This window comes from Castanea sativa, chromosome 1 (assembly GCF_040712315.1).
Source record: "Castanea sativa cultivar Marrone di Chiusa Pesio chromosome 1, ASM4071231v1".
NCBI classification, from domain to species: domain Eukaryota; kingdom Viridiplantae; phylum Streptophyta; class Magnoliopsida; order Fagales; family Fagaceae; genus Castanea; species Castanea sativa.
Window position 1 is genome coordinate 91,584,094 of NC_134013.1, and position 72,089 is coordinate 91,656,182.

At 35.6% G+C, this 72,089-nt stretch overlaps 5 protein-coding genes across 6 annotated transcripts; 4 read left to right on the forward strand and 1 right to left on the reverse strand.

Annotated features, from left to right (window-relative positions):
- The first annotated feature begins 1,842 nt into the window (after positions 1-1,842).
- Positions 1,843-2,278, forward strand: LOC142622880 (histone H4-like). Its single transcript, XM_075796440.1, has one exon. It carries the CDS (start codon positions 1,884-1,886, stop codon positions 2,190-2,192), a length of 309 nt encoding a protein of 102 aa, XP_075652555.1. The 5' UTR covers positions 1,843-1,883; the 3' UTR covers positions 2,193-2,278.
- A 2,727-nt stretch (positions 2,279-5,005) lies between these two features.
- Positions 5,006-7,762, forward strand: LOC142637255 (fumarate hydratase 2-like). The gene is made up of 8 exons (XM_075811539.1): positions 5,006-5,028; positions 5,152-5,218; positions 5,305-5,355; positions 5,568-5,663; positions 6,059-6,157; positions 6,269-6,298; positions 6,395-6,455; positions 7,671-7,762. The coding sequence occupies exons 1-8, from the start codon at positions 5,006-5,008 to the stop codon at positions 7,760-7,762; spliced, it is 519 nt and encodes a 172-aa protein (XP_075667654.1).
- Positions 7,763-13,505: 5,743 nt separating this feature from the next.
- On the forward strand, positions 13,506-15,364 carry LOC142608126 (uncharacterized). The gene is made up of 5 exons (XM_075779840.1): positions 13,506-13,643; positions 13,736-13,991; positions 14,475-14,633; positions 14,752-14,898; positions 15,020-15,364. The coding sequence occupies exons 1-5, from the start codon at positions 13,606-13,608 to the stop codon at positions 15,137-15,139; spliced, it is 720 nt and encodes a 239-aa protein (XP_075635955.1). The 5' UTR covers positions 13,506-13,605; the 3' UTR covers positions 15,140-15,364.
- Positions 15,365-32,606: 17,242 nt separating this feature from the next.
- On the forward strand, positions 32,607-33,953 carry LOC142637267 (putative methyltransferase At1g29790). The gene has a single exon (XM_075811547.1). It carries the CDS (start codon positions 32,607-32,609, stop codon positions 33,951-33,953), a length of 1,347 nt encoding a protein of 448 aa, XP_075667662.1.
- Positions 33,954-34,423: 470 nt separating this feature from the next.
- LOC142613590 (leucine-rich repeat receptor protein kinase HPCA1-like) lies at positions 34,424-43,333 on the reverse strand. Of its 2 annotated transcripts, none has more exons than XM_075787030.1 (19): positions 43,128-43,333; positions 42,562-42,682; positions 42,392-42,463; positions 41,952-42,026; positions 41,779-41,850; positions 41,335-41,496; positions 40,869-40,943; positions 40,342-40,413; positions 40,170-40,241; positions 39,984-40,052; positions 39,718-39,792; positions 39,450-39,521; positions 39,145-39,276; positions 38,496-38,980; positions 38,272-38,418; positions 38,044-38,180; positions 37,673-37,892; positions 36,753-36,988; positions 34,424-35,363 (listed from the first exon to the last, which is right to left on the reverse strand). In XM_075787030.1, the coding sequence occupies exons 1-19, from the start codon at positions 43,207-43,209 to the stop codon at positions 34,935-34,937; spliced, it is 2,805 nt and encodes a 934-aa protein (XP_075643145.1). In that variant the 5' UTR covers positions 43,210-43,333; the 3' UTR covers positions 34,424-34,934. The 2 variants fall into 2 exon arrangements, with proteins under 2 accessions (XP_075643145.1, XP_075642502.1); XM_075786387.1 differs by having other exon boundaries at positions 38,044-38,183.
- Between the last annotated feature and the right edge of the window lie 28,756 nt (positions 43,334-72,089).

The window sequence follows — 72,089 nt, forward strand, 5'->3', positions numbered from 1 at the left end:
GATTGCTGATGTTTTGATGGGATTAGCCTCTGGGGAAATAAATGAAGGCACAGGTTCCCGAAGCGTCACGACGTGCGGGAAGCGGCCTCGAAATTGTATTTTTCCCGCCCAAATTTTCATGGAGTAACAAGGACCGTTGGATGCTCATCTCACCGTTGAACGTGGGGGACAAGGTATAACTTACGGTAATAAATACGCGCGTTTTTGAAAATAAAACCCCCAAGTGGCATCCTCTGGAACGCGAAACAGTCTTCACACGTGTAGTTATTTACAGAACGTGTGGGTAAAGTTTTCGTTGGATCAAAACCCTATTTTTCTCCTCGGATGATGAAAAATAGAGTTTTGAGGGGCTATTGTGGGGAGTAAAGGACCCAAATGGGCATATGGGCCTTTAGACTGTAGCATGGAGGGCCGACCTGCTCCAGAATTAAACTCTACGAATTGGCCCATACGCCGAGGATCCGAGGGTACAGCCGAGGGCGAGCTTTTCCTCGGACAGATCCAAGAGAACTCAAGACTTCATTATGAAGGTCAAGACACAACTCTGGAAAGACTAATGGTTAAAAGGGGACACCCTGAACCTTCTAGATGCACCAGTGTTAAAGAAAAATATCAAGGGCAAAGGTTGCCACCTCCGCATTAAAGGCTCTGCACCTACCTCCCTAGCCGCATTGATGGGGAAGTGACCCCTGAACAGTAGGGCTGAAACTTCTAGTCACTGTCCAAAAAGTATCAAGGAAGGAAGTATTTAAGGGGGTGGAGGCCAGAGAGAGGGGGGGATCGGCAACAAAGAAAGAAACTAAGAATTGTAACTTTTAAGTAAGAAATAGAAATAATACAGAAGTAGTCCTCGGCTTACGTCCGAGGAGGCCTATTTACAATTATCTTTCGTTATTTACAGGTGTTTGTAACTCTTAGCCCATTATCAAGTTCTTAGCACTTCTAATCTAGGTTTCAAGCCCATGCTCTACAAATTTTATTGTCTAAGGCTCATTGGGCCTGAGCCCATAACCTTCTTTGGGTCCAAGTGCAATTGTGCACTTACAATGTAATTTTTAAGAAGAACAAATCAATATAAGTTTGTTATGAGGTTTGATTATCATAATAGTGTTTTTTTTAAAAGAATGAAGAATTTGAATAATTTATTTAAATAAACATTACATATATATATATATATATATATATATATATATGTATTTATTTGTATATATATTGCTTGAAGTTATAGTCAATTTTATGTAATTCATTTAAAAGTAATGACTTTAAAAAAATGAGTAACTACCCTAAAGATTAGATTTGTATATTCATAGCTTTCATGTTTAGAAAGACTTTCACTTAAATTCAGTCGGACCAAAATAGTCTGAAACGCTACGTTAATGTAGCTCAACAAAAGTGTAGCAACATTAAATACTATACTTAAGAATTTAGATATTACAAGTTTGGGGGATATATATATATATATATATATATATATATATATATGGCGTAAATAACTTTTGGTCTCTACATTTTGGGGTCATTTCTATTTTGGTCCCTACATTTTTATTTTACCACTTTTAGTTCCTAAATCAATTAACGCGTTTCATTTTGGTCCTTACCATTACTCACTTAACAGAAATTGCTGATGTGGCAAACATCGTCCACTGTTGGCACATTAAATGCTAATGTGGCTAATAAAATAATATTAAAAATACCACGTCAGCTTATAAATTAAAAATATTTATTTATTTATTTTAACTAAGTAAAAAAATTAAAAAAAGATTGTTTAAAAAAGAAATTAAATTAATTAAATTAAAAAAAAATTCTTTACATTATGTTCTTCCCTAAATCCCCAAATCTCAATACGCCAAATCCAATCTCAAAGAGCTTCAAGAGCAACAAAAATGTCAGGCCGTGGAAAGGGAGGCAAGGGATTGGGCAAAGGAGGAGCCAAGAGGCACAGGAAGGTTCTGAGAGATAACATTCAGGGAATCACAAAGCCAGCCATTCGGAGATTGGCGAGGAGAGGAGTCAAGAGGATCAGCGGCCTCATCTACGAAGAAACTAGAGGAGTCCTCAAGATCTTCTTGGAGAATGTGATTCGTGACGCCGTGACTTACACTGAGCACGCTAGGAGGAAAAATGTGACTGCCATGGATGTGGTCTACGCGCTCAAGAGGCAGGGAAGGACCTTGTATGGTTTTGGGGGTTGATAAAATTGAAATTTGTACCTGGTTTTCTTGGTATATGTTGTTAAGCGATAATTTTTAGTTTTCGAAAATGAATGAAATGGAATTTTCCTTCCCGGGTTTTGTGAATTGGATTCAACTGTGAAATGATTTCTTATGCTCATTCTGATCTGAATCAGTGTTTGCGTTTATTGTTTTGCCATTTCTAATAGGCTAAAATGATGATTTTGAAAAGGATCTTCGTTTTTGGAGTTGGTGTTAGTAGCAAAATGTGAAGAACATATCGTAAAGATTTTTTTTTAATTTTTTTATTTAGTTAAAATAAATAAAATTTTTTTTTAATTTATAAGCTGACATGACATTTTTAATATTATTTTATTGGCCACGTCAGTATTTAATGTGTCAACAGTGAATGCCGTTTGCCACATCAGCAATTTCTGTTAAGTGAGTAATGGTAAGGACCAAAATGGAACGCATTAATTGATTTAGGGACTAAAAATGATGAAATGAAAATGTAGAGACCAAAATAGAAATGACTCTAAAATGTATGGACTAAAAGTTCATTTACGCCTATATATATATATATATATATATATATATATATATATATATATATATATAGGTGTTCTCAACCCAAACACGTCTTCTCATGTATGTAAGTGCACAAAAATGGACCGGAGTGGACATAAATGGACCAAATTGGACAAAATAAAAAGAAGTGGACGGAATGGACAAAATAGGACCGAATGGGAACAAGATAGACCAAATTAGACCGAATAGAACAATGTGGACCAATATGGACTAAATAGGATCAAAGTGGACCGAATAGGAACGAGCAGACAAATTAGCAGCAAAGTGGATATAATGGGACCGAATAGGAACAAATAGGATCAAATAGGACCAAGTGAGATTGAATAGGACGAATGTGGACCGAATAGAATAAAAGTTAATAGGATAGACCAAATAGGCACAAATTGGACCGAATGACCCAAATAGGACTAAAGTGGACAGAATGGATGACCAATGTGGACTGAATAAGACTGAAGTGGACATAATTGGACTAATGTGGATCAAAAGGACCGAATAAGACCAAAGTGGACTTAATAGAACTTTTGAATATTTATCATTTTTATAGCATTTTTTGAGCTCATATTTCTAATTTTAAATGTCTATTTTTTGTTGTATTTTTTAATTCAAAACTAAAGAGTTTATAACAAATATAGTAAATTTTCATATTTTTCAATCCAAAATTTTGAGCTAAACTTAAAAAGGCAACCTATAAAAAGAATCAATTTAAAACCTAATTAGTGTTTAATTTTTAGAAAGAACAAAATATCTTAAACAAATTTTAGAAAACAAATTATATATTATATTATGGTTACAAAATAACTATTTATTCCCGCGCATCGTGGGTCTGTGTCGAGTATAGGTAACAACAAAAGCTTCACAATTTATTTTATTTTATACATAAATAATGGTTTAAACTACTTATAAGTATAACTAAGACCCTTATTAGCTTTTTCTAAAAAACAGAAAAGAAAAGAAAAAGACCTATATTAGCTTTGTTTGTCTCCGCAATTCTCATCTGTCATCACCATTTACCACTACCGCTTTTGTTTTGTGTCACAAATATTGGTATTGCTAAGCTATGAGTTAGTTAGGAAGTGTTTGAGTAGGACTAGGAGTTGATAACCCACACTGCCACTGCCACTGCCAAAACTGAAACTCTTTACTGCTACTATTTTTTTTTAATTGGTTTTTGAACGACAGAGAGAGAGAGAGAGAGAGAGAACTTCCATTTTCTTCTCTTTCAAACTATAAAATAAATATGGGTTTGTTGTTTACTATTCAGGTAGTGGGGTGGGTGGCACAAACTCAAGGATCGTTTGCCATTGTTATTCATGCCTTTTGTGTCTTTAAGAAAGGTACTAGTGCCTGTTTATTTCCTACGGTTCCTTTTACGGAGGCTTTGTTAACGAGTTATTAATTATGTTCCAGTTGATGGAAGATGGTCTTCTAATCTTGACCCATCCATAATAATGCAAGGCTGAGGTTGCCCAAGATGAGGGAAAGCTAAATACGATCTTTCTTTGTATTGCAAACTAACATCAATGCCAATGACTATGAGGTTGCTTCCTTTCTTTTGTTTACGGTTACGGCTCTTTTAATCTCTTATTGTTTATAGCTTCACTATCCTTATGTCATCATGGAGGTGACAAGATGCGGTGTTTTGTTTACTTTATCCTTGAAGCATATATTTATTGCTTTATGGTTGTGGTTGAGAATCAATTTTACTTCTTTTGGTGTTTTGTTGTCATGCCTCTGCAATTTTCTAAGCCCCCCTCCCCTTAAAAAAGAAAGCCCTTTTAGCACATTTTCCTTATTGTTTCAGAAAATTATCTTGATAAAACTGTTATGTTGTTTCTTGGATTTGAGCAATAATGAAATTGATCCTGTATTCTTTCTTTTAAATATTATTCACAAAGAATGCTTTTCTGCTTCTGTCATTTTTGTTCATGTCTAGCTTGATAGTTGTTGTCTTTTGACTGTAGTTTAGGTTTGATGTCATGTCAGGATAGCTGCGGCAGTAGTGGAGGAAACAAACTTAGCTTTTGTTACTGCAGAAAACAAGTTTGAAGCTTTGGTCAGCTTCTAATCCTGTAACTCCGCTCTTGTTTCTTCATTTCCTATTCTGTTTGTTTTGTAAGAATGGATTTTTCATTATACGAGCAATTGGTGCTTTTCATCTTGTCCTGCTTAAGACAGAATGAGCAATTGGTGCTTTTCATCTTGTCTTGCTTAACACAATTTCGCTGCTTCTCTGATGAAGATCGGAAATGACATACATTTTATTAGGAAGGTTTGTATTCCTGGTATGACTTGCATTTTTCTTTTATAGATAATATTTTATATATATATATATATATATATATATATATATATTTTTCCTCCTTAAGGTTTTCACTGTGTTTCTCTTGTACAGTGGTCCACGTTGTGGCCTTGGTGAACTCATTCTTCTGGAAAATGAGCCAGGCAGCAGTATTATGCCTGTAAAGCCCCCATCTTATTGCACAATTTTTTATTTTATACTAAAAACCTATATCCTTATCACTTGACTGAGCCTATTGTGTTACAGGGAAAGTTCAATCCTACTTTGTGTGAAGCTCTCACTATGGTCTGTGCTCAGGTAAGTTTAGTATCTTCAGATTTGGTTAATTAAGATCACATAACTAGCTGGGGACTTATTAGTAAGTAGTAAGATGTATAGAAATTAGTCTTTCTTAGTCCTCATAGATAATTCAGTCTTGCAGTGCACTTCTTTGGTGATTGGTTTTGAATTGATTTTAAGTATCATAGTAGAACCTTTCCTGATATTTATTCATTTTTAATGTCTTTCAGGTTATGGGAAACCATGTGCCCATTTCAGTGGGTGGATTGAATGGTCACTTTGAACTTAATGTGTTCAAACCAATGATTGCTAATAATCTTCTACATGTATGTTCTAATGTTGCATTATTGTAATTATACTTATTTGAGGTGCCAAGTGCATCCATTATTCTACATCAACTAGCCATGATTGGCTAGGAAGTACCTTATTCTATCTGACAGTGATTTGGGCTAGAAGTTAGTAATCCTGGCTGTTATGCTTTTGGAGTTTTTAAAATATAGGTTCAAAAGAGCTAATTTTGAATTTGGTTAGTTCTATAATAATAAAGTTTAATGTGATGGACCTGTCTAGAATGGTTTTATCAGGATGCCATTTGAAATCTCTTGATATCTTCATGGAAAATTTCGTGCCCTGTTATATTAGCAATAGACTCACACTTTATGATCTTACTTCACTACTGTTTAAGTCTTCTTATTCAACTAGTGTTTTTGATTCCTGACAGTCACTGAGATTGCTTGGAGATGCATTTGCCTCCTTTAAAAAGAATTGCATGACAGGAATTCAAGCTAATAGGGAAAGACTTTCAAAATTGCTGCATGAGGTGAGTTGATACTGGGGACAGAATATAAATCTTTATATTATTCTATGTTTTAGATTTCAGTGCTAATCTATTTTTTGTTGTTCTTATGTGGCATTTTGCATGGTGTTGCAGTCACTGATGCTTGTCACATCTTTGAAACCTGTAAGTCTCTACTGTGTTCCACCTGTTTTCATGTTTATGCTTTCCTTATAGTTTCCTGTGCTTTGTGTATAACTTTTGTTGCTGATTTTATTCCAGAAAATTGGTTATGACAATGCTGCAGCGGTTGCCAAAAAAGCTCACAAGGAGGGAAGTACGTGACAATGGTCTCTTGTGACTTGACACTCAATTAAACTTTTGTAATGACTTATCGTTAGTTCTTAAGTAGACGGCCAGGTATGCTAAAAGCAACTGCTGTAATAATATATATATATATATATATATTTTACGAGTAAGAAAAAATTCATTTAAGGGAAAAAAAAGACTTCTTCATGCAAATAGACACAAGGCAGCCAGCAAAGTACAAAGAAGCTCAAAAAATATTTTTTGATAAACAAGAAGCTCAAAAACTATGTACAAAAAAAAAGTGAATCTATAAACATAGGGAGAGAATGACTAGAAGCGAGTCTCCAAACCCGAGACCAATCAAATAAAGTGCCTACAAACAATGCAAGGAGCTATTTACCCAAGCTCTCCACATCCTCGAACTTGCGATTGTTGCTCTCTCTTCAAATACACCACATTAGACACAACGGAATCAAGTTCCAAATGTCAGACGAATATTTCCTCAAACAATTCCTCTACTAAATCAACATATCTAGCAATCTCTTGGTAAAATCCAGTTAACACCAAAAGATCTGAAAACAAGGCTCCATAGTTGGTAAGCCCCATCACAAATCAATCAATAAATGATCCAGTGTTTCCCCTCTACATTTTACGATATATTAATAACATCTCCTCCTCAAACTGTCCCCAGTGAGTATCTTCCCCCACGCTGCTGTCCAAATAAAAAAGGAAACCCACTGAGGGGCCTTAACACCCCACCCCAAATAGATTTCCAAGGGAAGATGCCAGAAGATGACCCCCTCAACATCTTATAAAAAGACCGAACATCAACTCTCCATTCTTCTTCAACTTCCACCACGCACGGTCCCCACCCTCAACAATAGGAGTACAAGAGATCAGCAGATGTAGAAAACCCGCAACCAATTCCATCTCCCAATCATTAAAATCACAATGGAATCTTACATCCAAAACTCCTCTCCCCACCTTACTGCCTCACCAATAATGACTCTACTAAAGACTCCCGTTCAGTAGCATTCTCACACAAAGAAGGCAAAGCCTCCACTGCTGTAATATTATTCTCTTGTTAGATACATGCATCTTTCAGCCTGTGTTGTTTGGTTGGAATGTTGCAAGTAACATCATGTTTGGCTTTAGGAAGACAATAATGTTTACAGTGGAGCGTTTAATGCTTTTTTCAGTAATGGTGTTTGTTGCAATTTTGGATTGCTGAAATACCTAATGTAATCAATATTTAACTTTGCATGGAAACTGGGAATGCTAACCAGTGAAGAATTTGATACTCTTGTGGTGCCCAAGAAAATGATTGGTCCATCCGATTGACGAGATTATCAAGATATCGAAGCTCCTGAGAATTAATTTCAGCATTAATTGCACGAGGTTTCATTTTTGCATTATTTCTGTCAATTGGTTGGATTAGGAAGTAGAAATATGATCTTCAGCCAACCCCTTAAAAAGGCGATAGATATAATTTTCCATAGTTACAAAAAAATATTCGTGAGGTTTTCTCCCTGGGTCTTTGCCATGGTGACAACAGTTGATTGGGAAAATAAGTGGAGAGCCTCCCCCATTTTCTAATGATTGTATCAAAGAAATTTACTCACCCTAAATAAAAGAGATGTCGATTTTGTGTAAGACATAGGTTGGGATTATTTTGTGTGCTCTGGAATTATCTTAGAGTACCGTTTATTGTTTTGCTGAGTACCATCTTAAAGTATTAGACAAACTCAATGGATAATTCAAGATGAAGTAAAGATAGCCTTCATCAATGTTCATGGTCCGTTGGCCAATTGGTAGTGGTCCTGTTAATGGAACAGGTCAGCTTTTACTTATACCATAATCTGTAAATCTGCGTCGATGCAATTCCAGGCAGTTAATTGGGGGGAGATGAGAAAAAACAGTAATTTGGTGAAAGTTCTTTTGTTCAATGTTTAGTTTGTTATAGCTAACAAAAATGTAGCGTAGCAATCAATTGTTCCCGCACATGATGTGGCATCACTTTATTATTGTCTTCTTTGAGGTCATATTGCACTTAAAATTAATTTATAGCGTAAATATTTAGACATGCACACATTGACACAACTTGATATTGTTAACCCACTAGAAAACTGAAAAATAAAGTTAAATATCCACTTTTGTCTATCACGGCCTGCTCTTAGCTATGCCTTTGAATGTAAAAATTAACTCATGCCCCAATGGATGACCTTGCACTTTGAGCTTGTCAGCTCCCGTATTGCTGGGAGGAGGAATTTCCTTCCATTAGTGCTATAAGCATCATACCTTGCCTTGCTGATTTTATCCGCCATCAAATTTCCAGGATACCCTAGATAAGCCCCCTCAGCAAATATTCCTGGACATGCCATGACAGCCTCTAGTGGAGCCAAGTGTTCACCTTGAAAATAACCATTCTTGAAAGGGTTAGTAGCAGCTCTTGCAAGAATTGTTGCAATGTTCATAACCATGCCATCAGCCCCAACACCATTAGGTGCAACAAGGGCTCAGCCTGGTGGACCAAAAGCTGGAAGTGAATATGGCCATGCACAAAATCCAGGGCACTGCACCAAAGGGTCTCATTTAGGAGAAAACTGCAACTCGTCCATCAACAATATTAACAATCTCGATTCTTTGCCCAGTTTATGCATAGATGATGCCAGAGAAAGCACAAAATCAATGGTATGATTCATACTCAGATAATAATTGGTTATATATATAATGTTGATGAATGGATATACATATGGCATTTGAATATCATGAATCAAACTCATGGTCATGAAATTGTGGATTGTATAAAAGTTTGAATTTTTTCGCTGTTTTAATTCTAATCCTATCATGTTTATCAAAGACATTCTAATCCCGTCATATATTGTATTGCATGATTTTGTAAATTATTAAACATTGGAATTTTTATTTTTAAGTATATGCAAAAATCTTGGTATTTAGTATCAATGTCTTTGTTTACAGTACTCATATAGTACTAGTAGTTATTTTATCTGATCCGATCACTTTAAAAAAATGGCAGAGCAGAAGGCAAAGAAGAGGAAGACGAAGAAGAAGAAGAACAAAGCAGTGTGCATGACTGACAGGAGCCCAATGACTTCAGATGAGCTGCTCAAGCCTTGTGTGAATTCCATCCACTTCTCCTCCATCTTCCCAAGATCTGACCCACTTATCTGAACTGGGCTGATGTCTTGGATTTTGGTGCCATGTGCAAGGTTCACTGTTGAAACCAGCTGGGTTGAATGCAAGCTGTGCTTTGTTGTTGAATTTGCTTGCTGGAGGGATCAGAGGACAGACAGGAGTATCATTGGCTAGGTGCTGTCACTGTGCATGTCAAAGACGTTGCAAAGGCACAGGTTTTGTTGTTTGAGACTACTGCTTCTGGTACGTATCTTTGCACCAATGGAATCTATCAGTTTGCTGATTTTGCTCATCAAGTCTCCATCCTCTTTCCTCAGTATAGGTTTTGTCTTCAAGACTTTAAGTTTAACCTTACACCCCAAATGCCACACCACCCCCTCTTCCCCCACAACCCCCCCCCCCAAAAAAAAAAAACCCCAAACACCAATTCTAGTACTATATCTATTGATTCTTTTTTACACAAATACATAGGAAGCACAAAATCAATAATTATACATTCTGATAGGAGCTGAAATGGAATAGGACTCTGTCAATCTGATGGCTAATTTGGGAACACATGTGATGCCTCCATGTAAACTAAAAGTAAAACCCCTTAAAGTAAACTGAACACTCTTCTTAGTTTTAGGGGCACATGTTCCATAATATCATGCATGCATCAAGATTGGTACATGAGGAATAATTTTAAGGGCTAAACAAAACAATTTTTTAATTTTGATAATTCATGAACTGACAAAGAGCCCACTAAGAATCCATAGCCGTCCCCAAAATTTTAGGACTTAGGCTTGGTTGTTGTTGTTGTTCTTCCTTTTGTTGCTCGTTTTATCTATTTTATGTTATATCTGGTTAATTATTGTTGTTGTGGTCATGTTGGAAGAGTTTGTACACTTTGCTAGCCAGTTAATAAAATCTTGTGCTACATTCTTAAAGGCTACTCCATTTAGGTCTACATTAAACATTGGTTTGTGGACTACATGGTAGGAAACTAGTGTTTTGCACTTCTGTATCTGCTTGTCTATACCCCTTTTTTAGAGCCTGCCAAGAAGAAAATCCCATATGGGCCTATGGCAGTACGGGGAATAGAAGTTGTAGATGTTGTCATTTATCCAATCTATTTATTTATTTGGGTTGGGAGGGTGTGGGGGCTTAAATTGAATGAAATGCAGAAGGATAACAATGCACTTATTGATAAAAGCATTCCATGGGAATTATATTGAAAGCACTTGATAACCCTCACTCTTATATGATTACCATACATCAGTGTACTAATCATGCTCCATGTGGTATATGCATGTTACATGAGGTAACTTTATCTTTTTAATGCTTGGAACCTATCTTTATTCTCTTGTCATGTTGCCCCAATCGCTTTCTCTACTTATGGTGGCTTTCCCCCATAAAAGTGGGGGGGGGGGGGGGGTTCTTATGGTGGCTTCTCTCTCTTCTTTTTTTTTTTTCTTCGATTAGTAGTAAGAAGACTATTAAATTTCAAAAGAAAAGTGCCTATCAATACACAAGCTGTGCACAGCAGGACACAATCAAACTACATCCAGAATAATAATAGAAATCTCTGGTGATTTTCTTTTGGGGGGATGTATTTTTTTTTCTTTCTGTGAGATAGTTTGTCTCTAGCATTGGAAGATACTCCTTTTCTTGCTCAAAGCTCCATCTTCTATACTTTTGTATTTTATTTTTATACCTCAATCTTCTAATGCTGGTTGTACGAGGTCCACTAACAATAGTTGTTAGTGGTCAGTATCTCGGTAAGGCATAAGTGTAACTTTCATGTTCTGACATCTGCAATATGCCTTGTATAAGATGCTTCATATATTGCCTTGTTGAAACTTTGAATCATATGCTCACTGTCATCCCACTAATGCTTTTCATATTTCATAGAGAGTTTTCATATATACTAGAGATAAAAAAGTGATTCACACTTTTAGTGACTTCAAAAGAAAAGAAAAATGGGTTATGCTTTTATTAGACGTGCTAGAGCTGTTATATTAGAGATATATACAAAAAGTAAATTTTTTTTTAATGAAATGGTTGAGTTGGTGACCCAAAACCATGAAAGACAGCACTTCTTGAACTTGATGTTGACAGTCTTCTCTTTTAACATTAATGGGAAATATGGAATCTATATTCAGTAGTACTAAAGCTTGAGCCACTTGTGATTATGAATTTCTGTTTAGGTTTCTAGTGGTAGGAGATAATCATAATTTTATGAATTTTGAAGATGATATACATAAATGGCAATGATTATTAGTCCCTGCTTTCCATGGGACTTTCCAAAAGGTCCCAAAAATGAAGTTATCTAATCATGACACATTATTAAACCTACATTACATGATAATTTTGATTATCATTGTATCTTCATATTTTCTCAATGAAGGAAGGCCTTGATTACTCTCAAAGAAAAAATCTTTTATGACCAGCTTTGTTATAAAAATTTCATAAGAATAAGCAAGGTCTTTTCTTTCTCTTGGTGAGTGGGAGCAGGGTTAGTTGGCAATGTATGTCACAAGGAAACAGGACAACCTGGTGTTCTGTTTTTATGTGAACCAAGGTATAAAATATCTAATAAAACAAAATGGAAGTTATCTTTGGAATTGCCAGCCTTTTGTACTTTTCGATCCTTCTCAGACCTAAAAAAAATATTATTTTTGTCCAATTAATTTTTTTATCTGATTTTATATGATAGAAGTTTATAACTTGAATTACCTACAGGTTTAATGGGGAAACTCAGCCAGGACTGACAGCCTGCAGAGGTGCAGCAAAGAGATTAATCGATCTGGGTCTGGTCTTCATACCAGTTGAAGATGCTGTCCAGGACACAGTGGAAAGCATCAAAGCTAAAGGCTTCCTGAACCAGAAAATGCCACAATCTTAGGCTGTTTATTTCTATTCTTCTTCTTATTTATTTATTCTATTTTTATGTACCATACAATGTAAATTTTTCATTGTATCATTGCTTTATCTCTTTTTTTTTTTTTTTTTTGATGGGACATTGCTTTATCTAATAGTTGGCAGTAATAGTGAATGTAATAAAGTTTTGTTTATATTTAGTGATCCAATCGAATCTTTTCATCATCCTTTTTCTCTTTCGTATGTAAAAGTAACTTTGATTGATCAGAAAATCATCTCCCTTACAGTAAGGCATTACTATTTAATCATTTAACTTTATTACAAATTTTGTAACATTTACTAGGTTACAAGAGACCAACAGCTTTATGTGTCTTTTACTGCACAATATCCTGCAAGCATATGAGGATGACAGAATGGTCCAATACCAGTGATTCAGTTGTAGGCTCGAATATTAACTTATTATTTTCATGATATCAGATTATAGCCTCAAAATAATACACATTTATATCTGAAGCATGAAATGGAAATGAGGTTAGTACTATAGCTACCATTACAAAAGGACTGAGCCAAAGCAGTTGATTGGGACCAGCATTATCCATGTTGATGCTTGGTGTGGCAATTCAGACTTTTTCTGAGGCATGTGATTGGGGGCCTCAGAATAGTGTTTTAAGTTGGGTCCAGGGTCCACCCATAACCAAGCGGTCTAAGTCAAGTTTGATAAATATAGAGACTTTTTTTTTTTTTTTCTTTTTCTTTTTTTGGGGCTCTGAATAAACATAGAGTGAGTTTAACTTCTTTCTATTCTGGCTTTAGTTTTTAGTCTTTTCTTCGTCTCTCTTTCTGTTCTGTTTTTTAAAAGCCACCAACACTCCATGTGCGTCGTCTTTCCTACCCTTGCTCTTGCTCCTTTTTGGCAAGGAAGAATCTATCTTTTATGTAGAGAGGAGAGAGAGCGACTTGCAGTTCTAATCATGGAAGTTGTTCTGGCATTGCATGTGCTTCTGCTTCTATCACCTTGGCCCACTTCACGTTATATTGCACTCTCAGCTTCCTCCTCAAACCAATCTTCAACCTATAGTCTCTCTCTCTTCTATATATCCTTCTCCATTTTTACTCATTTTCTTAATGTGATAAGAGGACTTAGAAGCAGCTAGCTGTTGCCAAGAGACATGAGCAGTCCAGCTCCAGCACCTTGCAGCCGATCTTGGTAAACATAACTTTAATTTTGATTTATCCTTTTATTGTTCCACTCTTTAATGAACTAGATTTTCAATATTACTTTCTTTTGGGTTTCCAAAGGTCCATAAGCGAAGACTCCCTGAGAAGGTACGTGCATTTTGCGAGTGAGAGCTGCATACAAGAGTTACTGTCAGCTTCAGACTCAAATAGGGCTGCAAATGACAACGATGGTTGGAAGGTTCTTACTCTAGAAAATGGAGTAGAGATATCAAAACGCAGGTCCGGATCACTTCACACTTTTCGTAGCCGCTGGCTACTCAGATCAGTCTCACCTCAACAATTCATCACTGTTGCTAATGCCATTGATGCTGCAAAGGTAAATCTTAACTTTCTTATAAATGATGAGTAAAAAACAAATACTTGTTGATTTGTGGAACTGAAGCTTTTAGATAACTCTTAACTTCTTGTATTGAGCTCTTACAATTACGAAGAGACTTCCCATGATGTTAATTCTTAATTCTTACAAACCTATGATCCCAACACATGGTAGTAGGATGGTGGATTAGATACTTTAATTCCTTCCCAATGCATCGAAAAGAAAAGTTTTGTCCCTAGCAGTTTCTATATGACCCCTCTTTCTTAATTTGTAGTCTTCCTTGAAAATGACAAAACAATGACTATTTTAATTTGGTTATTATATGCGAGGACAAATGTGACAACTAGCAAGTACATTGTTCTGGATGGTACTTAGATTTTGAGTAAGGAATACATAGTTACATACATGAAATGCAAAATCAACAAGATTCTCTACGATTACTGTTAACATAATAACATGACAAATTTTCATTTTATTGAACAGCAATGGGACCCTGATTTGGTGGAAGCGAAGTATATAAAAGATCTTGAGGATAATCTCAGCATCATACGTCTCAGGTTTGGAGACAGCTCTAAGCCTCTTTTTAGGAACAGAGAATTCATAGTTTATGAACGACGTGAAACCATGGAAGACGGCACCTTGGTAATTATCAGAACATATTATTGATTTTATTTTTTAGTGCAATGAATTTAACTTTGATTGTAAGAAACCAAATTTTGTGTCTTTCAATCAGTGAGAAAAACTTAATCTGGTTTTGCAGGTAGTAGCAGTTGCTTCACTGCCAAAGGAAATAGCTGCTGGATTGCATCCAAAGCAAAATAATGCAATCAGAGGACTACTGCTTCAGTCAGGCTGGGTTGTGGAGAAGCTTGAAGATGACTCCTGCCTGGTAACTTATGTTGTCCAGGTAATTAACTTTGGCAATATTGTTTTTTTTCACTCCAATGTTATATACTTTCTTAATTGCCATGTATAAAATAGAAGTCCAGTTGACTAAACCGTTGGTTTTTTGCTTCATTGTTATTCAGCTAGATCCTGCTGGGTGGCTGCCCAAGTGTTTTGTTAATCGGCTTAACACAAAGCTAGTTATGATCATTGAAAATCTTAGGAAACTAGCGCAAGCTTGTCCGATTGAAGGCGATACATAATGACATCAATGTGGAGTGGGAAAAGAAGAGACTAATACAATGGTGATGCAATTATTCATTAATCGTCCTGGTGCCCTCTCTTTTTTCACTCTCTCCTGGACTTGGAATTTAGTACTTTCGGTATGAATGAAAATGTGCATATTTGAACATTCATTTCCTGACGTTCAGCAGGTATGCAATGAGTCTTTTGACATTTGTTTTGAACTACGATCGTTATGATTAAAACAAGTTATGTGCGCATTAACAAAGGAAAAGGGGTGACCACTAACCAGTTTGTAAAAGGGAAAATGACCATCTCCATTGAAATGGATCAATTTATGGTTCAAATTCTATTTTACAAATCTAAACCTGTATCCATTACCATGTGATTTAAAATTCTATATTATTAGATTTTAAAAAATATAATTTTAATTGTGAAATGGACTCTTTCTATTTTAAGTGAAACTGAAAGAATTCTATTTCCTGTAAAAGGTAAAAGATTGTACTTGAATGTGGTCCTTTGGGTTGGGCAGAGTCGATTGGGTGGCTTTGGTTTCCTAAGCTCGGAGGAGTCCTGCAATCCAAATACTAGGATATATAGTCATAGACAAGAAAATATATATATTAATTTAAGATTAAACAGAGGCAACAAAATTTAAGGATAATGCCTTCAAAGGAACTTCATTGTTATACCTCTTGTATAACTAGCAAAATTCCAAAAGGTTTTGTTAATGCAATCTAGTATTTACCAAAAAAAAAAAAAAAAAAAAAAACGAAAATCCAAGTAGGAGTGTGCATGAGTTGGGTTGGATTGGGTTGGGTTAAGGAGATTTTTTGACCCAACCTGCCATCGTGGGTGAAAAAAAAAATATCCAACCCAACCCATCACATAAGTCCAATCCAACCCACATGAGTCGGGTTGAACCCATGGGTTAGACAATTTATATTATTATTATTAAATTGAGTAGAAAAAAAATATAAATATAAATATATTAAAAAAACTCCAAGCTTAGTATCAATGTAATTCCTTAAATACAAACAACACTGGTGACTAAACAACAATAGTAATTTACTAGGGTTTGTGTGAACTAATTGACTTTTATATAAGATAGGAAGAGTTGATTATTTCAAAAAAATTATTAATTATATAATATATATATATATATATATATATATTAAATATATGAGTGAGTCGGGACGGGTTTGTAATTTTATGACCCAAACCCAATCTGACCCGCTAAATCCAAGAGTGACTCAAAAACAAAACCAAACCATGCCTAATAGTCCACAATGTCAAGCATAACGCTTAGCTCATCGGCTTCAATTGAATTTTGGGCAAATGACAGAATAAGACCCCTGTGGTAAACCCTTGATGGTGTGATAAGCGCCAAAAAATCTATAGAAAAAACATCCCTGGGAAACAATTAAAGAAAAAGGATTGATCTACCTTAAAACTTATACTCTGTAAATATACAAAAACGCTAATGAGGATTAAATGAGAAAGGTTGAGAGAGAAATAAAAATGTGAGGGTAGAAATTTTTTTTTTTTTTTTTTTTTTTCTTTTCAATTCCTTTTCTATATGTAATGATGGCACTTGTTACATCATCAAATTCTGTTAAAGTTAGAGAAAATCGCTTATAAAGCAATCATAGAGGAGGTAAATACCTCATAAAACAAACAAGGTAGGTATTGAGTGTCACAAAATATTCCACGGGATAGTTCCATGTATTATGAGTAATATTACCTGTTTTATAAGTAATATTTGAATAAATTATACTTAAAAAACGTGATACTTCATAAATTTATGCTTCTATCGGCCAAATAAATGAATCGTAAGCTTAAACAAATATATTTTTTCTTGTAATTACTTGATTTGTGTGAGCCAATGGGACTACATGCATATGAGGGGATAATTAAATGTTGAAAGAGCTCTTGACACCCATGTCAAAGAAGTACTGAAGGAGGGTAGTCATGAAATGACCAAAACTTCCAAAGCTATTTTAAACTCCAAAATTGAAAGCTTGTATTTACTAGAAGTTTTGGTTTTTCTAGGTAGGATGGATATTCCAGCGCATGGAGGATGAGCCATTAAAATGAAACAAGTTGTCCATAATTGCACGTGTTAATGCGTATGAAATAATTTATTGGCTGATTCTACGTAGATCGATGTGGTTTGTAATTGTATATTTGTAAGGGTCTGGTTAATGTGTGCCTTTATGACACACATTAAGCCATTTATTTTTAGAAATATTTTCACGAAAATTGAAAAAATTATCAATACTTTTTTAATTCTTAAAAAAAATATTTTTAAAAATAATTAATTATTATATGCCCTTGAGACACACGTTACCAAAATCTAATTTGTAATGACTTCTTTGTGTGAAGTGTGAAAGTGCATTTCCAAATTCCAATAAAAGATTGCATCTTGTGATTGTGACCAGACCACATCCACATGGAGCTTTATTTTTACCAAACTGTTTTGAGTCTGAGTCTGAATGGTTGCTGCAAACGCAATCCTCCTAGCTAACAGGAGAATGTGCTTTTTTTACTATCCACTACGTATATTCCGTATTTTTTTTTTTTTTTGAGTAAAATATATTCCGTATGTTTAAAGATAGAGCCAGAGCCAAAAAGGTTTCTAAATATGAGGTCAAAACTTAGAGATGAATTAGATGATACTTTATGTTTAGGGGTCATACTCATATGAGAAAATAGGCAAATTTTGAAAGAGACATCTATGCACTACACTAAATATTGTCTTAAAACATAGCATATAAAACAACAAATACTACAGGTGTGTTTAGAATCCGATTATTTAGTTAAAATTGAAAATTTTTTATTGAAAATACTATAGGTAAAGGTAAAAGTTAGCTGAAATAGTACAGTAAAACTCATAAATAGTACCAAAAAGTACAGTAGGATCATAAATAATAGAAAAAATAAGCTGAATAGTAAAATAATTTGACTTTTTAAGCTGGAGCCAAACGCACACTACGCATGATGAAGAAGAGATAGAGATTAAAGTTACATCATAATTAATTATAGACATACGACCTTTTTACTTACACACTAGCTGAATAGAACTCTTTACTTTAAATTATAGTTTTAAGAATTTCCAAAAGAGGAATTTATATATATTTAAAAATTGAAGTGTATTATTTATTGTTACTACTTCTATTGAGCCACCTCATCGGTCATATCATTATTATTTTTTTAATTTATTTTTTACCTTTAATTTACTTTTGACAATATTTAATGTAGAAATATATTGATTTTACAAATTCATCTTAAACGGTTTTAACTTTATATATTCATCTATTTTAATTTTGATGCTACAACTAAATAATAAATCTGTAAGCGCACAATTACACCTGGACCCAAAGGCAACTGTGGGCTCAGGCCCAATGAGCCTTAAACAATGAAATTTATAGAGTGTGGATCTGAAATCTAGTTAGGGACACTGGAAACTTAATAAACAGGCTAAGATGTAAAAATACTTGCGAATAGTAAATGATTATTGCAAAGGAGCTTCCTCGGACATAAGCCGAGGACAATTTCTGTATTATTTATCTTTCTTTCTTGAAAGTTACAATTCTTAGTTTCTTTCTTGGCAATTGATCGATCTCTCCCTTTTCTTTGGCCTCTACCCCCCTTAAATACCTCTTCTCTTGGTTCTTTATCCACGTGTTGCCCAAATCTCCCCCCCTCACACCACCTTCTTCAAGTGTTTTAAATAGTAACCAAAAGGTTCAACTCTACTGTTCAGGGGTCACTTCCCCATTAATGAGGCCAGGGAGGTAGGTGCAGGGTCTTTAATGTGGAGGTGGCAGCCTTTTCTTAAGATATTTCTCTAACACCAGTGCCTCTAGAGGATACAGTGATCCCCTTTTTAACCAACAGTTTTTCTGGAACCCTGCTTGGATCTTTCTAGCGAATCTCCAAGTCCTCCCGGGTCTATCCGAGGAGAAATTTATCCTCGAACGCATCCTCGGACCCTTGGCGTATGGGCCGATTTGTAATCCTAACGGCCTTTTAATCAAGAACGAGTTGGTCCTTCTTGTCAGAGCCCAAAGGTCCAAATGCCTGCTCGGGTCCTCTTACTCCACACAATAGCCCCTCAAAACTCTATTTTTCAGCATCCGAGGAGAAAAATAGGGTTTTGATCCGATGAAAACTTCCCCCACACGTTTTGTAAGTCACCACGCGTGCGAAGATCGTTTCGTGTTCCAGAAGATGCCATTTGGCGCTTTGAATTTCAAAAACGCACGCATTTATGACCGTAAGTTACACCTTGTTCCCCACGTTCAACGGTGAGATGAGCATCCAACGGCTCTTGTCGCCCCCCAAAAATTTGGGCGGGACGGATGCAATTTCGAGGCCGCTTCCTGCATGTCATAACGCTTTAGAAACATGCGCCTTCATTTATTTCTTCAGAGCCTAATCACATCAAAACATCAGTCGTTGCCTTTTCTCTGCAGAAAACCGTGGAAACTCGCACAACTTCAAACTCGTAAGTTCCTATTTTTTTTCTTTTACTCCTTTCTCCTCAGATTCCATCCTCGGATCCCATCTTAACCACTTTCCTTCTTAAAACTCGCCTTTTCATTTCTTACTGATGGGTAGATTTAAGTGTTTAGTTGACACCGCCGCTGGGATGGAAGGTTTTAGGGCCAAATACCACATTCCTAGCGATGTAGGTTTAAGATACTGTCCGGCGAAAGTCGTGGATGGGTCTAGGAAAATGGGAGAGGTCATTATCCCTATGATTGCCTTCATAGAAGGTGGGATGACCCTCCCTATAAGAAGTGTAACCAGGGAATACCTTCGCAACCACCGGTTGTGTCCTGACCAGTGCGCACCCAATGTCTTTAGGGTCTTAGGAAGCGTCGACGCTCTAAATGAGCAGATGGGCTTAAATTTTACCTGGCATGACGTCGTCTTTATGTACGAATGCCATAAGCTTACAAGCGTAGGATATTATATTAAATCCCGATCTAGTATAGTTAGGTTAATTTCCTGTCTGCCCAAGTCCAATAAAGGCATGAAGGACAACTACCTCATCGCCTCAGGCAACTGGCACGACGGCCCCCACTGCCTAGTCGAATGGGGAGATCCAGGTGTGACTCCTTAGGATCTAACTTCCCAACCCCGTAACCCCATCTAAACATCTTGAAATGTTCATTTACCTTTACAAACTGTTTAACTTTGGTTTGTCATATGCCTTACAGATTTGACCATGTTTGTTTGTTTTTGCTGTCTTTTCTTGCAGATAAACAACACGTGCGCCCACGCTTGAGCCACTGCAACGTCGCTAACTTAAACCGAGTGCTATGCTTAGAAGTTTTCGTGAGTAAAGACCTGCAGCTCAGAGCGGCTCACTTGATACTTGGGTACGACCCTATATCCTCGAACTTCCAGGAGATAGAGAACGCAATTTTCGCAGGTGACCGGAGGCGTAGGAGAATCAACGTAGCCAGACCACATTTTCTAGTCGACCACGATATCCCGACGACCCCCACACCATCCTATACACGCAACCCATCGTGGCAATCCCTCTCGCAACGCACTCTCAAGCAACCGTTGTCCCAGAGGAGCAAGTGTCCTCGTCAAACACGTTGGACGAGGAGATAAACCAGTTTCAGCTTGAGGATGTCCAAAGACTTCGAGGAAGCCAGTTTGTCGTCCTTTCCGATGAGGAAGAAGAGCCCGTCGAGACCTCTGGGATTGCCGGCCTAGTGATTGCACGTCCAGACGACAGCTCCATTGAAGAAGATATGGACGTGCTTAAGGGCCTTCTCACCGTGAGAGGCAAGAGAGTCGCCAAGAAAGAAGCGAGAGGATCTCAAGCTTCCCCGTCCTTGCCACCACCCCCTCCTCCAACCGACCCCAAGCCTCCCGTTGAAGAGCCTAAGAAGAAAAGGAAGGTGAAGGCCGAGGGGGCTGGTGGCAACAAACAGAAAAGGCTGAAACAGCAGCCACAGCAGAAGCTAGACAAGGGCAAAGGGCGAGCCTGTTCAGTTGAAAGTGGGGAAATCAGAGACATGGCCGAGGTGCGCCGAGCACCAGCTATGTGGTCTCCTGAACTGAGACTGGATGGAGCACCAATTCCCCTCCAGTCTAACATCAGGGCATTCCAACAAGGCCATGCCCTCCACCTGGCAGATGCGTTGGAGCGTCCTCTTCTGCTGCCCAAGGATATGGAAGCCTTGGAAAAGATGAGCCAGCCTCAGCTGTTCCTTTCTTTGAAAAGGCACTTAGCTCTGGTAAGTTTCACTTCATACTTATAATCTAGGGTTATTTGTAAATACTTTACTGTGTTTAACCCCCTGACACTTTATCACAGGCCATCCAAGAAGTTTTCACTGTCGAGAAGTTCACGGAGGATTCTCGGAAGCGAGCTAGAATGGAACAGGAGATACGACAAGAGATAGAAAAGTCCCTATGCCAGGCCCTAGCAGAAAATGGGAAACTCACCTCTCAGCTGGCCGATCTAATAGAGAAAAGGACGGTGCCGAAGCCAACCTGAGAACGATAAGGAACCAAGTGGAGGGGCAACGTAAGCTTCTTCACCAAAAGGATGATGAGTTTTCCCAAGCCCAAAGGGAACGCTCTGACTTGGAGAAGGAGCTTGCGCGGATGAAGAAGGAAGTGCGCAACTTCAAGCATTCACTGGAGGTTGCGAAGCAGGCGAGCTATAAGGAAGGGGTAGCCGCAACACAAGACCAGCTGACAGAAGCTTTCACGGCCTTGTGCCGAGAATACTGTCAGCAGGTCTGAGGGGAGGCTCTAAATGCAGCCGGGTTCCTTTAGCTTCCGAGCTAAGGAAGTCCGAGAACGTTTGGCTTCCCCTCGATATACAGGAGATAGAGGAGACTCCTAGTGTTGCTTCTCCTCCTGAGGCAGCTCTTCCTGCTCTTCCTCCCGTGGTACCAGAACTCATTCCTGATCCTACAGAACCTGAAGGTTCCCATAAAGAAAAGGATGGGTATGAAGGTGCTGAGAAAGAACAAAGCGAAAGTGTAGAGCCCATCATTCCTTCAACGACTACAACAAACAAAGGGAAACAAGTCTTGTCTGCCTTTGAGTTGGAGTTGAAAAGCACCGAGGCTGACAGTACTTCCCATCAAGACTCCCCTCCACAAGCTTAGGGCCTAGCTTAGGACTTCTTTCCCTTTGTACTCCCAATTTTCTATGTAATGATGTATTCCATGACAATTAATGAAAAATAGCTTTATTCAATTTTCATCTGAGTTGTATTTATTTCACCTTGTCATTTTTTATGCTTGCCATGAAGGTTCTCACTAGCACATAGCTAAAGAAAGAACGAAATAAATAAGTCTAACTTCAACAGTTGAACAATTACAACTTTAAATAGCCATGCACATACTTGCTGTGCAAAGTAAAACATTCAAGAACCTGACAAAAACTAACTTAGTTTAGATGGTATACGGTGCCTTACTTTGGAAACCCCCATGGTAGATAAACTTTGTAACCCGAGACACTAATTTTAGTAAAGTGTAAGGTCCGAGGACCATACCTTACAAAATTTTTTCTTAACACTTAAAGCTATACAACTTAAGATTCAATTTAACAGATTGTAAGATATCTATTTCCACAAAGTGTGTGGTCCGAGGACCATACTTAACCAAGTTTCTGTTTGACACTTAGGAATGATAACTTCAGATGTTAATTTCCTAAAGTGGAAGGCCCGAGGACCCGGCATAACTAAGGTTCTATTTAACAAATGATAAGATATCAATTTCCACAAGGTTTGTGGTCCGAGGACCATACAAAACCAAGTTTCTGTTTGATACTTAGGAATAATAACTTCAGATGTTAATTTTCCCAAAGTAGAAGGCCCGAGGACCCGGCATAACTAAGGTTCTGTTTAACAAATGATAAGATATCAATTTCCACAAGGTTTGTGGTCCGAAAACCATACAAAACTAAGTTTCTATTTGATACTTAAGAACAGTACTTGTAAGCCCCTAATGTATTCATAACTTTGAACTGCTAATCAATAAAGCACCTTTTATTAATAATAATACCTTCGAAGGTTATTTACATTCCATGGGCGTTGTACAATTTTTTCATCTAGGTCAACTAGCCGATACGACCCTATGCCTGCTACTGAAACAATGCGATAGGGCCCTTCCTAGTTTGGTCCTAGCTTACCCCAAGCTGGGTTCTTAGCAGTGCTCATGACCTTTCTTAGTACAAGATCCCCAAGCGCGAGTGGCTTTAGCTTCACATGGACGTCATACCCCCGCTTAAGTTTCTGTTGATAATAAGCCATTTGGACCATAGCTGCCTCTCGTCGTTCCTCAACTAAATCCAGGCCTTTCTTCAGGAGGTCGTTGTTGTTTTCTGGGCTAAAAGAACTCATCCTTAGCGTGGGGAAACCAGATTCGAGAGGGATCACTGCCTCGGCTCCATAAGTCATAGAGAATGGAGTTTCTCCTGTGGACCTGCGCGGCGTAGTTCGATACGTCCACAAAATATGAGGTAGTTCTTCTACCCACCTGCCTTTCGCATCGTCCAACCTTTTCTTGAGCCCACTGACTATGACCTTATTAACGGCCTCAGCTTGCCCATTTCCCTGAGGATAAGCTGGAGTGGAGTATCTATTTATAATGCCCATGTCACCATAATATTTCCTAAAAGCCTTGCTGTCGAATTGAACGCCATTATCCGAAATAAGTGTGTGTGGTACACCAAATCTGGTAACGATGTTTTTTCAGATAAACTTCTTGGAATCGACGTCCCTAATATTTGCTAAAGGCTCAGCCTCGACCCATTTAGTGAAGTAGTCAGTCCCCACGAGCAGCCATCTTTTGTTTCCTATAGCCCTCGAAAATGGCCCCACTATGTCCAATCCCCATTGCGCGAAAGGCTAAGGACTGGAGAGAGGATTGAGAACCCCTCCAGGTTGATGAATGTTAGGGGCGAACCTTTGGCACTGGTCGCATTTTCTTACATAGTCCTGAGCTTCCCTCTGCATATTGGGCCACCAATATCCTTGAGTTAGGGCTCTGTGGGCTAAGGACCTCCCCCCAGTGTGGCTCCCACAAATCCCTTCATGTAGTTCTTCTAGAAGCATTTGCGTTGATTCAGGGTGCACACAAAACAAGTATGGTCCTGAGAAGGATCGTTTATACAGTTTCTGATCCTCGGACAACTAGAAACGTGGCGCCTTTCGATGAATCTTATCTGCTTCAGACTTATCCTTAGGAAGGATGTCGTTTTTCAGAAAAGATATCACCGGGTCAATCCAACTAGGTCCAGGCCTTATCAGATGGATACGGGCTTCATTGACAGTGGTAAGAGTTGGCTCTAGCAAATCCTCTACAAGGATAATCCTCGGCAAACACTGAGTCAAGGACGTTGCTAATGTGGCCAAAGAATCTGCATGAGTGTTTCCACTTCTTGAAACATGAGATAAGATGAAAGAATCAAATTTAGCTTGCTGACGTTTGACTTGGGCCAAGTACTCTTGCATTCTTGGATCCCTAGCCTCCATGGTCCCCGTGACCTGGCTGACCACTAACTGAGAATCTGAGAACATATGAACTTCCTTTCCGCCCATCTTATGTACCATGCTCATGCCCACCAAGACTGCTTCGTACTCGGCCTCATTATTAGTAGCCAAGAACGCCAATCTCAGAGATTTTTTGAAGACAATTCCCTTAGGGGATATCAGGACAAGTCCAACACCAGACCCTCTTTGATTAGCTGCCCCATCAACAGACACTTTCCAAGTCGAAGGTGCTGCGCATGTGATCACACCAATTGATTTTTCATCCATGTGTGATTCCTTCAAAGTTTCTTCTAGCAATGGTTCGGCAAACTCTGCCACCAAATCAGTAAGGACCTGGCCTTTCACCGAGGTGCGCGGCATGTATTTGATGTCAAAAGCTCCCAAAATGGTGCCCCATTTAGCCACCCTGCTAGAGTAATCAGCACTGCGTAATACTGACTTGAGGGGCAGTTGGGTCAAAACCACCATGGTGTGGGATTGGAAATAGTGAGGAAGCTTCCGCGTGGCATGAACTACGGCCAGCAGTGCTTTCTCCCAAAGTAGATAGCGCACCTCGACCTCATTCAAGGACTTACTGACGTAGTAGACTAGTCTCTGCACCCCACTTTCGTCCCTTATGAGGACCAGGCTGACTGCGTGAACGGCCACTGCCAGATACGCAAACAGGACCTCGTCCACTTCGGGACGAGACAAAATGGATGGCCAAGAAAGATATTGCTTAAGCTGTTGGAAGGCTAACACGCAGTCCTTGATCCATTGAAACCCTTTCCATTTATTCAAAAATTGGAAGAAAGGACGGCACCGGTCAGCTGACCGAGAGATAAATCTGCTAAGTGCGGCGATCATTCCGGTCAACTTCTGGACCTCTTTTGGGTTCCGATGGCTGTTAGTCCTGAATAGCTTTGACCTGTGCCGGGTTTACCTCTATAACTCTATGAGTAACCATATAACCTAAGAACTTTCCAGAACCCACACCAAAAGAAAACTTTGAGGCGTTAAAGCACAGCTTGTACTTCTTAAGAACCTGAAAGGTGTCGGCCAAATCTTTAATGTGCGAAGGTATTGTTTTACTCTTCACCACCATATCATCCACGTATACCTCAATGGTCTTCCCAAGTTGTAGTTCAAACATTTTGGTCATCATTCTTCGATAGGTAGCCCCAGCATTCTTCAACCCAAACGACATGACCTTATAGTGATAGTTCCCTTTTGGAGTAATGAAAGCAGTCTTCTCTTGATCCTTCAATGCCAATGGAATCTGGTGGTAACCTTGGAAGGCATCTAGAAAACTCATCTGAGGATGTCCGACAGTGGCGTCCACCAGTTGATCAATACGTGGCATTGGGAATGAATCCTTTAGGCAAGCCTTGTTTAAATCCGTGAAGTCCACACATACCCTCCACGTTCCATTCTTATTTTTGACCACAACCGTATGCGCCAACCATTCAGGGTAGAAAACTTCTTTAATAGCCCCAGCCCTCTTGAGCTTGAGCACTTCCTCTTTGACAGCCTCGGAGTGTTCCTTGGAGGAATGCCGAGGTGGCTGCCTTTTCGGAACAAAGGCGGGGTTGACATTCAAATGATGACAAATGAAGCTTAGGTCTACGCCTGGAGTCTCATAATGATCCCACGCAAAAACATCAATGTTGTCTTTCAAAAATTCCAACAAATCCATCTTCTCCTGGTGTGGCAAACGTATGCCAACTTAAAAGAATCTTTCAGGGTCATCCGCTATCAAAAACTTCTCCAAACCCTTACAGAGGGCTTCCTCTCCTGTCACCGCACCGGGTGCATTCGGAGCTGTTAATTGCTATAAGTCTTTGATAATCAAAGCCGAGGACTCGGCTTCTGTCTAATGCAGCACTGCAGTCGATATGCATTGCCTGGCCACCGATTGGCTGCCAAGGATCTCTTCAACATATTCCCCCGATGGGAATTTAACCTTAGCATGCAAGGTAGAGGAGACAGCACCCAAAGTGTGCAGCCATGGCCTAGCGAGGATGGCTGTATATGGGGAATACGCGTCAACCACAATGAAATCCACCTCAACCGTTTCTGAGCCAGATTGAACGGGCAAACGAATCTGTCCATTCGGTACAATGGTTTTACCTTCAAAGCTTATAAGTGGTGAGTCATAAGGAGTAAGATCCTCCAACTTCAACCTTAGCCCTTTGAATAAATCAGGGTACATGATATCTGCACCGCTGCCCTGATCAATTATCACCTTTTTTAGGTCATAATTCCCTATCCTAAGAGTGACCACAAGAGCATCGTCATGGGGTTGGATGGTCCCATCCTTATCCTCCTCTGAAAATCCCAAAACGGGCAAATTCACCTTCAACCTCTTCGGCTTGCAGCCTGCCTCTTCGACTTGAGGATGCGAAACTGCCATCACCCTGGTGGGACATGAGCCGGTCCTGCCAGGTGCAGCGAAGATAACGTTAATTGTTTCCAATGTCGGCCGAGATGGATTATTCTTCTAATTATTTGAGCTGGACTAACTGCCTTGCCCGTTAGGTTGATAAAGGTGCTGCTTCAGTTTTCCTTCACTGACAAGCTGCTCCAAGTGGTTCCAGAGGGTCTGACAGTTTTTGGTAGTATGGCCCACGTCCTGATGGTACTGACAAAAGAGATTCTAATTCCTCTTCGCAGGGTCCCCCGCCATCTTACTAGGCCACCTGAAGTAGGGCTCCTTACCGACTTTCTCCAGTAGCTGGTGTACTGGTTCTCGGAACACAGTATTTACGGTCTGAGGTGCTGCCGAGCCAGACTGCCCGGTGTAATTTCTTCTCGGCTTGTTGTTATGATATCTGTCCGACCTGAAATCCCTTCTCTCTTGCGGGATAACCTTCGCCTTACCCTTTCCTTGCTCTTGGTCTTCCTCTACCCTTTTGTATTCATCAATGCGATCCATGAGGCGACATATGCTGAGGATAGGCTTTTTGGTCAGGGACTTCCTCAAGTTGTGATCAGTAGGAAGGCCTACCTTAAAGGTATTAATTGCCACCTCATAAAGTCCCTATCTATCTCGTTAAATATCTCCCAATACCGGTCGGAGTATGCCTTCAACGTTTCACCCTCCCTCATGGTCATAGATAACAGTGAGTCCAATGGTCAAGGAACTCTGCTACATGTGATAAACCGCGACGCAAATGTTCTAGTAAGTTCCCCAAACGAACCTACAGACCCCGATTTAAGGCCGTTGAACCACCTCATAGCGACGAGTCCCAAGCTAGAGGGGAAGACTTTACACATCAGGGTCTCATTATGAGAATGCAATGCCATCCTCTGGTTAAAGTGACTCATATGCTCCACCGAATCAGTCCGGCTATTGTAGATGGTGAAGGTAGGCTGGGTAAACCTCCTAGGGAGCCTCCCCTTCTCAATCCTCCATGAGAATGGCGATTTAGAGAACTGGTGCAACGCCCGGCTCATAGCATCATTCCCCAAGCCCCTGGAAGGGAGCTTCTTGCGTCTACGAGCTGGTGGGTCGTCCTCCTCACAAAAGGACATTGCGCTGGGGGGCGACCATGACCTCGAGCTGTAGCTACTTCCCCAGGCCTCCCCTGAAGAAGGATTAGATGAGGATGGTGAATGCTTCCGTCTGGCATGGCGCAGTTTCCTTTTAAGATGATTAATCTCCTTCTGCATGGCCTTAGCACCATCCTCGTGGGTGGTGCTGCCTCCGCCATGAGTATGGCTCGCTCTAAGGTATTCCGTGTGAACGCTTCCCTCTCGATCCCTCCGACGTTCAAGACGCTAGAAAAGATCCTCAGGTTGTGATCCTTGAGACTCTGCGTGCTGTGAACCTAAGCCTGCCATAATATTCCAGTTCCTTCCAGACTAGAATTTCCCACAGACGAAGCCAATTGTAAGCGCACAATTGCACCTAGACCCAAAGGCAACTGTGGGCTCAGGCCCAATGAGCCTTAAACAATGAAATTTATAGAGTGTGGATCTGAAATCTAGTTAAGGACACTGGAAACTTAATAAACAAACTAAGATGTAAAAATACTTGCGAATAGTAAATGATTATTGCAAAGGAGCTTCCTCGGACATAAGCCGAGGACAATTTCTGTATTATTTCTCTTTCTTTCTTGAAAGTTACAATTCTTAGTTTCTTTCTTGGCAATTGATCGATCTCCCCCTTTTCTTTGGCCTCTACCCCCCTTAAATACCTATTCTCTTGGTGCTTTATCCACGTGTTGCCCAAATCTCCCCCCCTCACACCACCTTCTTCAAGTGTTTTAAATAGTAACCAGAAGGTTCAACTCTACTGTTCAGGAGTTACTTCCCCATTAATGCGGCCAGGGAGGTAGGTGCAGGGTCTTTAATGTGGAGGTGGTAGCCTTTTCTTAAGATATTTCTCTAACACCGGTGCCTCTAGAGGATACAGGATCCCCTTTTTAACCAACAGTCTTTCTGGAACCCTGCCTGGATCTTTCTAGCGAATCTCCAAGTCCTCCTGGGTCTATCCTAGGAGAAATTTATCCTCGGACGCATCCTCGGACCCTCGGCGTATGGGCCAATTTGTAATCCTAACGGCCTTTTAATTAAGAACGAGTTGGTCCTTCTTGTCAGAGCCCAAAGGCCCAAATGCCTACTCGGGTCCTCTTACTCCCCACAAAATCAATGAAAAATTAAAACAAAAATATTGTCTATACATATTATCTAGGGCGGTTTTAACTTTCCTTACAATTTTGCATTTACATATTTATTTGCTTTAATTTAGATGTGTATAAAACTATAAATGAAAAATGAAATAAATGATGAATACATAATCTCAATTTTTTTAATAAAAAAATGTCTATAAAAAGGTATTCACAAATCTTGCTTAATCGTTGATGGCAGAAAAGATACAACCCAACAATTGACACGTAGGAGGAGTCCAAATCAAACGTGTTATAGATCTCCTACGAGATATTTGTATCTCCATTGTCATATTATTGACTAATTCATATGTGTTCCTTGATGCAAGTATTTTTTTTTTAATCATTTTATTTACAACACTAAAAGTTATTAATAAATGGAGTTTGTTGTTAACCTAAGTTGGGGGAATTCATATTATAATATGTTATATTTTGTGTTGTTGTTAGGTGTTAGTATATTTGGAAAATAATAGGATAATCTGGATAATATGATGAAGAACAATTTTGCAGTTGAAGAAAATGGTTTTTGTGAAGTTTCTTTTCACTATTTGTAAATTTTGTTTTTAAAAAACTAGCAGCAAATTGTTATGCTTTTGTTATGTAATGTTCCTAGATGCTTAAGTAATTGTTTTAAACATTTAGGAGTATTTTATATTGCTCTTCATTTTTCTTATCTCATTTTGAGGTTTTTAAGAAAACAAATTCAATTTTATGTTTAAAATTATATATTTATCTATTCATTATTCACATGTTAGATTAGATTATGACAATATTTACACAATACAAATTTTTTCTACTTTTTTCTTCTTTGGAATTGTACACTTGGATTAGATTATAATCATCATGTATAAAGCTGTAATCATCATTTTTGCTTTGAATTTGATTATGCATTGGATATTTGGCTTGATCACATCACATTTGATATGTTTTACATATTCGGGAGAATGGGTTTGACTTTGATATGAATTCTATTTTTCCCTTTCTTTTTTATTTTGAATTGTAGCATTGTATAGTTTTATTAATTTTTGAGATATATGTTTTTCGATGTTTTGGATTGGATGGTAGAAAAAAATTAGGTTTGAGAATGTTTAAAAATAAAAGAATAATTTTCAATTTTATATACTTTTTAATGATATAAAAAATGTTATAAATAAATTTTATTAAAAATGAATATGTTTGCTAACTTACCTTTTGAATTCCTTAAGAAAAATTGTATTGTTTTCATTTGTGTACAACAAAAATTATAAATATTACATTTGTAATTGTTCCTGTAGGGATGAAGGGCCCAAATAAGAATATTGGGCCGTGGGCCGTACTCAATGACGTCAAAGAGCCCGAAGACAAGCATGTTTTAGTGAAGACAAGTAGATTATTGGACCGAGGAAGAGGTCTAATCATAATGAACAAGTGACGTTGTCTGAGGAGCAATCGCGCTAGGGAGAATAAGCTTTAGAGAGAGGTGAGTCAACAAAAAATTAAGAAATATCTAGGAAGAGAGCTACTTCCACCGTATTGAATGCTCTGTATCTAACCCCCTAGCCACATTAAAGTAGAAGTGATACTTGAACAGTGACTTTCAGTCTCATAGCTACCCACAAAGACTTCAAGAAGGTGCTGATGAAACAAGTATTAAGAAGATTAGCAATTTGATCTACAAGTGGAATGCTGAGATGAAAAGGAGGAAGGAAAAGGAAGAATTCCATTACAGAGGGGATCATAAGAAATCCCAAAAGGAAATCACTGTGTAATCAAGAACTTGAATATTTGTATTAGTCTAGGAGAAATAGATAAGAACATATCATCCTCGGATCTAATCGAGGAGTATCTTTTCTTCTCAAACTGTTTGTCTAACTCATTCTAATGCCAACTAGCCTATTGTGCTTCACATTCTAACTCATTGAACGTTCAGTTATAGACCCGATCTCTATCAAATTTATTGTTTTGGGGCTCATTGGGCCATTGTCCAAATCTCTTGAGCTGTGGAGTGAATCGTGTCCTTACAGTTCCTATAATAAATAAAAATATGAAAATGAAATGCATTACTCTTTATTAAATTAGTCCAAATTACAACAAAAATATATTATATATTTAATGAAACCACTCTAAAAAATTATCACGCGTAACGCGCGGATCCATCAAACACACTTCCAAACACATAATTGAAACCCATCAATTAAGGTTGTATACAAGTTGGGTTGAGTTAGGCTAGGGTATTTTTCAACCCAACTCGACTTTCTCAAGTAGTTATAAAACCAAATCAATCCAATTTGTAGTAATTAGGATGGAAAAATTTTGTTATGCTTAATAAAAAAAATATTGGACTTTTTTTTAAACTTATTATTCAACATATGATTACAGTTTACATAATTGAGTCTAATATCATAACTTATTAGAAGTATCAAAATTAATCAAACTAATTAATTAATTTAAACCAAGTTGCAAAATCCAAAATAAGTCAAATTAATAAATTTTAGATGCATATATTTTTTTAACTACTAATAATGTGAGTTGAGTTGGGTTGTTCAAAATGAAAATCTTGCCAACCCAAATACAATCCAATCTGATAATAATAAAATTTTAAAAAAAAAAAAAAAAAAAAAAAAAAAAAACTGAACTCGTCAATTCATAAACAACAAACTTGAGGTGCTGAGTTAGGTTGGATCGGATTCATCAAGTTGGTAGATTGATTGCATACCCATTAACATAATCATCAGAATCAAAGGCCCAATACAAAAAAAAACCCAGAATCAAAGGCCCTTTTACTACCCTACAGCATGGAAACGAGAGGTCTGAATGTGAGAATCTTCTACTTGACTGATATAAGCGCTTTTGTTTTCAATCAATTTCTTTTAACAGAATAACAAAACCTTTGAAAGTGAAGCAATCTGCTTGTAATTTATGAAAAAGACCAACAACAAAAAAAATTTATGAAAGAACCATATGATATGAACCACATTATCAATGCTCATTCTTAATTAAAAATTTGATTTGGGGATGGCATGGAAAAAAATATAATTAAGATCCAGGTGGTCAAGATCCAGAGAAAGTGCAAGTTGACATTGAAATTGTCAACTTTGCAAGTTAATTAGATTACTTGTAAAATCTATAGCGTCCAAAACTGAACGAAGTTTCCATAGAGAGAACCTTATGTTCTAAGCAAGGCGACTTTCTTCATTGTCTCAAATTCCCCCACTGCTGTTCTTACTTCTTACTCACCCTCTCTCTCTCTCTCTCTCACACACACAAAGGTTTGTTTTTTACTCTCTGAACTGAACTAAAAGAGTTCAGAGTGAATAGAAAATGGGAAGTGGAGCTGATCAAGACTTCCAAAGCCAAAGAGAGCAGGCACATCAACAACAACAGTCCCATGACAAAAAGTACAAGCTCAAGATGCTTTTGCTTATTATAATCACCAATCTCCTCACCATATACATCTTCACTGCTCCTTTCTACTTCAACTTATCTGTCTACTCCTGCACCTCTCTCTTGCACGACCTTAACTCCACCAAATCCCAGCTTGCTCCCAGTCACTCTATAATTGCTGAGCTGCTCCAAAAACTCAGTTCCACTAACTTACTCAGCCAGGCCCTACTCATCGAGCTTACACGCCAACATGACGAGTTATCTAGTACTAATCGAGCACACGAGTCCATCAAACTTGGTTATGATATTGATTCAAGAATTCACATACCTGATGAGCTTATGCTTGCAATTGGCCCTCACGAGCTTCCACTGGGGTACTCACCACAGATGGGGTCTGATGAGGTTTACCCGCCAGTTGGAGCAGGCTGCTTTAAGTTTCCAGAGGAGTTGGTGCAATATATGACATACGACATTGGAGACCAGTGTCCAATAGATGATGTTTTAGTCCAAAGGCTCATGCTTAAAGGGTGCGAACCACTTCCACGCCGGAGATGCCGTCCCAAGTCCCCTGCCAATTATGTAGAGCCAACAACATTTCCGGATAGCCTCTGGGCAACCCCACCAGACACCAGCATCATTTGGGATCCCTACACTTGTAAAAGTTACCGGTGCCTCATAGAGCGCAAGAATGCACCAGGATACTTTGACTGCAAAAATTGCTTCGACTTGAAGGGCAGAGAGAAAAGTCAGTGGCTCTTTGACGATGGAGGGCTTGATTATGGGATTGATCATGTTCTCAACACAAAACCTCATGGGACAATCCGTATAGGACTTGATATAGGAGGTGGGACTGCCACATTTGCTGCCAGAATGAGAGAACGGAATGTCACAATCATCACTAGCACATTGAATTTGGATGGTCCATTCAACAGCTTCATTGCCTCACGGGGATTGATCCCAATCCATGTTAGTGTAGCCCAAAGGCTTCCTTTCTTTGAGAACACACTTGATATTGTGCATTCCATACATATTCTAAGCAACTGGATTCCGGAAACTATGCTTGAGTTCACGCTCTATGACATATACAGGGTGTTAAGGCCAGGGGGGCTATTTTGGCTTGACCACTTCTTCTGCCAGGGGTCACAACTCAACGCCACTTACATTCCAATGTTGGATCGTATTGGATTCAAGAAACTAAGATGGAATGCTAGCAGGAAGCTTGATCGTGGAATTCATAAGAATGAGTGGTACTTTTCAGCTCTGTTGGAGAAACCAATGAAGTGAGCCTGCACCTAATAAGGTACACGTGTAACCTATTTGCTCCGCCAACACATTTTGTATGATAATCATGTTTTGTTTGATAATCTTGACTGGTTTTGGCAAGTGAAAATCTAAATAGATTTGAAGTCTTACTTTAAGAGGTGCGAAATATAAACATATTAATTGAACAAAAGGGTATAGAGAAGCACCATAGAACTTGACAATTGATATGACTGAGGTTGCAATTTGTGGCCTATTTTGTTGCTCTTGTAAATTATGCAGAGTTGCGATGAAGCAAGGATACAGATTTAGAAGATTGATGAATAGGTCTAAGGGAAAGCCAAACAAAACCATGACCAAAGGATTACAAGGTTAATTCAATTTAGCAACCATGCTATTGAGCAAAAAACAAAGCAATAGTTTCAGTACATGACCTTCGAAGATTCCGTCCACCACACAACCAAAACAGAAAGGGCTAATTACGACAGCCAAAAAAAACGAAATAATTGTCTCAACTGAAATAGGAAACTGTACATATTTTCTCTTTGCAAAAGTATTGTAGAATTGCGTACATAGCGTAGAAATCAAAAGTGCAGTATACGATGACTAGCCTTGCTTGGAATTCTGTAAATATTTTAAATTCTGTCTTTCTTGCTCTTCCCTTCGTATTTGTGCAGGGTTGACGGCCTAAGATTCTGTTTCAACCCCCTCACCCTCCACACACAAATAAAAAAGTACCATCATAAACACAGTTCTGGTAACTTACTATATGATTACAGGCATTAGGATGTGCAATACTAATTGGATATTCTACACAAAGTAGATCAGAATATTTTATTCAAATAAATGAAAAAAAAAAAAAAAAATCGCCCTTTTACGATGTTTGAAAAAACCCCATTTCATTTTTTCTGATGATATATTGGCAGTTGTGGATCATTTGATTGGAATGAAATTTGGAATAGGGCTTCTATCTTGGAAGGTATACTCCACTGTAAAACAAGTGCCTCAACTATAAGGATAGCCTGGATGGGGCGAACTCCCCTTACTTGTCTCCTCAAAACTAGCAGAAGCGGATGTGGAATTAGCATTGGGATCTACACCAGCAAGCTCCATAATGTTTTCAATCTCTTTAACCACCTCAACCATCATAGGCCTGTCGGATCCTGGTTCTTTCACACACCTCATTGCCAGATCCACAAACTTTTCTAACCCTTTCAGGGTTGTTCCCAAACCAATGGCTGGGTCAAGATATTCATGAAGGTTGTATAAATCTTTTGTCTTATCCATTTTCTCCTGAACCCCTCTCACAATATATTTCCCATGCTCTATTGGCTTTCTTGCAGTTATCAGCTCCAACATTAGCACTCCAAAGCTATATACATCACTTTTCTCAGTCAACTTATGGGTCATGTAATATTCTGGATCCATGTAGCCCTGCAGTTGATCAAATCCATTCTTAGTGCTAGATTTTGATGTATTTTTGTGAAATTTAAATAATATTAAGACAAAAATTTTGAAACTTAAGCTTTTCTTCTTCAAGTGATTGGAAATCAAGATGCCTAAACTACCACAAACTCATACTAGTACTCTTATGGTATAACAGAAACCACCCCTACTCTGCAATGGCATATTGTGGGATCATTAAATGAAAATCTCTTCCCCTCCAAATATATGGTGGTTCTGGCAGTAATAGTAGGCAGCAAGAAATGCTTGCCCTGCCTATAACACTTAAATAAATTTTTGTGCAGTATATAGTTGGTGTGGTGAACAGCTCCTACCGGCTGCTTTGTTTTCCTAATTTGTTTAAGGCCTCCAGGTACTAGTAGAAGTATGTGTGTGTGAGTTTGAAAAAATCCCTTGCCAATGGCTGGGCCTAAAACTTCAGTAAAAGAGGGAAAAAATAGGTAGCTATCTTTACATTTATCTACTTCATTCCTTGAAACATTCCCAGAAGCTCCACCAGGAATTTCAGAAAACTAAACTTGATCATTCCTGAAAAATCTTCAAAATGTTCCTTTCACCATGTTTATCTTGCTATTACTTTTACTTTAGAAAAGATGCCTGAATAAAGTTGATTTTCATTTTATATTTTTGGGATCTCTTTTTTGTTGTTGTTGGGTTTGCAAAATTTGGGACTTTTAAGTCCAGCCGATGAAAGAAAATTTTTTGAGGTTTCCGAGTTGGTTTCGGAATCCTATGTTAGCTAGAAGAATAATGAGGAGGTGCAATGGTCCTTTAAAATAGAGCTGGGGCGTAGCCTTTTTTTTTTTTTTTTTGTGTGTGTAAGAGTTAATTAGAAGACAGTTTGCCTAGAGGGAGTTGGAGACTAAGCTTTGTCTAGTACATTAGTGTGAGAGAAGCTTTAGGTGTATTGGGGATTTAGGTTAGTTTATATTTGTGAGGTTTATGAGAGTTTGGACTGTGATTGTAATTATTACTGATAGTGGCTATTTTTGGTTGGTGTTGCCTGTGGATGTAGACATCGAGATTGCCAAATCATGTCACATTTTATGTATTGCTTTGCTTACCTTTTATTATTTTATGTGTTTTTCACAAGGACAATCCATTGAAGGTGAGCCATATACTATTAGAGCAGATGCCTAGCTAAAGAATGAGAATCGTTTCTAAATTTGGTATAATCCAATAATACTTTTATACAAGACCAAAGAGCATTGGGTTGAGTTTTTGTCCAAATCCTGATCCAGTAATTTCATTGTCAGATGCTTCTGGACTGACCAGATTCTGATGCTTATATTATTAATTAAAGAACATAACAAATGCATTATTTTTGTTGAAGTAGAGGTAAAAAGATTCTGAACTAACCATTGTCCCTTTAACTTGAGTGATAACATGACTTCCTTCACTGTCATCAATTGGCTTGGAGAGTCCAAAATCAGAAACTTTAGCATTTAATGACTCATCTAGGAGGATGTTGTTTGATTTTATGTCCCTATGAATAATAGGTGGATTGGCAAATTCATGAAGATAGGCCAGACCTCTGGCTGCACCAAGGGCCACTCTAAGTCTCCTCATCCAATCTAACTTGATCCCTGACTTCCCTGCAGACAATATGTTAGTCTTCAACTAAGAGAAAAAAATGAATTAGGATTCAGTATCTTTTGACTTCAAAAACTTTGTTCGAGGTTTCAGGGTGGTTCATAATGTACTGACAAAGGAATGAGAATCTGACAAATACTTCATTGGTGCATGTCAAGCTAGATGACAACATATCAATTTTGCAATTGGACAATGAGGTACAACTTAAAAAATTTAAACCCTTGTATTGACTGGGAAGTGGAAATTTTGATGCATGGATATTGTTACGAAGGAAAAGGGTTTTGGGTGGCAGAATTCCCAGCATATAGTCATCAAATCCTTTGGGCACAATTTTATCAGGATTGTCTACCAGAACTCATTTTATTCTCTACGGGAGAAGTGATCAGAGTCAGGCTAAAGACAAATTGCAGTATTTGCCAAGTTATTTAATTCCTCTCATGTCATCTTTGGATGAGAGCATTACTGGTAGACTACAGAATTCTTATGGTTGTGCTACTATCAGATTTTTCTATTGTTTTTGTAGGTAGATGCAAGGTGTATGACCTAACAATTATTGACTTAATGGTAATTACTACAAATGCCAGTGAATTGAATAGTTCCATTTGATTATCAATTACGTGAGAAATTGAAGTGTCAACAAAGACTGTAATTCTTATTGAGTGGAGGAGGAAAATGGATAGAAGTACCTGAAAGACTATCCTTTAGACTACCATTTGAAACGTACTCATACACCAGAATTTGTTCACCTTTCTCAAAACAAAACCCCATAAGGCTGACAAGATTCTTATGATGGACCCTTGATAAAAGTTCAATCTCAGTTTTGAACTCAAGCCCTCCCTGCATAGATTCTTTTTTAGCCCGTTTAATGGCAATCAGTTGCCCAGTAGGAAGAGAACCTTGATAAACCTGTATAAATGTTGACAAACAAGACATTTAGTGACAGCAATTGTTTGGAAAATTAGCAACAAGGTTCAAAAGCTGGTCTCAAATAAAAGATTGGTCATGCATATCGACATACATTTATATGGTATACTACTGAGGGACAATCAAAACTGACCTTCCCATAACCGCCAGACCCAATCTCATTGGCTACTGAAAAATGATTGCTGTATTTCTCAAGCTCTTTAAGGGAAAACCATCCCACACCTTTTACCTTAATAACACCACAACCCCTACTGCTCTGGTCCAATTGTGCTGCTTTATTTGACATGAATTAGAAAAATAACCCTACAAATTCCATATGATTAGCCAAAAAGTGCAAAATATAAACAAAAACCCATCTTACAAAAGTGACTGGTGTGTTCAATTGCTCTTTCTGCTCTTTTCTTTGTGTAGAGAACATAAACCCCTGCAAGGAGTATTACCAGCAGCAGAATGGAACCGCCAACTACAACTTCAATCACAATACTACTTCTTGATGACTTTTTTGATTCTGTTGGCATGAAGAGAGATGCATCAAGATAATTACTAAAAAACGCAGAAATTATTATCATTTAAACACAGAATTACCTGTATAGTTCTCATACTGATCACCGATAAAATAGAAAGGTCCAAAAGGTGGTGGTGGCTTGAAAGTCTGGTTACTAAGCATGAACCCAATACTAGAAATTCCCGTTCGATTGAAACTAACTTGGCCATAAGGAAAGACTTTTAGCTTCATTTCAAGGTACTCAGATGAAGTCGTAGTGGAATTACTCAGAGTTAGAGAGACTGAATCCACAGGAAGTTGATGATAGTGAAAAGAATGCATGAGAGAATCCTCAAGTATTTTGTAGTAAGTATTGTTCCCCAAGTCTGAGAAGGACACAGCTTCGAAGGAGAGGGTTCCTGTGTATGGATATGCACACCTACAGTTGGGGCTTGAATTCTGATCTGAACTGCAGGGAACAGGGTCGCAATCAACATTTTGTGTTGAATATGAGGCACTGGAGAGGGAAACTGTGCAGTAATTATTTAGATTTCCTGTCACCCCACAGATTGGGTTGTCCTCCAGTCTGTAGAAGATAATACAGTGTTACCACAATAATGAGACATAACTATTATAGGCTATAAAACAATGAGTACATTTTCCTGGAAAGTAAGCTTCCAAAAAAACTAGCTGGTCCTTTTAATACTATAAAATAGAATGGGCCAAAGTTACTAAGGAAATTCATCTTACTTCAATGTACCATTGTACGCTTCCATTCCTTCTAAGTGAGAAATAAAATTGAACTGCAAATCGATGAGTTTGAGTTGGTTATGGGTGGTGCCAATAACCAAGGAGCCATTGAGCTGGTTTTTCTTTAGTACCCTGTTACGACATGTCAGAATAATTGCCTTATAACCATCATCCATTGCAATGAGTGTAACTAGCCTCCTTAGGCTTCATACAAAGGAATTACTAATTTATTCAATTTGGATTTCTCAACATCCATTGCAATGAGTGTAATGCTACTTTAGACAAGCTGATAGCCTGATACTCACACAGTCTGTAGAAGGGGTAAGCTGAATAGGGCAACTGGAAATTGTCCTTGAAGTTGTGTGTTTTCCATTTTTCTGCCATGCAAGGTAGACAGGTTTTACATCAGTACTGAATAATTTAAACCTGAGGCCAAAAAGAAAAGCACATTTCTCCTCATATCCTGGAAAAATAAACACCTTTGTTTCACACAAATGCATGTTTCAGCAGAGACACACACATTGAGAGAGAGAGAGAGAGAGAGAGAGAGAGAGAGAGAGAGAGGGAGAATACAATGTTGTCAAAGACTGTAAGGTTGGGAACCATGGAGGAGCGTCTGATCCGTCAAAGGTATTATTGCTGATATCCCTGCCAAAATCATCTCAGTCAACAAATGAAACTCAAAACCAAGAGAACTAGATATTGTTAGGCGACTGAGCATCTTCTTTGGTGGGCTGGAAAGGCTTAAATGATCATTTTTGTGATAAGTCTAACAAACGATTTACTTAAGCCCACACTAACATTGATATTCATATGTTAGTAATGTCATTATAACTTACACGTAGCTGAGGCGGTTCATGCCACTAAGGTCGGGCAGAGGACCAGTCAGTTTATTGTTGGACAAGTACCTGAAAAAACTATATATCATCAAAAAGAAAGCCTTATAAAGTTTCCACACCAGGTCATAATAACCTTTCTCAATCAAATATATAGCTTAATTTGGCTTGTCTCTTTTTCCTTCTTACATCTGATTAAGATTTGTAAGATTGTTGAAGTTTGAAGGCACAGGTCCACTTAATGCATTTCCATCAATGCGCCTATAGCCAAAAACAAATATTAAACAACAATAACTTATCAGAAATCCATAGCCAATAGAAATCTCTGGTGAATTTTCCGGAGTTTCTGACAGATACTCACAGCACCTCCAAGGCTTGCACAAGTCCAAGGGTAGAAGGAATGCTGCCATTCAGTTGGTTGCCATCCAAAAGCCTGCCAGAAAAATCAATGAGTTGATAGAAAGTAATGTAGAAATTCCAAGATATTTTTTGTTGAAAAGCAAAAGATGATGCAAAATATCTACTCTGCATGCATGCGTGTGTGTGTGTGTGTTCTCTCCATCTAAGGGAGACTACTGCAAATAAATAAAGTCATGGTTAGCATTACCACAATATATCAAGATGCAATTTTTGAAGACAATACCTATTCACTAAAAAATTAAAAAAGAAAAAAAAAAAAGGGGTGTAACATGTGAAAGTAGCTATTAATGAATAATGATTAAACATGAAACAGAAAAATAATGTAAGTTTAGCGGGGCTATTAGATATATATTATCTATATACATATGCATTTTAATAATATTGAAGTAACCGAATAATGCATATATCTTCTCATGTAACATGATTATACCAAGAGATTCCAGATATTAGAAGAATAACTAATCTTACACATGTATCAGGAGCATTTCTGAGCTGAAAAGCCGAGGTGGGATCGTTCCTGAAAGATTATTCTGTCCAAGATGACTGATGATAAGAGACAGAATCTTAGATGGTTGTTCTAGTTGGAGAAAATAAAGTCATAGGATGAAAAAAATTAAATCAAATCTGATAAATTATTGGTCATCCCCAGAGCTTAAAACTGTTATACAATAGTGAATTCAATCATTTAACCATCATTTTAACACTCCCTACGCGTGTGGGCCCTAACTCTCCTTTTATGAGTGGAGTCTCACGTGAGGTTTTTAACTTTTTAAATGAGAGGTAGAGCAAAGATGGAGTTCAAATTGAATATCTTTTGCTCTGATACCATAATAAATTAATGATTCTCCCAAAAACTTAAGCCGTTAGGAAATGGTGAATTTAATAACTTAATTGTTATTCTAACAAGCTCACTTCACAAAGAGAGTTGACATACAAGTGCCTGGCATTAAGTAGCATATCAAGACCAGGTGTGTTCCCATCAGAGATTGGAATGGGTCCTTTAAGCTGGTTGTCAGTTAGATCAAGCCAAAGAAGACTGGTTAGATAACCAATGGAAGGCGGAATCTGTCCACTAAAGTAATTAGAATTCAGAGATCTGCAGATGAAAGCAACAAAGTGTTTCAAATTTCACAGTATGTTAGCCCTTTCATTTTACTGCACTAAAAATAGAAACTCAGAGTGAATTATGTGTATATATGTACACAAACATACATTACAGACAGAGATGGTAAATTTTTAGGACTTACTAGTAGACCCTTCATCTAAAGTTGTGTCATTTATTACATGGAAGATAGCATCCATAAGGAATTTGATTCATAATGTCCTTTGCAGTAAAACATTTGAATTACTGAAGAAATTACAGAGTCAGAATCCTTACAGATAGAGTAGCTGCGGTAGAGATCCTATTGTGTCAGGAATAGGACCTGAGAAGCTGCAACCAACTAAAATTCTGATATGCAAATAAGAAAGAAACATAGTAAATTAGGAAGATCTTTACCATCTAACTTGAGTTCCAGCACAGACTGTTAATAACAATCAATATTTTCTTACAAGTTCAATAGTTTCTTCATATTCCCAATTGATCGTGGGATTGGTCCTGTCAGGCCCTTGTTGTAAGATAGATCCCTATATGAAAGAAGCTAGTCAGGAATGCATTACTGAACTTACTGATCAAGTTACTACCAAATAAGCATGAGGAATTGAGATTTTCATTTGATTTAGTTAGGACATTTTAAAAGAAAGTAAAATCTCCAATCATTGTTTTTGTGATATAATCGCCTAAATCGGCCACAGTGAGATCCACATCTCAATGACCATGAGGCTGGAGGCATGAGTAATTCTCCCCATAACTTCCACAAACATTAAGAAGTGAATTTTTATATTTTTGAGCACAGCAGTTTCTTGTAGCTGAATGGTGGTTCAGGGATATCAGTTGGAAATTGAATCTGAAGACTCAAATAACAAAGGCAAAGTGAACATAGAAAACATACAGAGTCTGTAATTCAGATAACAATTCCAAATCTCCAGACAGCTGGCCTGTCAGACCAACGCTTGATAACATTCTGAAATGATACAAAGTCAGCTTTATACCAAAATTTGGAATTGTCATGAACAAGCAAACGTGCCAACAAAAACTAGAAAGCGAATGCAGAAAGCTTACATGGAGGTCACACGTGAATTTGTGCACCCAATTCCTTCCCATCCCTTGCCACAAGGATCCGGACCCACCCAACTGGGTGGTGTATTCTGCAATACACTCTTGAGAGAAAGCAAAGCAGCATCTGCATACGGATATTAAAAGCATCATAACTCAATCTCCAAATTTTCAAACAAGACTATCTAATATATAGTTCAAAATAGATTGAAAATTCACGTAAATTGGAAGGACGTGTAACATTGGCTAAGGCCCTGTGATGGAATTATGGAAAAAAAATAAAAATTGATACCAAAATTTATGTTACTTCAGCAATCCAAATAGCTAAAATAAAGAACCTCTTTATTGGTGATGCATCTCAGTGTTGACTAAGTATTTCCTAGAGTCAGCTTCCGAATAAGTAATTACTAACCATACGAATTGTAGTGCTCAGATTCCCAGAAACTCACATGAATCTCGAGTAAAACAAATCGTTGTTCAAACTACAAAAGCTTTGTCTCTCATATTCCAACGAAACTAATAATATAACAGTTACACAAACTAACAAGAAGACAGAAATGAACTGAACTTACAGTCCTGATTTCCTATCTCGGATGCTGTAGCTGAAAATATGATGAAAACAAGCAGTAGAAACAGCTGACTTCTTTGAACCATTACTAAACAAACCGTAGTTATTACTCTTGAGGACTTTATCAGGTTGGATAACAAAATCTGTCAGAAACTGAGATCACCCATATATCTAATATATTTAGCAGAGTATTACTACATGAGTATCAACTGTTTCTTATATATTACTCTTGAGGACAAAACTCGATAGCTAGTAAAGTTTGTTTAAATTTGTAACCAACTGTTTCTTATATATTAACTAGTATTACTACATGAGTATAACAGAACTTGCAAGGAACTTCTCTGCTCGCATTATCGCATTAATTGCAATGCAGAACAATTCACCAGTCATGATCACATATTGCTTGATTTTAATTAGTAGGGAAATATATGTGTGTGTGTGTGTGTGTGTGTGTGTGTGTGTGTAAGTATGTATATAAGGACCAAGAGTCTTCTGTACTTAATACAAGTCAATGGACAGATTATCAAAATAATATCTGCCAAATAAATGATTAATGAGGACATAAAATTATCTTTAAATCCATGATTCAGCATGGTTGAAAGTTATTACACTACTTATTTCACCATTCACCAGAAATAATACACAAAGCTAAATTATAATTGGTTGGGTTCTTGCAATTGTGGAGGAAGCCATCATTGTTACTTGAAAATACTACAATCACATAGTTAGTCTAGAAGTAGCCCCTACTTTAGGTTCATCGTAAAACACAATTCATATGAATAGCAAAGATGTAGATGATGTGATACATTATTGGGTATTTAGTTTGCCGTGATGTTATATTACATCTTAATATTAGGTTATTATAATTTTACATTAATGTAATTTCAATACAAGAATACAACATTACATTTTTTTTTTAAATTATGAAATTAAGATGATGTGATATATATTTTAATTTTAAATTATGGTAATGTTAAAAAATAAAATAAATCAAAAACTTAAATATCATATCATCATAATGTGCACCACATCAATGATACATCATAGCGAAACAAACTCTCCCAAGTTTTTGGTCGAGGACATAGGCTATTAAGCAAATCATGATAATTCTCAATGCATTTTTTCTTTTTCTTTTTTGCTTCCGTTTTTTGTATTTTTATTTATCTCTTTCTGCATTCTTTTTATTTTTACACATTTTAACCTAATACAATAAATACAAATATAGTTGCTGTGCGTTAATATATATATATATATATATATAATTGGGCTAACTAAAATGAGTCTATACTATATATATAAATATAGTGCAATTTTTTAACCTACTAATAATATTAGTCATTTTTGCATAGAAATTTTTATAGAGAGTAGAGACTTGTTATTGATTATATGTGAAGACAGTCGTGGCCAATAGTCAGTCATAGAGTCATATTACATACATACATACATATATATATATATATATATATATATATAATTTAATGAATTCTGTACGTGTCTTTAAACGCTTCAGCGCCAGCAGCGACGTGACCTTTTGGCTTTTGCAGTTCCATCAGTTTCATGGATTGTGTCAACTTTGTCATCTAATAATATTATAATATATAATAGTGTAATCAGCAGGTTCAGGCCTGGCCAGCCATAGTAATGTTAACGGTTAAGATGTGAATGTGATCTTCTGGCCGGGACTACTCAGTCAAATCCAAATTATGGGATTCAGAAAGCAATACTTCTGTTATAAAAAGCCAACTTCTAACAGCTCTCGCGGGTTTATACGTGTGGGAATTTAGAAGCTTTGATTTGATCAAAGCAACTGTGTAGTCTTGACTCTTGAGTCTCTTGAGGGAGCATATTGAGAACTGCACCAGATTACCATTTGAATTGGTCGATTCCATTCACTTCCTACTCATAAAATTAAGAAAAGGAAGCTAAGGTCAGGAATTTATAATAATAATGCAAGCTGTCTCCGGTCCTACTAGTGTTGGTTGGGCATCCTTGAAACAAGAAGTTAAGAATCTTCTCGAATTTTGTGTCGATGAATTCATCATACTAGCCATTCAACGTAAGCGGTTCTCAAATAGACACATAATATATATAATTTTTTGTCGATGAATTTATCTAGTTTAGATGGGGTTGTTCTTTTGAGCAAAAAAAAAAAAAAGAAAAAAAAAAACAAGAAAGGGGTCGTTCTTTGTATATGCTAGGGGGTTGGCCCAAGGCCTAAGGCCCCCAATACAAAATGTTTCTTTCTTTTTATAAAAAAAGGCTTCGTCCCTATTATAAAAGAAATCCATAATTTCATAATAATAATAATTTTTTTTTGAGAAACTAATAATAATTTTTTGATAAATTATAAATTGCATCATCTAATTTAGTCATGTTACTCTTATTAAGAATTACAGTATGTATATTGTACCCAAAAAAAAAAAAAAGAATTACAATATGTATATGGCAGAAAATGATGTAAGTGGTGAATGCTTGGTAATTTTCTTGTTTTGGTAGATAAGAATAGATATTAATGTGAACAGATTTGTGTCGTATATGCCATTGTTATTGATTCCGTTCCGTTCCGGCCGGAACGGCCGGAATTTTTCGTTCCGGTATGCAAACCGGTACCGGAATACCCAACGTTCCACCTCGGGCCAGATTTCGGGCCATTCCGGTCCATTCCGGCCATTCCGGCCAATTCCGGCCGAGATGTGAATTCCGGCCGGTACATGATTTGGCCTATGGAAAAAAAAAAAAAAAAAAAAAAAAAAATTGATGGCTAATATTATGTTATAAATTTTGTTGGCTTATTAGTTATTAATTATTATGTGCTTATGTAATGAGTAATGACTTGTTATAAATCTTCTTATTGTTTGATGTTGTATTGAGGTTTAAGACATAAAAGTTAAGACTAAATGTTTTGTATTATTTGATGTTTAGTTATTGTCTTGTAAATCTTCTTATTGTGTGATGTTAAATAGATGTTATATTGATGTTTAAGACTTAAGAGTTAAGACTAAATGATTTGTATTATTTGAAATTTAGTTATTTATTTATTAGAATTGACAATTTTATGTTTTACAAGAATATATATAATTTAATTTTTAGGAACCCGAAACACCTTAAAACGGTACGCCGAAATCGGCCGGTACCGAAATATTCCATTCCACTGGACAAACCGAAACGGGGTCCGAAACGGTATTAATAACAATGGTATATGCAATAAGACTAAGGTCGTCTATACCGCGTAGACCACGATTTTTTTTTTTATTAGTTTCAAGTATAAACAGACTAAAGGCGACTTTTACCATTTTCTTTTATAAAAGCTAATTTTATCTTTAAAAAAATAATTTTTAAAGGGGTAAAAAACACTGTTCATCCCAAAAGTTATTATTTATTGGCCTAAAATTACTGTTTATGACCAATGAACAGTAACAAACACGCGTTGAAAAAAAAAAAAAAAAACGTGGACGCAACTAAAACGTTGGATCCAAACGTATTCAAAAGCTAATTATATCTTTAAAAAAAGTTTCAAGCACTAAGACTAAGGTCGTCTATACCGCATAGACCACGAATTCTTTTTTTTGTTATAAAAAAGTTTCAAGCACTAAGAGTGACTTTTACTAAAGTTAGTCACATGTCTTGCCTTTCCTAATCACCAAATAAACAGTCCCCAACGCCAAGTAATAGTCAATGAGTCAAAAATCCAAGCCTCACATGTCTTGCCTTTCCTAACCGCCGAATAAACAGTCCCCAACACCAAGTAATAGTCAATAAGTCAAAAATCCAAGCCTCACGGTCTTTTTATTGCTCAATTTAACAGGGCGGTGTTTGCTTTCCATTATTCTTTTTATAATTTGAAAATATGACTTTAAATTACATTTTGAGTTATATATAAATTAAAGTGTAAATTGGGTAAAACAAGTTATTGCTGCCTTATATATAATCATTGATGTTTATTTAGATGATTGTTTGCACTTGTCACATATTTGCCCATGCATCTGCTATTAAGTAGCTTCTCATATAAATATAATGCAATATATATATATATATATATATATATATATATATATATATATATACACGCAGTACATTTTCTAAATTTAACACTACATGGCATTCAATGATGGATCGGGTTTTACTTTTGTTAATGCCTAAACCAAGGGTTATATTATGAACAGCGTCCATTACGGAATGCTATATATGCTAGAGACAATATTTTTCATAAATATTAACTTGATAGCAAAAAGGTTTTGATTAATTGGAACAAGTCTTCACCGGAATAAGTGGAGTACTTATACTTATGCCTACCCCACATTTATATTTATATATATATATATATATATAATGATAATAATAACTAATTTAACACGTAGGAGTATATACCATGAGAGGGAGCGATAGAGAGAGATCAATATAGAGAGAGAGAGAGAGAGAGCGAGAAGGATAAAAAAAATTTAATCGTAAAAAGCATTGTAGAATCTATATAAGTTCCGTATTTTTATTTTCAGCATTTTATAACTGTTAATAAAATATTTAATTTATTTTTTTCTACGTTTATCCCACTGTCGATATAACTTTTCTTTATTTGTTTTTTTTTTTAACACCTATTTCAACAGTTATGCTGACTATAGATTTTTTTTTTAACACATGTTTTAACAATTATACCAATTGTAGAAATAAATATGTGAATTTCTTTACTTTTTTCAACAGTTGTGTATAATTGTAAAAGTTTAGGGTTTTTATTAGTATTTTTTAGTGACCGTAAATAAAAATATATTGAAAAAACTCAAGTTTGTTGCCGTAGTGTATGTATGTATACATGTGCATGCAAAACTTTTTATTTATGGCGCAAGAGAGAGAGGTCCCATGACCCATGACCTTCACGTCGATGGGGGCTACATGCAGGGACGGAGGCATTCATTGACCAAGGGGGGCAGTGGCCCCCCCTAATTTAAAAAAAAAATATTATATATATATGCATTAATTTTAGCAATTTTGTTCTATAAAATTACATTTTACCCTATTAACAATATTATTGAATCTTTTTAGAGTAACGTTAAAGATACAAACTTATTTACAATATTTTTATAAACTGTTGAGGTACAAATTCTATCGGTTCGCATCTCAGGTTTATTACTTGCATAACTTTTTTACTTATCAATAATCACTCACTATATCATCAATATACTTCTAGCACTTTTCTCATTTTAAAGGCCATTAAAATTTTATAGATCTAAAATCTAAAACAACATATACTAGCCCAAAAACATTTGTGCAACAACAAAAATCACCAATAGCAAAGCTAAAAAAAATTAAGTCTAATTAACTAATTTTACTCAAATAAATAATTGCCCTTTAAAAAGTTTTAAATAGAATAATTTTGTCTTTACCTAGCAAATGCACACATTAAAAATTAAAAAAAAAAAAAAAACCTCCACAACTAAGAAGCTGCCAAACTAGAGGTCAAAGTCGCCCCCCTTAACTTAAAATCCTGGCTCCGTCCCTGGCTACATGAATAATAATAAATATAAACGGAAAGCAGAGAGAGGAGAGGGCTGGAATCTGGAAAAGCATATTATTAATTATTAAACAATAATCAAATGAAATGGATCCCGCGTCTCATTCTCAGAAAGAAAGCTTCATTTTGGTATCACTCATGCTAATGACAGAAACTTCACTAGCTCTGCTAATCAATTAATTATTAATTATAATGGCCCTTCGTACCTTCATCATCTTAATTAATTAATAATTTAGGCCTATATATATATATATCTCGCTGCAGAAAAGATCTCTCTATCTCTATCTCTACTGGACTATTGGATTAGGCTATGTTATGTAATACAATATTATTATATTTATGCATGCGATATTGTGTTGTGTGGACTTGTAACAAACAAGTAGACTAGTTTTGAGACTTTGCATATATTGTTTGGGATACAAGAAGTTGTCTCTGTCTCTGTCTCTGTCTTTGTCTTTGAAAACTAACTCCAAATTAATGGCATCCTACTTGAGCTATTTTAGCCTACCTAGCTATTTTAATGGAGTATCTTATTAAGAGGACGAGGAGGAGGGAGTATTAATTAATTCGTCACAGCTAGATAAGCCATTTAAATTTAATAACTAAATAAAAGTGCATATATAATATTAAGTTGATGAGCTACTTATTATTCCACACGCCAAAGTTACACATTCCCATAAAAACTCTAACTAAAATCATATTTTGAAACATGATTGAAGTTATAATTAATAACTTATATTTCTGAAATAATAAAATTGTGTTTTAAATTTAAAATGAGGTAATTACACTCATCTTTCTTAAGATTTTGAAGAATGACACTATAGTCCAAACTTGAAGAGAAAAGACACTCTCCTCTCTTAGAGTTAGAAGAAACTAACACTCTCCCCTTTTATTATTATATTAGTAACGAAATACTATAAATTTCTATAAAAATTTATTTACAAAAGTTTAAGCATGGTTAGTAAAAAAAAACTGGTAAATTTAAAATAAAAAATGCAAAATTTATCAAGCACCTAAACACTTGCAACAACAAATCTTTCCATAAATCCGAAAAAATAATATGCAAAAGTCATACTTAATATTTTATAATGCATTTTAATTAAAAATTTAAAATAATGAATTTTAATTCTAAAATATAAGATAAGTTTTGAAACATGCCTTTAAGCAAAAGGCACATTAGTACACAATATTTTTAATATTAATTGAACAAATTTTAGTCAATCAAATGTTAAAGAGGAAAGTGTTTTTCCCTTAAAATTTAGGATTAAGTGTCTTTTTCTCAAATTTCAATAAAAGGGAGTATTTTTTTCTCATTTTAAAACACAATTTTAGCTTTGTGTCTTGTAAATAGTAAACAATATGTAACTATCACAATTCAACTTATAAGTTAATTATAGGTTCTAGTTAGCTTAATTAGTAAAATCTCTAATGGTAAAATAAGAAATTTGGGGTTCAATTGCTGCCTACACCAAAAACTAATTGGTATCTTGGTCTGATCATAAGGAGTTATCATCAAAAGCAGACGACATAAGTTAAAAAAAAAAGTAAAAAGTAAAAGCTCATAAGTTAATTAGTGAAAGAAGTAGCTAGCTCTCAACACCCACCTAATTAATGTGGTTGTGGTGTGGAGTTACATATATGGGTGATTCCCATTTCCCAAGAATTAATCTTTTTTTTTTAGAAGGAAGACTTTTATTAAAAAGACTAAAGAGCGGCCAAATCAGTCTGAACAAAAGGTAAGGTGCAAGATGGAACATCCTTCATCTACACCATAAAAATCTGTGATGTCAAAGCTAGCCTAGCTTAACTGTAAGCAACTTTATTACCATCTCTCTTTACATGGGAGTATGACAATTGTGAATAAAAACGAGAAAATAAGGACACGTCATTTAGCAACTGGGCGTAAGAAGTCAACCCAAATTCCTTGCTTGTTAAGGACTTAACCACCACTGCCGAGTCACCCTCAATTATGGCTCTTTGAAGACCCAACTCACTGCCAAACTCCACAGCCTTACTAGCTGCCATTGCTTCAACTTCCATGGGTTGATAAGCTTGGTCCAGCTGCTGTATAAGTGAAGCAATAACCTCTCCATGATAGTCCCGTACAACAATGCCAATCCCAGATTTGTTGTCTGCAGTGGAAAGCGCTCCATCGTAATTGATCTTGTAGATGTCAGGTGCAGGTGCAGTCCACAAACTCTGATGCGTCGGGCTTGAGCTGAAGCGGTTCAGCCTGAGGTTGCTTTTACGAATTTCATTCTAGCTATCCTTTGCCATCTTTTGCAACTCTTTGGTAAGGCAGCAAGATTGATTCAATCTTAGTTTATTTCGTTGGTTCCATATGCTCCACACCTGAATAGCAAACAATTCCAACGGCTTCCCATTTTCAAGAACTCAATTGCACAACTCTTTGAAATCTGCAAAATGAATCCTTGAATAGAAATTCCATCTATCACCCAACAATTAATCGATAATACATAACCATAATTTTGTATGGTATAAAAAATTATCAAGGGAAATGTTAAAGAATGCCCCAATGCATTGGTTTAGAAATATTTTATGGAAAAATGAGAAAATAATTAATTTTGTTATCCACCTTTTATATTTTCCATAAAAATAATATCAAAACTTTCTTAATTTAGTTTAGGCTAAAATACAAAACACACCCTCTAAGTTTTACCATTTTTCATTTCAGTCCTATAAGTTTTAATTTTGTCATTTCAGTCCTCTAAATTTCATTCCTTATCAATTAAGTCTTGCATTAATGTTCTGCTAGTTTATGCAATTAACTTTTATTTTTTTATATTTAATTTAATTTTTTTATTTATTTCTTAATTTTAGAAAAAAATGTTAATAAAATAAAAAAATAAAAAAAACCCCACTCCACCCAATTTGTGAAACCGATAATAAGTGTGCATTTGCTTAGTGTTTCAATTGCGTTTGGCATTTTTTTGGGGTCCTACGGCACTGTTTATGAGACCACCAAACTTAGCAAAACGTGCATATCCATGCATTTTTGAGTCCCACAGCACTATTCACACCTTTAAAAATTATTTTATTACAGTATTTTCAATAATAAATTTTTAGTTTTCAATAAATAAACGATATTCAAACAGATTCTAAGAAAGGGAAAAGAAAGAGAAGAGGAAGGATAGATGCTTCAGCCACGGCTGCCAGATCATTCCTTTTTTTCATCAAACGACTTCTAGCACGGTCTTATTCTCGGCCCTATTAAGGGTCCATTCGTAGCCCATTTGATTTTCGGTTATGTAACGCCACAAGAGAATTTTGTATTACGATTTAAACTTATGATGATACACCAGACAATTCAATTCATTCTCTTATTATCCCGTTTACCTCAAAAGACCAATTGGATATCTTGATGTCTTTTTCTTTTTCTTCTTCTTCTTCTTCTTCTTTTTAATAAAAAAAATTGTGATAAATGAATGAAAAAGAGGAACCCGACTGGCCTGGATATATGTTACTCTTTAGATCATTAAAATTGCTCTTTTAACACATTTTTCTCCATTTTACTTTTTATTTTCCACCAAATTTTATTTTACCAATATTTTAGTATTCACTTTTTTTCACTTTACCAATATCAAACTCACTTTCTTCCTCTTTACCAATATCAAAGAGAAGAAGAGATGAAGAAATGCCAATGAAGGATTGAAGAATTATTAAACAAGGTACCCTCATAGTATTTTATTTGATTCATATTTATTTTTTAAAAAATATATTAAAATTAATATTATGTTAATTTTTATTTTTAATACATGCATATTATACCACCAATGGATGTGAATGTAATTGCAAATGACACTCACTACTTTGCTCCCAAAAAATTGTTTTGACTTAAATGAACCACTTCAAGAATGTATTATAATTTTATTTTATTTGTGATTTATATTACATTTATCATAGAATATGATGTTACTTTTTTAAACTCTTGTTATAATATAGCACCAATGGATGACAATGTATAGTTCCCTACGTAAAATCCTTTGTGTTCTTTGTACTTGTTACAATCAGCATTCATCAGAAACAACAACTATGACCTCGTTTCTGACATTCAACTCTATTATTTAATTCAATTTTATGACAATGTGATGAGCTTTTCAAAAAGGGATTTTTGTTCAGTTAACTAGGGCAGCAAATTAGGCCCACATAGTTAGGTTGGATATGGTTGGCCCATATAATTTGGGTGTGAGGATTCAAACCCTAAATATTTAGGTTGAAAACGCTAAAAAATATCAATTGAACTACAATATGCTCCCATTTTGCATGATGTCATCCACTCATTGCGTTTTGCTCATGGTCTCTTATTTGATTAAAAAAAAAACCACCAATTGATCTAACTTGAACCTACTATTGAGTAGCCATTTATCTTGGTAGAATTAGCAAAAACTAGGTTAGAGGTTTGTTTGGTGCAAACTATTTTGGAAATGATTGAGATGAAGAAAGGGTGGTGGAGATCCAGATAACTAGGAAAGCACCAAGAAAATGCAGAGCAAGCTACTAATTTGTTAGCTCATTAACTTATTTACTTACGTACAACTTTTTAAAGCCTTATTCTTTTCCAGGAAATAATCAAACAAGTTTTCAATAAAAAGTTAATCCCAATACACAAAGCCAATGAAAATAAGTTCTCCCAAACAAGCACTAATAATCAAGTACACTTCAAAAAAACAGAGTAAATTAAGCAGGCATGAATATAAGAATAGTATAATGTGCATGAAAAAATGGGTCGCTTTCAAATTGAGGTTTTGCTGATAATCATCATTACAAGCTATAAAATCAATTTGCAAAAGTTAAATCTTTCAAACAATGGAAATGATTATAGACTTGCCCAAGGATGTATTGACAGGAGCACATCTGAACCAAATTCTTATCCTCTTTCTAAATCAACATCACTAAAAGGAAAAAAAGAGTTATCCTTGAAAGATGGTAATCAATTATGTATTTGATTGATGGGGCAGCCTGAGCAAGAACAATTCCCACGCCTCCAACGATGTTTGACACAGCCAAAATTTTATTAAAAAAAAAACACATGAAATAACAGCCATAGTAAATGGCTTCTAAAAGACAATAAAAACAACAAAAAGTAAAATAAAAATGAATAGAGTTCAAGTTTCCTGTGGTGCATGCATAACATTGCTTACAGGCAGAGGAAGAGTGCAAAAAAAGGGCTGCAAAGATAAAAAGACATATAATAAACCTTCAGTCAGATACTAAAACCAAAAACGTAGAGACTAAGGTGCGGTTTGGATGCAGCGTCCACGTTTTGCGTCCAAGTTTTGCCTTTTTTTTTTTTTTTTGGGCTGCTGCAGGAGACAAGCGCGCAGTGCGCGCACTGTGCGTGTACTGTGCGCGCACTGTGCATGTACTTTTTTAGCAATTTTTTATTAAAAGTGAGTCCCGCAGTACTATTTACACATTTAAAAATTATTTTGCTACAGTGTTTTCAGTTTTCAGTTTTCAGTTTTCAGCAATAAGTTCTATCCAAACGGACCCTAAAACTGAAGGATAGGATACCTAATGAGCAGATGAGGATTAGCATTATGTAAAACAAAAGTAAAAAACAGCATTGAAAGAAGTGTGACATCTAAAAATATATAGAGCTTTTTTGAGTTTCAGGACTAACATTAATTTGTCTGGCCAAAATAAGCCAAGTAGCCAACATTGCTCAGATAATGTAGTAATGTTGTGCTTGTGATCAAGATTACATTAATTAGATAATCTACATATTCAATTGATGACATAGGTACAATAAATGTGCTCAATTAACCGAAGGATGGGGTAAAGATTTGTCCAAATGAAGCAGTCTCTTTAAGGGTAGAATTCATCTACCCTGCTAAGGGTGCAAAACTTAGGCTAGTAGTAGTTGCATGAGGTGATCCAGGAGCCAAAGCATGAGCATAAATGGGATGGACCAAACCAAATGCATTGTGTGTTACAAGGAGATAGGAATTGATTCTTGATGCCACTCCGAATATACATGACATGGCGTGGTCAGTGATGAGAAAATTATTGAATACTCCCGAAGTACCATAAATGCATACTCCCCCCTCTCACATGAATTGTGAGTCCCACCATAAATTTAATTTGTGGGACCTGCAATTATGTGAGAGGGGGGAGTACACATTTATGGTACTCTAGAAGTACTCAATAATTTCCCTCAGTGACGTTGTCGAAAAGCAGTTTCCTGATGCAGATATAATTAATCATTAATTATAATGGCCCTACATATCTTCATCTTAATTAATTAATAATTTATGCCTATGTAATATGTATATATCGTTGCAGAAAAGATCTCTCTATCTCCATGTCTCTTCAATACGCTACTGGACTATTATTTTGTGTTGTGTGGAGTGTGGACTAATAACAAACAAGTAGTATGAGACTTGCATATATGGTTTGGGATACAACAAGTTGTCTTTTGTCTTTGAAAACTAACTCCTAATTATTTAATGGCATCCTGCTTGAGCTAGCCTAGCTAACTATATATCTTATTAGGAGGAGGAGGAGGGAGTATTAATTAATTCGTCACAGCTAGTTAAACCCTTTAAATTTAATAAATAAATAAAAGTGCATATATAATAATAAGTTGACGATCTACTTATTGTTCCACATGCCAAGTTACACATTGCCATCACTCTAATTAAAATCATATTTTGAACACATAATTGAAGTTATAATTTAATAATTTATAATGGTGAAATGATAAAATTCTGTTTTAATTTTAAAATGACTCATCTCCCTTGAGATTTTGGACTCCAAACCTAAAGAGAAAAAACACTCTCCTTTCTTGAGGTTTGAACAAACTAACACTCTCCCCTTTTTATTATATTAGCAACAAAATATTATAAATTTCTTTAAGTATTTATCTACAAAATTTTAAGCATGGTTAGTAAAAAATTACTAATAAACTTAGAATAAAAATGCAAAATTTATCAAGCACCAAAACACTTGCAACAACAAATTTTTCCATAAACCCTGAAAAAAAAAAAAAAAAAGGAAAAAATAATATGCAAAATTCATGCTTAATATTTTAAAATATACTTTAATTAAAAATTTAAAATTAACAATGATTTTTAATTCTAAAATATAAGATAAGTTTTGAAACATGCCTTTAAGCAAAAGACATGTTAGTACACAATATTTTTAATATTAATTGAACAAAGTTTAATTAATCAAATGCTAAAAGGGAAAGTGTTTTTTTCCCTTGAAATTTAAGATAAAGTGTCATTTTTCCAAATTTTAAGAGAGGGGAATATAGTTACTCATTTTAAAATTATAATTAAAATTGTATTTTAAAACACGATTTCAGCTTTGTGTCATGTAAACAGTATGTAGCTATCACAACTCAACTCATAAGTTAACTAATGAAAGAAGTAGCTAGCTCCCAACACCTAACTCATTAATGCGGTTATGGTATGGAGTTGCATATATGGTTGGTTCCCATTTCCCAACAATCAATAACACAAAACCATAATTTTATGTGGCATACCATTTCCCAGCAATCAATAAAACAGAACCATAATTCCATAATTTTATGTGGTATACAGAATTATAAATGAAATGTTTAAGGCATTGGTTTAGAAACTATTTTATGAAAAAATGAGAAAGCAATTAATTTTGTTATCAGATTTTTATATTTTTCATAAGTGTCATGTTAGCAAATGCCCTTAGGGTAATTGTTAATAAATTATATTGTGGCGTTTGGTTGCAAGATTCTTATAATGCCCTTAGGGTAATCTTATAATGTTTTAAGATTCCCAGAAATATTTAAAGATTCTCATGTTTGGTTGCAAATCACACTAGGAAATCAAATGCCAGAGGAATTTGGATTCCTCCTTTAACCCCATTTTAGTAGAAATGTAGATTCTCTTTAAAATAAGTGGGTATCCAGATTTTCAAGTTTAAAAGAAATGTATTTTTTATAAATTGAAAAAAAAATATAAAACAAATCATCAATATCTTTTCTTTTGTCTTTATCTTTTCCCTCCAAAACAACATTATCTCTTCCCGCCAAAACAACATAAATAGGATAGACAACTCTATTGATATATTCATCTTTTCTTCTTTTAGACTATAGTTTTAATGAATTTTTCATAATTTATAGTTTATACTATTTTGTTTTTTATTATATATTTAGAGGAAGATTTTTTTTAAAAAAAAGACTTATATTAGATTTACAAATCTAAGGATAGAATGAGAAAAATAAATAATTCAACTAAGGTTCCTAAGAATAAACCAAACTTTATAAAATCACATTCCTAGAAATCTTATTAGATTTCCAATTAAACCAAACATAAGAATAGTTACATTCCTAGGCATCCAGATTACAAGGCATCACATTCCTAAGAATCTGGATGCTAGGAATAATGTGGATTCTCCCGTACCAAATGCCACCTAATAGGAAAATTTTTACACAATTTTCATGGGAAATATAAAGAGCTGTTAACAACATTTATTATTTTATCATTCTCCCAATAAAATGTTTCTAAAACTGGTTCCTAAAAAATTCCCTAAGGGCATTGGGGGCATTGGTTAACACAGGGCCGGCTCTATAGGTGATGCAATTGATGCAATCACCTAAGGCCTCCAAATAAAAGAAGGCCCCCACTCTAAAAAAAAATTATATATAATATATTTATCTATATATTTTAATTAAAAAAATTTAAGCACTTTTATTGGTCAATAAAATGCATTAAAAAGGCCCCATTGTATCCTAAAATACAGAAGATTAAAAAGGGAAAAAACAAAAATAGTCAAAGTTCAGCTAACAAAATTAAATTTTAGGAGACAAATTTATTAACTCATTCTTGAAATATGCTAAAATCAAAATTAATACCAGACAAATTCATTAATAATACAACGTAATTGTCTTGAAATATGCCAAAATAGAGATTATAAATTTCAAAAACAAAAGAAAAATCTCTCATCTATCTCTCAGCCTCTCCATCTATATTCTTACTTTTCTTTTCTTCATCTTCATCTTGATTCTTGATCTTTTTCCATAAACTCAGTCTAGCTTGAAATTTTTTTTTGTTGATTCTCTTCAATTCACAAGAAATTCAAAATTGAAAAGGGGAAGCGTACCAAAGCGAAAGGTAATCTTCTTCCCTACTTTATTTTTCCGAAAATGAAGATGATGAGTCTAATGTTTATTTAACTTAAATTATATATATATATATATATATATATATATATATATATATATATATATATATTAGTTTATTTTATTGCACAATTGATTGATGGGACACGTTTTTACTATGATAGGACCCTTTTTCTGCTCCTCTCTTATTTCACTGCACAAGCCATTGATGGGAGTGGGACACATTTATTTATTTCACTGCACAAGCCATTGATGGGAGTGGGACACGTTTATTTATTTCATTGCACATGCCAACCCTGGTTTTTAGTCATAGGACAGGCTGGGAAAATATTATTACAAAATATTGATACAAAATTTTGCCCCTCTCTTGATTGGACCATTTTCTGCTATGATAGGACAGGTTTTTTGCTTTTCACTTAGCCATAGGAGTACAAGCCTGGCTGGACATCTCACATTTGCACTGCACAGGCGCACAACAGCACAAGCTACACTGCACAGTGCAACCCACAGTTATAAGACAACACATTTTGCTCACTTTATCAACTATTATAAATTATTATACCAATTAATAATTTAATGTGTGTTGGGAAATTTTAGACCCCGATTGATAGAATTAACAAGTTTTAACCTAAGTTGTTAATTAGATTTATTATGCATAAAACTTGTTAAAACAAACAAACATCAATATCATGTCACAAATATAAGTGCAGCAAAAAAATAAATAAGACAAGATATGATGACCTAGGAAAACTAATGAAACCAACTAGTTTCACAGTAAAAAACCTGGGGGGAAACCTTCCCGGAAAGCAATTCACTATAGTAAAGAGAAGTTTCAGATCTAGTACGAAACCTTTGACCCTAAACTCTACAATCCCCGTAGATGAACTTACAGCAGAAACCTTCTACTGCTTCAGAACCTCTGAACTCTTCAATATATGAATGCCACCCTTTGATGCATGGATCTTAGTACGTGACTCACTCCTTTGCACGAATCTCAGTGCATGACTCACTCACCAACTTAAGGAAGAAGAATGTTGGCTGCAAAGTTCTTCACTTCATCAACAATAAAGATCAAGAAGTACTTGGTTACAAAACCCTATGGCGCGAAGATGCAATAGCTTATTTCTAGAGAGAATAAAGGCTTCACTCACCTTTTGCATATGTTCTCCTGGTATTCTCTTATGTGACGGCCTCTAAAATAAGCCTTATATATGTCTAGGGTTGTGAGAAAAAAAAAAAAAAAAAAAAGCCTACACAAATACAAAAGCCTGGCCCAAAAATCAGATCTGAAAATTTTGATTTTCATAACCTCGATAGCTGCTCGATCGATCAAGAAGCTGTCGAGCTTTATTCATTAAATCTCGATAGATAGCTATCTGTCGAGCAGGTGTCCAGCTAGTGTCTAGCTATCTGTCCAGCTTTAGTGAACACATTTTCTTCACTTGTTTCTTAGTGCAATCTTCATGGCTTTAATACTAGACTTGAACAACATGTTCTTTGAAGTATTAAACATATCCTAGATCTACCCAAATACAAGTAAAGTATGTTTTGTCAAAGGATTAGCCAACTACATAAAATATGTCCTTAACAATGTATATCATATCGACTTATTTGTATTATAGTAACACTAATTTATTGAACCATGTAAAAAATATATTTTTATTTGTGCAGGTTTAGACTTTAAAGTGGTCACGACTTTAGAAAAATTGCAATACCCAGGTTCTATTATTCTATACTTTAAATTTTATTTTTAGTTAAATTATCATTTTTAATTATAAATTGTGTTTTATTTATCTATAAATATTTTCTCATTATAAATGTCTACTAGAAAATATTTATCCAAATATGAAAAACTTCAAAAAAAGAGAAAAATTGAAAAACAAATTGAATCTCGAAAAGGACCTATTGATAAATTTGTTACTAGTATTAAAAAAAGCACAATAGAAAGTTTGGGTGAAAATATTACAAATGAACAAGAAACTTATCAAAAGAGTTGGAAGATAATGAAATTATACAACAAAAAGAGAATAATGAAAATAGTCCTAATAATGTTCAAACATCTAATGTAACAATAATTGATAATGAAAAAAATAATAATTTAGAAGAAAATGAAAAAATGACTAACCTACTTACTAATAATATCTATGATCCAAGTCAATGGGAAAATATTGATACAAAATTAAGAGATTTATTAGTAGAAAAGGGTCCAACTAGAGACAATGATCTAAATTTTCCTATAGATAATGATCGTAGACATTTTTCTACTACATTTTATTTTAAAAATTTATCCAATGGGGAGAAATTTGATAGAAAATGGCTAGTGTATTCAAAAGATTTGGATAAAGCATTTTGTTTTTGGTGCAAGTTGTTTAATTCAACAATACATGGTAGTGGTACAAATCAACTTACTAATGAAGGAACTAATGATTGGAGAAATATTAGCAATAAGATTAAAAATCATGTAACAAGCAAAGAGCATGTTACTAACATGAATGCTTGGATTGACTTAGAAATGAGATTATTGAAAAATAAAACAATTGATAAAAGTTTCCAAAAACAAGTTAACAAAGAGAAAGATCATTGGAAAAAAGTGTTGTTAAGAATTATTGTTGTAGTAAAAAATCTTAGAAAAAATAATTTGGCATTTCAAGGAAAAAATGAAAAGATCTATCAAGAAAATGATGGAAAATTTTAAAGTCTAATTGAAATGATTGCAGAATTTGATCTAGTAATGCAAGAACATGTTCGACGTATTCAACATGGTGCAATTCATAATCATTATCTTGGACATAATGTACAAAATGAATTGATACAATTGTTAGCAAATGAAATTTGATAGACCAAGAATGTATCAACCTCTTGTGATAAATTAACCAATTAATTAGCCAAGTTAATTAATTAATTCAATTAACATGCAATACGCGTAGTAGCACAAATAAACCACCAGCTAAGTTAAATGCAGCGAAAAATAAAGTTGACATGGTTATTTGTTTATGATTGGGGAAAACCTTCAAGGCAAAAACCCCACCGGGTGATTTTTAGGTCACCACTCCCGAGAATCCACTATTATCACAACAAGCGGTTACAAGTAAAGGAATCTCAGTACCCTATACCAACCTACAGTTGAACCTTTACCCCAATACACAATTGGACTTGTTCTATAGTGAAAATCTCTCATTTTCAATGCACGGCTCCCAGTATGTGACTAACCAATTAATGTGCGGATCCTAATACGCGGCTTACTCTTTTGCACGAATCCAAGTACATGACTAACACACCAACTTGAAACAGATGTTGGTTGCAAAGTTCTTCAGTTCATCAACACGATGAAGATCATGAAACAATTTGGTTACAAAACCCTACGACGTACAAATAGAGCAGCTTCTTCAAGAGAAATATGAACTAGGGCATATGTCTCCGGGCACAATATGCTTGATCAAAACCTTTGCCTCCGGTCACAATATGCTTGATCAAAACCTTTGCCTCACACTTGCGCAACCTTTGACAGCCCTTAAAATAATCCTTATATATGTTTAGAGTTATGAGAAAAGAAAGGCTAAACACATACACATGGATATGCGTGAAATCAGATCTGAAAAATTAATTTTCATAAATCTCGATAGATAGGTTATCTATCAAGCAGTTGTAGAGCATCAGAATGAAGGTCCCTTTTAAACCTCGATAGATGCTACCTATCAAGCTAGCTGTCGAGCTTTAAAATACAGCACTTCTTCAGTTATTTCTTGGACAGATTTGCATGGTTTCAATACTTGAACTTGAATTCTTGTTCCTTGAAGTATTAAACACATCCTAGATCTACCCAATTACAAGTAAAGTGCGTTTTGTCATAGGATTAGCTAATTCTAAATGACATATGTTCTTAACATAATTCACATATGTCATAACAATCTCTTCATTTGGCAATCCGTGACAAAGCCATAACAAGCAAATGAACATATGAGAGAAGTCATAAATCACTCTATTCATACTCACTTCTTTAATACAATAAAATCTACCTTAACACAACCTGTATTTCTGAAACACTTTAAACAAAACTCATCAAGGCATCTTAATGTAAAACAAAAATAAAAGATTGCATACATATAAATAAGAAGCATGTGCATAAAGAGAGAAAAGAAACAAAACATGGAGAGATAGGTGAAAGAAAGTAATAACAACCTCAATATATATCAAAAAGAATACAAGGTTTGCTATCACAATATAAAAACAATGTATCTAAAATATAAAGGAAAGAAAATATACAAAAAGTCCTCACTACATCCCTCATAAACAAAAATAATCACTCCCCCTAACAAAAATATATCATATACTAACTCTCCCCCTAAGTACATGACTACTCTTATACCCAAAACTACTCCCCCCTTTTTGTCATGAATGACAAAGGGTAAGTCACTGAGAAGCAGTCTTCTCCTCGTCACCAGAAGAGCTCGAAGCCTCATCCTTATCAACGGAGTCACCATCGTCGTCCTCGTCCTCAGAATCCTTTGGAGAAAGAGAGGAAGACTCTACGAAGCCATCAAGGCGAGCCTATCGTCGTGCAATACAACTGACACAAATGTTCACCTAACACAACTCATCACTAAGAGTGCCAATGCAAGCATCCATGCACTGAAGCTATGCCATAACTGCCTCGAGTGTCACACCACCTACTAAAGAAGAAGGAATGGATGTGGATGGAGGTGAAGAAGCCGGAGGAGTCGCTGTCTCGGTCCTTGGCTGCTTCAATCGAATTTGGGCTTTGCTCCGTCTAATGGTTGCCGCATCATTGGCACACATGACGAAGAAGTGATCCGACTCAGGATAGGAGACAGAGAAGTGGCAAATGATCTTTGTGATAGCAGAAGGAAAGATAAACTTATCACGGGTTACCGTACCCTTATAGGCATTTATAAGGGAGAGTATGAAGTGAGAGGGAAAGTCAATGGTAAGCCTCTCAAGGAGGGACAACAAAAAGCAAGCATAAGGCTCAATAATCGAATTATAGTGAGATAATAGATGTAAAGCTGGGGTAATCAAGATGTGCTACCCTCGGAACATTTAGCACCTCGGATATAAGATCTGGAGTGACTACGATATGCGTACCTCTAACAAGAGTAGAGAAATGAGGTATGGTGTAATCAAATCAATGCATATTGGAGTAACACTCTGGTATGATTATGGAGGGAAAAGTGACTGAGACATCACAAAAGGACTCCCAACCCCTACTATAGATGACAGTGGGAAGGTCGATATTAGAAAAATCCGAAAGGATAACTTGGCATTCTAAATAAATGCTGCGTCAAGAAAATTTTGTCGAAAAGTCCTTACGGGCTTTATCATCACAGAACTAGACATGAGAAGGGGTGGAATCAGAAGAAGATGGCCCGAAACGAAAAGGGTTCTGGGGTGGAGTAGACTTACGTTTAGGTGCCATGACGCAGACTAACTGAAAGAACGAGAGAGAGAGAGAGAGAGAGAGAGAAGAAAAAGAGTACCAACACAATTAATATAAAAAAGATAGAAAAGAATGGTACGTATGCATGAAAAATGCATGAATATGAGACATGCAACGATAAAAACTTCATGGGCTTAGCCCAATCCAATCCTACTAGCACAAATGATTTAAACATAGAGAATGTCAATGATGAGATAACATAATCTACTGAAAAATCTTTTAGAATTAATTAATTTTTTATATATAGTAGATCAAGCTATTTCATCAAGTGAAAGTAGGTTTGAAAATTTTCAAATATATGAGGATATTTTTGGTTTTTTATTTAATTTTGAAAAACTAAAAGCACTAGATGATAATAGTTTGAAAAAATAGTCTTAATCTTGAAAGTTTTCTCAAACATGATGTTTATTATGATATTTATGGCTTAGATTTATTTTCAGAACAAATAGTTTTAAAAGAAGTCATGCAAATAGATGAAAATACTCCAATTAATGTACTTAATTATTTTTTTAAAAAAACTAGATTCTTTTCCAAATGCATATATTGCTTATAGAATATTACTAACAATACCTCTTACGATTGTATCTGTAGAAAGAAGTTTTTCAAAATTAAAATTAATAAAATCTTATTTAAGGTCTGTCGACAACTAGAAATTATAATAGTCCAATAATGGTTTGGTTTTCAAGCAATAGGAGCTTATATTATATTATATTATATATATATATGTGTGTGTGTGTGTGTGTGTATCTCATTGTTGCTACTTACTACCGTGCATTGCATGATGTAATCACTCACTACCAAAACTTATTCCCCCCAAAGATTTTCTCACACTCATAGAAAGTTACAGACAAAGAGGAGGTATTAAATATATATAGTCTAATTCTATACTTATTCCTCCAAATTAGTGGCAACTGCCGATCGAGAAATTAAGAGAGAGATGGGATATATATGGGAGATGTAATTAATTACATAGTTGTAAAGTTGTGATTCACAATTATGTTTTATATTGGCTTTAATTCTGTGTCAAATTTGATTATAATTCTATTCAATCATTTCCCTGTATTTTTGTGGGATTTAATATAAGGGTTGTGTGTGAGAGTTTGGTGAAGATTTTGTGAAGATGATGATTTCGCGACTAGCTTGCAACTGGCTCACGAGTGCCAACCCGTGAAATAAGCCACGTGAAAAGCACATGCTAGAATATTAAGAGTCTTTGATAGGCTGGATTTTGCAAGTCATTCGCGACTCAAGCCAAGTTGCAAGTGACTCGCAAAACTTTCTTCTTGATTATTTTTTAGTGTGCTTTTTCTCATACATTTACCAATACTATATAAACCCTCATTACCCACGAAATGTAAGAAGAACAAGGAGTATTCACAAGAACTTTTGAGAGAGAAAACTCTAGCCAAACACTTGAGAGTTAGAGATTGTTTACCCATAATCCTCTACATCATTTCTCTAGAGTTCCCATTTACTCCTACCTCTCTATCTACACATCCTTGAGAGGTTTTTTAGCCCAAACATTTACCTCACCTGTTCTAAGTGTTGAGAGAAGTTTTGGTGCCTATGGAAAGCATTGGAAGAAGACATTGAGTGGCAGATGCAATCGGGCAGAATTGCGGGATCCGTATAACTAGTGAAGACAAGACTCTAAGAAGTCTGTTGGTAACTAGAGCTTGGAGGGCTCAAGTACATTGCATAGATTAAGCTTGGAGGGTCTTTTTGATATTCGTATACTCCAACTTATTTACTAGTGGATCGATTTCTGTTTGGAGGGCTGAAAAGAGGTTTTTTGCTGAGTACTTCGATTTCTTCTTTAATAACACATCTCGATATTATCTTGTATTTGCATTTCTCTTCTCTACTATTTAAGCTTTACATTTATCACTTATTATACTTGCTTATGCATTATAGTAGTGTTTCAGTTTATTGCGCATCTTTTACTCTTGTTCTGCACTTAATTAAGTTAGAGTAAAAGTATTTAAGCCGTAATTTAAAATTGGGAATCTAAACAAACATTAGTGTTTCTACACTAATTGAACTTTCAATAGTAAACTGGAATCTATGACTGTGACTAGGCTAGGATTATTTGTAATTTAACAACATAAAATAAGCTTCTTAATTTGAAGAGTAATTTGATAATTTTTTTCAAAAGGTTAATAGATGCATATATTAAAAATGTATGATTGTGTTTGGCGGTTGAACATGGACTATATAATACAGTTAGTGTTTTTTGGGCTGTTCCATTGAGATTTTTTTTTTTTTTTTGAGAATCCAGATCCAAAGGTCAAGTTTATTTCATAAAAGATCAAAGATTACAAAGCATCACAAGTCACTAGAGGAGTTATATCATTAGGACAGGATTCAGTCCAGACCTATAGCTCATTGTCATAAATAGCTTTCCTAGCAAGAAAATGAAATAATCTTCAAATATTACAAAACAAACCTAAAGGGCTCACAGCTCTCTTATATTGTTTGGAAAACAACCATTTGTGATATTAGGAAGTGAGACAACCAAAATGAAAAAAAAAAAAAAAAAAAAACAAGTGAAAGTGAAAAGGTATTATACAGAAGACAAGGGAACTTTGCATATATATGACAATGTGGTTGGAAAATTTTAATTTTTTACTCATTCAATTAAAATTATGCAGGTATAACATGCATTTTCATTCTTTGGAGTGCAAGTTCCTTTTAGCCTCAAATGAATAATTTGTTTGTATTGGCTTTGGCTACTCAGTAATTGGCTGCACGGATTGTGCCAAGTACACATTCAAAAGTATAGGTAGTGGATATGATAGTTTTAGCAAGTTGTAGGTTTTTCTAATTTAAAATAAGTGCCCCATAATTATTATTTTGTCAGTCCTTATCACATAAGTATCATCCTTCAAGTACGAAATATTAACCTTCTTTTAACTTTTACACAAAATTATCTCTATAATCTAACAAGTTGAAAACTTGATCATTAATTCATCAGCTATTTGTTCCACAGTAAATAATGTAAAATAAATACGATAATGATGCATGTATTTTCAATTATGTAAAGTTGTGATTTCCAACTAGCCTTTGCTAGCTTTAATTACATGCCAAATTTGGTTGTTATTCAATCAATCATTACCCTAGATCTATGTGGGTTTAATTGTAAGGGATGAGTGTGAAAAATTGGTGAAGAATCAAGCATGCTATGAAGATCAGTGCAGATTCACGACTAGCTCGCGAGTAAAGCAACCCGTGAAAAGGTCATGTGTGAAGCACAAGACTAGAAGATAAATGTTGAAAAAATACATGTTTGTATCGCATACTAAACATACGCAGCGAAAAATTAACGGATCTACTTCATTCGCAATTGATAACATGTGCTATGTAAGTTTCAGAATTTAAGAATAAGAAAACGTACGTTGGTGAGGTAAAATTCAAAACGATCTGAATAGAAGTGCTTGGGAACACTTTTAATCTTCACTCTAATTTCACTTAATTCCCAAGAAGTGTGGTCTCTCAATCAGTTTCCAATGAGAGAATAAGAGAGTGTCCAACGCTCACATACAAGACATTTCATTCCTAGTATGATCTTAATGAAAGACCCTTATGAAAAGTCTCTTGTCAAATTCTGTATGTTTCTTAATTATATTCAATATCACTATATGAATATAATTGCACTCTAGGTCTTATTAATAAATTATATCCCAAGACTTTATTATACATGCAACCCCTTCGTTAAAATATTCATAGTAATACAAAGTCATGAACATAAACTGCCACTTTGAAGATTATTACATCTTAATCTTTGAATACCCGATTTAATCATTTATATTATTCATCATATATTTATGAAATCCAATTTCATAAATATATACTTTAGTAACTCCTTACTAAAGTGGTTAGGCCGAACACTCTGAATAACCAAACCCATTAAACTTATCTCAAAAGAATATTTTATATCTCCGCTAAGAGATTATGAATTCCATCTTGAAAATATATGTTCCATCAACACTAAATGCAGCTGCCCAACATACTGAGGTTTTAACCGTGACTAATAGATCTCACTCCTGATATATCAAAGTAACCTACATCTCATAATCATATCAATTATTCTCTTAGGATTTAGAGTTGATGTAAATAGAAGTCGTGAGATTTATTATTCATTTGACAGTCGTTAAAAGAATAATAAATCTTAGTTGATATGTTATATTCTTCGCAGATAAAACACTCAATTTCATCACCAACTACGAACTACATTTTGAGTTTACAAAGAACTTGTGATTTACATCTTTTGTGACTTAATCACATAAATCACATACAATGCATCTCATGGACTAAGATAATGTCTCATTAGTTCATTTATAGATAGTCTTATATAATTAAACAATTTAATTATTTATAACATGCAAATAAATTGGATTTTAGGGCATAAACCCCAACAATAAAGAGTTATGCCAACCTATCATTTCACGAGTACTTCATGAGAAAGGCCATCTCACGAGGTACCCGTGAAACTCTCTGTTTGGCAAAAATGAAAAGTGTTTTACTAAATTCTTTACACACACTATATATACCCTCATTATCTACGAAATTGTAAAAAATGTTTTTCAGAAAGAAAATCCTAACAAAACACTTGAGAGTTAGAGATTGTCATACCTACAATCGTCTATACAAATTGTTTTGGTTTTGCTTTACTCCTACCTCTCTATCTATACATCCTTGAGAGGTTCTTAGCCCAAACACTTACCTCACTCATTCTGAGTGTTGAGAGAAGTTTTGGTGCCTTTAAGAAGCATTGGAAGAAGCCATTAAGTGGCGGATGCAATCAGGAAGAATTATGAGATACGGAAAGCTAGTAAAGACAAAACCCCGAAAAGTCCGTTGTTAGCAGAAACTTGGAGGACTCAAGTACATTGAGTAGATTAGGCTTGGAGGGCCTTTTTGATATTTGTGTACTCCAACTTATTCACAAGTGGATCAATTTCGACTTATAGGGTCGTAGAGAGGTTTTTCACCGAGTTCTTTAGTTTCCTCTTCGATAACACATATGGTGTTATCTTATATTTGCATCTCTCTTCCTACTCTTTAAGCTTTACTTTTATTGCTCATTATGATCTGCTTATGGCTTAGAGTAGTGTTACCGATTTATTGTGCTTCATTTACATTTGTTCTACACTTAGATAAGTTAGAGTAAAAACAAGTAAACCGTAATTTAAAATGGGAGGTCTAAACAAGCGTTAGTGTTTTTACACTAATTCAACTTTCAAATTACAATTCTGCTTCTTTATCATGTGAAGCAAACAACCATCACAGTATCTTCCAGCTAGCTATCCAACACAATTAAAGCAGCCAATTAGCAGAAGCTTAAATGTAAAAAGGATACTCACTGAAGTTGGAAAACTCCCACTGTACTCAAAGGCCTCATTGCAGTAAGGATGGCTTGAGTTCCCTTTACTTACATCCTCATAACTGGCTGAAGCGGATGTAGATTCAGCATTGGGGTTCAACCAACCATTTGCATTACGCTCTCAATCTCCTTCACCACATCACCCATTGTCGACCTGTTGCCTCCTGATTCTTCAACACACCTCATTGCCAAGTCCACAAACTTCTCCAGACCTTTCAGTGATGTTTGCAAACCAATGGTAGGGTCTAGAATTTCTTGAAGGTTGTATAGATCTTTTGTTCTATCAATTGCAGTTTGTACCACTCTTACAATATATTTACCCCTTTCAATTGGAATTCTTGCAGTTATCAGCTCCAGCATTAGCACTCCAAAGCTATATACATCACTCTTTTCAGTCAATTGTTGAGTCATGTAATACTCAAGATCCATGTACCCCTACACCATTATAGAGATCATGTCACAGTGTTAGAGGTTTTTTTATATAAATAATAATTTTTATTGAGCTAAAATTAAACAAAATAATAATAATAATCAGCCACGTATACTTGATGTATACAACTACGGACCAATAAAATCAAACACACAAATTACAAATATTAATAAAATCATAAACCCCTAACATAGTGAATGTCGTCATACAACTGACATTCAATTCAACAAAAGGATCAGGTACCCTGACAATGGGACAATTTTGTGTAAAAGTCTTGATCTGATTCTTCCATTACTAAATGTAGCCAGATTATTATAAGCTCCTGATGCTTATTTTCTTTCACTAAAAAAGTTTTGCAAAAGGATTTTCCACTGACCATTGTGCCTTTAACTTGAGTGCTGACATGGCCTTTCTCTCCTTCACCCATAGGCTTAGACAATCCAAAATTAGAAACTTTTGCATTTAAGTGTTCATCCAGGAGAATGTTGGTTGACGTAATGTCCCGGTGTATAATAGGCGGGTTAGCAAGTTCATGAAGATTGGCCAGGCCTCTAGCTACTCCAAGTGCTATTTTCAGTCTCCTCATCCAATCCAACCTGAATCCTGACTTCCCTGCATAAAGAACAGCTATCTCATTAAATGTTAATGAAAAATTGTCAGCATTATCTACATGATAATTTACATTTCCTAAAAAGAAGCTATCAGAGTTATGACATATTGTGTTTTCCTCTAATATTGTCTCTGGAGGAAGGCACACTGTTGAAGTATAAAAAAACTTCTAAAAGCCATTTTAATAGTGGTTGAAGTGCCTGAAAGGTTATCCTTTAAACATCCATTAGGAACATACTCATATACAAGCATTTGTTCACCTTGATCGAAACAAAAACCAACAAGGCTAACAAGATTCTTGTGATGAACCCTTGACAGAAGTTCAATCTCAGTGTTGAACTCAAGGTCACCCTGCATTGATTCTTTCTGAGCCCGTTTGATGGCAATCAGTTGACCAGTGGGAAGAGTCCCCAAATAAACCTGTAGTAATGTTGACAGATTAGACATTTGGTAACACAATTTATCGATAAGAATAGTTCAGAACTACATTGAGAAACTTAAGGAGTTGTCATTAACCCAAAAAAAAAAAAATATATATATATATATATATGGGGATAAAAAGGAAAAGATTTTGTAAAGGAAATTAAACATTTGAAGTGGCATAAGAACAGAACAAATTGCATTAAGTGAAAAACATTTCTTGTTATAAAATTTAAAAATTCTTATATATTCTTGGAACTTTCGTGAACAACCAATATTCTAGAGAGAGTATTCATATTTAAACCTTTCCATAACCCCCAGATCCAATAGAATTTTCTTCAGAAAACTTGTTGGTGTACTTCTTAAGCTCTTCAAAAGGAAACATCTTGCTCCTTTCAACTGAGGAACGCCACCACTGCCATTATTTGGATCCCAACGTGCACAATTTTGTATTAATAACTCTGAAGTACAAAATTTATGTCATAGTTATCTTACCAAAAGGGTGTAATTGATCAGAAGCACTTTTTGCTCTTCTTTTTTTGTGGAATGCATAAAACCCTGCTAAGAGTAATAGAAGCAGTAGAATAGTGCCACCAATTGCTGCTCCAATAATAACGCCTATGCTTGACTGCTTTTTTGACTTTGTGTATTCCTCTAAATGATGCACATGTGAGAGAGAGAGAGAGAGAGAGAGAGTCAGAAAGGTCATAATAAGATGAAGCTAACATTGTATCAATTTCTTTTTAAGAGATGCATCACAATAAGAAAAGGCAAATATTGCAAGTATTACTTTTTAATATAGAATGCAAATTGGAATTTACCTGAAAAGGATCCATATGGCATAGCCTTAAAATAGAAGGGTCCAAATTTATTTGGAGGCTTAAATGTCTGGTTGCTAAGCACAAACCCAATGTTAGATATTCCTGTTCGACTGAAACGATCTTGACCAAATGGGAAGACTTGTATGCTCATTTCAAGGTTTTCAAATGAGTCTTTGAAGAGGTTACTTATGGAAACTAAATCCACAGGCAGTTTGTGGGACTGCGCAAATTCCATTAGAGAACTCTGAATATCTATGTAGTAACTTAGGTTTCCCAAATCTGAGAAGGAAGGTGCTTGAAAAAATAGAGTTCCCTTGTATGGATATGCACATTTACAATTAGGGCTAGAATTCTGACCCAAATTGCAGTTTATAGGCTGACAGTTATTTGGTGGAGTTGAGAATGTACTAGTGTTTTTTGATTGGGGAACCATGCAGTAACTCTCGAATTTATTCTCACAAAATGGGATATCCACAAGTCTGTAGAAAAATTATGGATAATTAGTCCAATGATGTGAGAAACTCCTAAAAAAAACCAAAAGATAGTGTACATATCATGGATATTTGACTCCAACAAACCAAAAGTCCTATGATGTAATTGAATTGCCCAATTCTCTTCATGAAGGAGAACCTAGGTTTGGAACCTCTACCCCCCCCCCCCCCCAATTGTCAACAAAAAAAAAATCCAACAAGAAAAAAAAATTATTCTTTTAACAGTGCAATTAAAATAAAACAACCAAAATAACTAAATATGGCTTACATCAATTTCTTTTCATAGCCTTTAGCTCTTGTTATGAAGCTTTCAATTGAATTGTTCTGCAGATCAATAAGTTGCAGTTGGTTGCTATAGGTGGTGCCAACATCTAAGGTGCCATTGAGCCGGTTGTTCCTAATACCCTATCCCCACATGTCAAAACATTCATGTCATTGTGTGTAAAAATAGACTTCATTGTTTTCAAATCTAACAAAATTACATGATTTTTCATTTGGATTTTCTTAACATCCATTATGTTGAAAATGGTGCTACTTGAAATTGAATTGATACTCACACAGTCTGTAAATTGGTAAGGCTGAATAAGTTAGCAGGAACTTCTCCTTGACAATGTGTGTTTTCCATCATTCTGCAAACAAAAGATAAAGGTTGAATATTGATACCAAGTACTTAAAACCTTTTTCTACGCATGAAAATTTTCTTGAATACATTCACACACACACACACAAA

Coding starts and splice junctions, on each gene's coding strand:
- LOC142622880 (XM_075796440.1), top strand. CDS start 1,884: ATGTCAGGCCGTGGAAAGGGAGGCAAGGGATTGGGCAAAGGAGGAGCC.
- LOC142637255 (XM_075811539.1), top strand. CDS start 5,006: ATGACATACATTTTATTAGGAAG. Junction 5,356..5,567: donor TCACTATGGTCTGTGCTCAG/GTAAGTTTAGTA, acceptor AATGTCTTTCAG/GTTATGGGAAACCATGTGCC. Junction 5,664..6,058: donor TTGCTAATAATCTTCTACAT/GTATGTTCTAAT, acceptor GATTCCTGACAG/TCACTGAGATTGCTTGGAGA.
- LOC142608126 (XM_075779840.1), top strand. CDS start 13,606: ATGAGCAGTCCAGCTCCAGCACCTTGCAGCCGATCTTG. Junction 13,644..13,735: donor GCACCTTGCAGCCGATCTTG/GTAAACATAACT, acceptor GGGTTTCCAAAG/GTCCATAAGCGAAGACTCCC. Junction 13,992..14,474: donor ATGCCATTGATGCTGCAAAG/GTAAATCTTAAC, acceptor TTTATTGAACAG/CAATGGGACCCTGATTTGGT.
- LOC142637267 (XM_075811547.1), top strand. CDS start 32,607: ATGGGAAGTGGAGCTGATCAAGACTTCCAAAGCCAAAGAGAGCAGGCA.
- LOC142613590 (XM_075786387.1), bottom strand. CDS start 43,209: ATGGTTCAAAGAAGTCAGCTGTTTCTACTGCTTGTTTTCATCATATTT. Junction 40,414..40,868: donor GAAATGCTCCTGATACATGT/GTAAGATTAGTT, acceptor TTTTTCTGGCAG/GCTTTTGGATGGCAACCAAC. Junction 39,277..39,449: donor TTACCCCTTCTACAGACTGT/GTGAGTATCAGG, acceptor ATGTCGTAACAG/GGTACTAAAGAAAAACCAGC.